This window comes from Mytilus galloprovincialis, chromosome 11 (genome assembly GCF_965363235.1).
Source record: "Mytilus galloprovincialis chromosome 11, xbMytGall1.hap1.1, whole genome shotgun sequence".
NCBI lineage: Eukaryota > Metazoa > Mollusca > Bivalvia > Mytilida > Mytilidae > Mytilus > Mytilus galloprovincialis.
Genome location: NC_134848.1, coordinates 13,791,097 through 13,863,185, shown reverse-complemented (window position 1 = coordinate 13,863,185; position 72,089 = coordinate 13,791,097). Strand labels below are relative to the sequence as shown.

Below are 72,089 nucleotides of genomic sequence, written 5' to 3'. Positions count from 1 at the left end.
ATTAGGTTAAGAGTAAAAGGTTTCAATAACATATTTCATATATCTAAAAGACATGTTGCAAAAACAAAATTACCTGCAAAAACATTTTTTGCGGAAGAAAGATATGAAAAGCTAATAGTTCAGAGAACAATTTAAAGTCTGTCCACATTAATATGTCTAAATTGTTTATAAGAAGCCCTCCCATTTAGCCAAAGTGTGTGTTAACGTTTAAATGAAGGCCACGTCCGGTTAATATTTTTCAAGGTAAGTAAAGTATGACGGATTGGTGACGTGAGTTTGACGCGATCATGCTCCAGAGACTTTCAATTATTAAGAAAGTTTTGATGTTTAGATGTCTGTTGCATTACTATAGGTTCATATCAGTTTGATGACTATTCGGAGACCCTGTCCCATATGTAACGATTTAGCGACTTTAATTAAACAGCAATTTGCAATGCTCAGTTTTTCTGCTTGGGTCGGAACAACTTAACAACAATAATAAGCAATGTTGCAGTCATTCAAATGGTGTTTGTCCGGAATTTTGTGTTGTGATGAAATGCATCTTAAAGCCAACATCGTATTAATTGATATCAATCAATCTTTTTTTCTTAAACAGTTAAATCAGAGGATTTTGATATAAGATTAATGATCTTCATCTTACGTACAATTGCAAATATTCAAGTTGGCAATTTATATCCAGTTCAAGCTGACACACGTACAAGTGCAATGCTTTCTAGAATTCAATACATAAAAAATAAAACAACCCAGAGTGTCAATGGGAAACTCTCAGCCGAACAATTCAAGAAATATTGGGATGATATTGGACAGGTAAAATATAATTTCCTACCACAGCGATTTTTTTTATCCTTTGTTCTTATTATTGATAATTGTATTTTAACGTAGTTACTTCTTATTCAGTACAATCATTAAAGCACATACAATCAGCATTGTAAACAATTGTTTGCCATAAAATATAAATACTTCTGTATTCATAGTTCATCAAGCTAAAGTATAAACGAGCGAATGTAAACATATACTTACAATAAAGCAAGACTGTTTAAAACATAACAAATCGTTATGGACTAATTTTGAGCAAATAATGGTTTTAACTAGAATTGGCATCAATATCCATTTTCGATAAATTTAGGAAAACAGACACAGAAGTGTTGATGTCTTCAATTATCGTATATAAAACAACACGTTATTGTCTTGTGTTCTTGTGTGGAATGTCGATAGTAGCAATGCATTTTTATGTATAGGTGGTATTGCAATTTCGAACGTGAACATTCAGTGTCTTAAATAATAGTAAATACTGTTTAAACATTAATTTTCGTGGGGTTAAAATTTCGTGGTTTTGTATCCAAAAGTAAGTTCGTTGGGATTAATTTTCGTGGTTTTTAAGTTTAGAAAAAAATTATACAAATGTCACTTTATAATTGACAATACTCAATAAAACTGATGTGAACTTTTGCCGTTGGGAAAAATCAATAATTGCATTTCATAGTAACAGTGAGCACTAATCAAGTGTTGTAACCTGCATACGCTAATTGGCTGTTACACACCTTTGATGTTTTATTCAAGGACAATGATTGTGTGATAAATGTATTACGACTTGAGGGCATTACAGACACATTAGACTGTTAAATGACATTGATTGACAGTTCTTGATCATTATTAATTACTGTACAAACAAAGGATTAGGATTATCATCTGACTTAAAGAAAACCTTTGAATATCGATGTCTAATCAATTAACCTATTTATTTCATTGTCTGCATTTATGTTCATCAATTATATAATGTCAATAAGATTTAGTCAGATCATAAAATAATGTAAATCTACAGTTAAATTTTCGTTGGGGTTTTAATTTCGTGGATACTTCTTATCCACGAAATAAACGAAATTAAATCCCCCACGAAAATTTGTGCTTTTACAGTAGAAAGAAAAGATTATTCAATCCATGTTTTATTTAACTGTTTAGTATACGTATTATCCCTACTACTCTGATTTCTAATTAGCGAGACACTTAATTTGAATCCTTTACTTCTGTACAATATTATAAGTGTAGCTTGTTGTTCGATGTGAGCCAAGGCTCCGTGTTGAAGGCAGTATATTGACCTATTATGGTTAACTTTTATAAATTGTTATTTGAATGGAGAGTTGTCTCATTGGCACACACACCACATCTTCCTATATCTATTCTATATCGAATGTTTAATATGTTGGCAACGAATGTCACTGCGAAAACTTCCATTGTCGAAATGATCGGCTCACGGAGTGACATTAGTTCGGTTTTTTTTAATATGTTTTAATAATCCCTTTCAACATCCTTATATGCTGATAATTAATGGTCTCTGTACAATATTTATCAAAGGGTTAAAAACGTGTATACCACCCTCAGATATCCAACAAATAGATTGAAGAAATCATTTCATGAACTCATTTTCAAAATTTCAAATCATAATCAATATACTATTAATATTTATTCAAGATTCCTTTAGTAACATTACAAAAATATGTATGGTTGGAATGATTTTTGCTTTACATATATATATATGAAGATGTTGTATGAGTGCCAATGAGACAACCATCCATCCCAGTAACAATTTATAAAAGTAAACCATAATAAGTCATAGTACGGTTTTCAACACGTAACCTTGGCTCACACGTAACAGCAAGCTATCAAGGGCCGCAAAAGTTACTAGTGTAAAACCATTTAAAACAGTCTAATCAATATAAAAACAAGAAACGAAAAACACTTATGAACCACATCAACAAACGACAACTACTCTACTGAAAATCAGATTCCTGACCTAGGTCAGTTGCAAACAAAAACATTTGATTCAGTCATTTCTGTATATATTATACGCCTCTTAAGGATTATACTAGTTTGCACAGAAAACAAATGAAACCACGAAAGGCTTCGGTGTTGATGTATTTGCCATGAAGGCGTATATTTTGTCTATGTATTTTGTCAGGCTGTTCTTAAGTTAGTGTCTTCAATCAAAGAAACCTTTATAGACAATGCAGAGAAAACACAATTAATCGGTAAGTGCTTTTAAAGAAGAATGACGCGTTTTAATCTAATGAATTATATGTTACAATTGTATAACAAGTATTCATCATTGGTTTTAATTTGAATCTTCTGTAGTATAGTTTACCGCGTTTGTGTTTTTGTATTTAAAACGATATGAAATTTAAAGAGACCAACATTTTTAGCTGGTTTTTATCTGAGCATACGATCATTTGAAGTATAACATGATACTAAATAGTAAGTGTATGTAATGAGCTTTACAACTTCATATCGTACTTGCTTCAATTAGCCTATCTAGGTTAATGTAATCCCCAAAAAAGTTCCGTAGCTGCTCTCTTACCGTCTACGTGAAATGATGTGGTATTTAATTTGTCTAGAATTTATGACAACTCGGCACTCAGCTAACTCCCAACACTAAAATACTCTTACCAATTACAACAACTTGCATCACTTTATTAAACTCGCATCAACCCCAACAAGTAGATAAATAATAAATTTGAGGAAAAAAAATTAATCAAAAGACTGTTTTCTCCTTTCGAAGTAAGCTCCTAATTTCTCGGAGCACCCATGTCACGCATAAATGTTTTAAATCATCATAGAGTTCTTGATTGTCTTCTCTTAGTTATTTCCTCCGTTCTTTGAGCAGACGTATAAGACATATTTTGACTCGCACCTTTAAAAAAATGTAAAACAAATTAAACTAGCACTACTGAAAAATGTTTTAATCATCAGTGCCTTAGTCTGTATTCTTCCTCTTTTGGTTATCTTTCCGTTCAAGAACACGTGTGTGATACAGAGACAGATGAGATTAGTTGAATATTCAAACTTATCCCTATGGAAGACTGACCAATTAATCAAAATTATGAAAATATTGAATCAGTGCAGTATGATAAACAGAAACCCAAGCTGTGTATCACCGTAAACATTTCAAGTAGTGATGTTTGAATTTGAAGATATTATTCATAATGCTATATAGTTTCAAGATAGATGTCAATACATTGAATTAATCAATTTAATGATGTAAAACAGCTTCTTTAAAGTGAGAAACAATCTTAAATCAATATATTAAAATACAATGCTTACTGCTGTTTTGCATTTAGATGCATTGTTTCGATATTCAAACATTGTTAAAGTAGGTAAAATTGTTTTAATTAAAATTAATAAAAAAACAGTACCAGTATAAAAAAAATACCGAACTTCAAGGAAAATTTCCATCAGAACTTTCCTTATCAAATTGCAAAATCAAAAATTAACTCACTTAATTAATATCATACAGAACAATAAAAATTTCCACGAGTTTAGTTAATTTCTGTCACAAACCTACTGATACAATAATTCATTAAGAACACATACAAATAAAAACAAAGATACACGACAAAGATGATTGAAATCTCATGTCGAATAATACTAATCATTTGGATTATATTCGACCGAGTACGACCCACCATAGACTAAGTCTCCTTCAAATATGTTAAATATTAGTAGTATTACCGTCATGGTATCCTCTGTGTCATTATCATTGCAGCCAAAAGTAAAAAAAAACAGAATAATTCGGCAAAAACAAAATTGATGCATTGTATGTTTTGTTATTCAATGCTTTAAAACTTCCTTTGTATTTTGTCTTCTGGTTCGGTTAGAAAATCAGTAATATGTGTTGTCGTTGCCTGTAGATAGTACAGTGTTATATAGCTTGCTCATCGGTGTGATCCGAGGCTCCTCGTTGAAGATCGTTCATTGACACATAATGGTTTACTTTTACAAATAGTGAGTTTTGTGATCATTGACACTTATATCTTCTTATATTTATTATAAATCATTTATCTATCATTTTTATTCTAGGCAGACTCTTTACACTGAATCCTGTAGATATCGACTATAACAAATTGCGTATATTCATTTCAATGTCTGAAACATATCCTGCTATGATACTTCAAAACATTATTTCTGAATATTGTATATTTATATCGCAATCGATGGATGCCATACTTAAAAAGGAGAAGCACGAATTATATCATAAAAGATTTATAACCCAATCATGCTGTTTATGCAAGACAGAATTCTCTACATATACGAGAATGATTCCGGAAAAACAGTGGGAAAGCTTATATGAAATTAAATCGGATAGTGATTTTCATCACTGTCCAAGTAATCTAGAACAATGTAGCGAAAGATTCATTCCCAAAAAGATTGACACATGCAATTTATCAATAACCGTTCCAATTGTTCTTAATATTCATAATATTTTGACATATATAATAAATCTATTATACAAGAATGAACTTGAGAATTTTTTGATGAAAAACAAGCATGTAATATACCATTATATGGAGAAAAATAGGTGTTGTATGTGTCGCAAGGATCCTTCTGAAAAAACCTTTATTACTAAAATAGAATGGAACAAACTTTTTTTTAAAGAATGTGTAGCATCTTGTCAGAACTGCATGCAAGATTGTTGCAGCCAGTTCTCAGTCATAAAAGGAATCAAATCATCTAACCTGGACGAAACTTTGCTGTCCAAACTATTTCATATTGCAGGCCCTATTAGTTTTCTCCACAAAATTGAACAAGATTCGTTTTTATACTTTCTAAATTGGACTGTTGATGAGATACCTTTACGAAACGCTTTATTAGATCTTTTAAGCATTATAAAAGATACATCAGTTAGCAGTGAGATGTTAAAAGTTATGGATGAAACCATAACGGAAACAGTTGATGTGCAGCAATGGATTTCTACACACGTTAAGGTTGAAAAGGTATGCATTTTCAACTTTATCATGTTTATACTGAATATATTAATTCTATTAAAACTAGAAATATCAAAACTATTTCATTATTTATTATACATTTATATCTAATAGTTTTTATGTTACTGCCTGTAATGAATATATATCTGTTTATCTAAATCTGATGTCTTTCAATTTTTGCAGGTTAATCCTGATCCACCATTACAAGTTATTTTACCTGATAAAGGTATATTATGTTGAGGAATTTAATACTTCAATTTAGTATGAAATCTTTTACCAAAGATAATTTTGTATGACGCTATTCTGATGTATAATAGTCATTTTAATTGTACTTTTTAAGGCACATTTTAGGCACAAACAGGTGGTTATTTATTCAAAAATATTATCTCTGTTATAAAGCTGACAAAAGGTTCCTCAAATATACAAAAAACTTAAGTATGGATCGAAATGACTATTTAAATTTTCAACAACAAGATTAATGGCGTGATAAAAAATATGAAAATATAAAAAAAAGCATTGTTACTACATGTTTATATCTTTTTGTATAGTACTCACTTCAATGTTGAAACACTTCTGATTAGATTAATGAGGGTCAAACCTTGAGGGCGCATAGCATTGTACAGAATGCTCAAACAGATCTGATATGATATATATTGGAGGGTAAAATGTTTCCGAGTAAAATGCTAGTTCATTTACCATAATCATCACCCCGTATTCTTACGTTGTATCAAATGCTTAAAAAAACACAAATATATGTAAAAGTTTAAAATATAAAGTATGAAACTTTCCATAAAAATTTGCAAAACAGCTCAGGTGTTTGAATCTAAATTAACACAACAGTAGTACTGTAGAAAACAAAAATGATTAAGGAGTGAACAAATTTTGAAAGAGAAGTTGAATTTTTATTTGACTTTATTTTCCAGTCCAATTTTCAGTACTACATTATTACAACGAATTATATTATAAATGAAACTTTTTTTAAATGCCATTATTGATACAAGAAAATTGTTCTTAATGTCCTTATTGAGACTCAATTAGGCACAAACATATTGGAATTTATGAAAAGATTGTCTGCCTACATTCGGTTCGATTTCATTATAAATTATATCATAAGTTTCATATCGATTAAAAATTGGATATCGCTTGATATCAACTCAAGATATGAGCCTTATGAGGGATACAATGTAACAACTACAATTAAATTAAAAAATTCATATAACGAGAGTAGATATTATCAGATTATTACATGGCATTTTTCATATCGCATGTATTATCAGCCCTAGGTTCAATATCAGCCCAAGAGCCGCACGGCTCGAGGGCTGATATTGACCGAGGGCTGATAATACATGCGATATGAAAAATGACATGTTATGATCTTTTTATCATATGCTTCAACAGTAGAGAAAAATAACAGATTCATATATTGATCCTTTTACGTGGTTCCCGAAGTTTAAAGAGTAAAAAAGTTCACGGCCGTCGGGCCCAAAATTTGATACATTAAATATGAAACCTTTCTATCATATGCCTCAGAGAGAGAGAAAAAAAAACATTTTAATATGGACGAATCGGCAAAAAAATAATTCAACAATATACCTAATGATCATTGTTTGGAAAAGTCAACTTTTTAAAGAAACTTTCTAAATTATGTTTCAGAAAAACTTAAAAAATGCATTTATTAAATAATTTGTTTGGTTTTTTTTATTTTTATTTTTTTATTATTTTAAACAATATACTTTCCAGTATTCAAATAATTGTTTTGTACACTACTTTGTAATGTTTTTCACTGAAAACGTAGCATTGAGGTGTATTTTCCGGAATTGGTCGAGTATTACCGGAATGCCATGTGATAACGTTACGGAAAGGCATGTGATAACAATCGAAGCATGTGATAAACTTTTCATATCAGCCCGCTAAGCACCAATTCGAAAAATATGGAATTTACGTCAATTTAATGCTATTATCATACGGTAAAATTTATATGTTATTTAGTCTAAGTATATGATAACAACCGATATATCATTATAACTAGATGTTAAATCTGTTTCTGTTTTAATCAACACTCTCATTATGCTAATTTAAAAAATCTGCTAATAGTTTATTTAGTCGTTACCAGTTCAGACATAATGCCTTGTTGTCACGTTTTAGAATGTTATTAAGTTCGTCAAACAAGAAGAACGTCTTAATAAGCCAACAGTGACTTCATGAATAGTCAATAGAAATGTCTTAATGTCGTCACATGATATTGGATATACAAATCAGTCTAAATCTATTTTTTCCTATATCACTCCTTCATATATTACGTATCTTACTCATTTCAAATGTATCTCCATGCAAGAAATTGACAACAAAAAATAAAAGATATTCTATTAGAACTATATGTTTGGATTAGTTTAATTTCCTAAATTTTTTATGGCCGGACTGTTATTACAAACGGTGGGGATGGTATTTATCCAATTATATATCATTTATGTTATCTTGCTTGTTTTTTTAAAAAAAAGAAACAAATCTGAATAGTGTATTGCTGAAATATATTCATAATGTCAAATACTCTCGTCCAGGAAGGTGAATATAATTTTATCAAATACTTTTAATATATGCTGTTGTTTTGATATAACAAAACATTTGGTTATATGATTGTAACCATTGCAACTCTACTTTTTTTATTGTCAGATAGTTTTTGTACCAAAAGCGTACAGATCCCTAAAGATGTTTCTTTACCTAATAGAACGTAAGTAGATAGCTCTTTTTTTTATCATCGATATGTATGTATATCCGCCATTGCTGCAAAAACTAGAAATAAAAATAATAAAATGTGTAACAAATATGTGTCGCATCTGTGTTTAGAAAAATATTTTGAGTCAAGCAATCCCGTTGTGTACACGAACTTTAAAAAACAATTATTACATCACGTGTCGTTGTGCACGATATCAACGCTTACGTATGACAAAAACGTAAAGAGTTTTCAGTGTTTTACCGATTTTGACGACGGAAAAGTCTATTGATTTGTAATATAAAGAAAGGCAGACTTGATGCGTTGTTTCTGTGCAATAAGAATTATAAGCAGTGGTATTGTGTTAAAAGTATGTACCTGAATGTCAATATATATATTGCCGAGTTTCATCTCTAGCGTTCGATAAATACGATGCTGATGTCAATTTAAAGTCAGGATCGATATATAGACTTAAACATTTTGCCTTTCAGTATTTATTGAAATATCTGCATTATATATACCATTTATACAACTTATTTTGATTAAGACAACATGACACGTTCGAAAAAACCTGGTTTGCGGACATTTTGACAGTCTGTTGCTGAATATTAGATTGAATATGATCTATAAAAATAAAATTGAGAATGGAAATGGGGAATGTGTCAAAGAGACAACAACCCGACCAAAAAAAAAAAAACAACAGCAGAGGGTCACCAACAGGTCTTCAATGTAGCGAGAAATTCCCGCACCCGGAGGCGTCCTTCAGCTGGCCCCTAAACAAATATATACCAGTCCAGTGATAATGAACGCCATACTAATTTCCAAATTGTACACAAGAAACTAAAATTAAAATAATACAAGACTAACAAAGGCCAGAGGCTCCTGACTTGGGACAGGCGCAAAAATGCGGCGGGGTTAAACATGTTTGTGAGATCTCAACCCTCCCCCTATACCTCTAACCAATGTAGAAAAGTAAACGCATAACAATACGCACATTAAAATTCAGTTCAAGAGAAGTCCGAGTCTGATGTCAGAAGATGTAACCAAAGAAAATAAACAAAATGAAAATAATACATAAATAAAAACAGACTACTAGCAGTTAACTGACATGCCAGCTCCAGACTTCAATTAAACTGACTGAAAGATTATGATTTCATCATATGAACATCAGGCACAATCCTTCCCGTTAGGGGTTTAGTATCATACCATCATAACATATATGAGAAGAACATAACCCGTGTCATGCCAACAACTGTTTTTAGAATAAATGTGTTTAGTTCCGATGCAAAGACCTTATCAGTGACTCAATATTAACGCCAAAATATGCAATCTTTAATGACTTGACAACAGTATCGTAATTATATCCCTTCTTAATAAGTCTATTCAAAGGTTTTGTAAGTTTCTGAGGTGAATACTGACACCTCTGTGCTTTATAAAGAATATTTCCATAAAAAATTGGATGTGAAACACCTGAACGTATTAGAAGTCTGCATGTTGAGCTATATTTACGAATGATGTCTTTATATCGATGATAAAATTTAGTAAATGTTTTGACTAGTTTGTGATATGGAAAACCCTGGTGTAACAATTTATCAGTAATACATAAATTTCTCTCGTTTAAATCTAAAACATTGTTACATACACGAGCGAATCGTACAAGTTGGGATATATAAACACCGTAAGATAGTGACAAAGGAACGTCACCATCTAAAAACGGATAATAAACGATAGGAAATGAAAAATCATCCCTTTTATCATAAATTTTAGTATTCAGCTTTCCATTAGTGATATAGATATCAAGATCGAGAAAAGGGCAGTGGTCATTGTTAGTATAAGCTTTATCTAAAGTAAGTTCAACAGGATAAATTTCATTAATATGCATACTGAAGTCGTCATTATTGAGAGCCAAAATATCATCCAAATATCTAAAAGTATTATTAAATTGTTTATCAGATGTTGTTTCGATGGGTCTTTGCTTATTTTTGTCATAAATTGTAACTCATAACAATACAAAAACAGGTCCGCAATAAGTGGTGCACAGTTAGTCCCCATTGGAATTCCGATAATCTGACGATATACGGAATCCCCAAAGCGAACAAAAATGTTATCTAGTAAAAATTCAAGGGCATATATAGTATCAAAGCATGTCCAATTAACATAGTTTTTTTTGTTTATTGCTACTAAAAAATGACCTAAAAGAGTTTGAACATATATATTCACATTCTGATTTTTTGAATGCCCATTTAAATAGGTTTGTGAATTTTTTCTTAATGAGAATGTGAGGCAATGTGGTATACAGGGTAGAAAAATCAAAACTTTGAACAGATTCATAATCACCAATATAAGCATGCAATTTATCAAGTACTTCCAACGAGTTCTTGACACTCCAAAAGTAATTTTTTCGACTATTTTCGAAGGCCTTATTTAAACAATTTATTATCGGGTTTTTAATTGTACCAAGTGTGCTGGTAAGAAGAATAGACAATTTAGTAGTTGAACAATGGCTTGAATACGAAATAAATCTATATTTGTAAGGGGTTTTGTGTAGCTTCGGAAGCCAATACATAGTTGGGACTTTCATTGTATTTGGCTCTGCTTGTAAAGCGGTGGCTAAAAGTTTATGTTTGTTACAGATTTCGTTTTCTGAAAATGGAGTCAGTTGGAATGTTGGTGAATTGGTGATTTCCTTTTTCAGAACCTCAATGTAAAATTTACGTCAAACAATAATAATATTATTAGCAGCTTTATTGGCCGGGACAAAAACAAATTCCTTGGCTAGTTCTTTTAGTTTATGTTTGATACGAGAAATAGGTTTATTGTGGTTATTGTTAATAGTAAAATGTTCTTTAAAATGTTGAATACGTATATCAACTATTTTCATTACTGAATTAAAAAAAGAGTCCAAAGATTTTTTGTCAGCTTTTTCCCGTTTTATCCATTTCATACAGTAAGTACGGAGTGAGTCGTGGATGATATAACGACACTCATTCCAATTAATAATTGACGGGGGACGATATTTAGGTCCTTTACTGAGGAATGATTTTAACTCTCGGTCTTGAACGATGTTAAGATCTCCTGTTATAACATGGGAAATACTCTATTTGCTTTGATACATTTATGTTTGGATGAATGTAGAACAAGAATTATTTGATTATTTTCACGTTGTATTGTATTCATGTTGAATGCATAGTTAGAAAACTAGAGATGATATAGTATCACCATTTCAATCTCTAATAAATACATATTTATATAGTTTGCTAGGTATCTGTTTTGAAAAACAACCAACAACATTATGTTATATAGATATTATCAACACATACTTAACAATTAAAAAAATTCCTATGTAACGAAATTTTGTTGCCGACAATATAAACATGATAACCGTTGTCGCCACAATTGCGTGCTCCTTTCTTTAATCTACTCAACCTTGATTGAGATTGATCTCTGAATTATAACTGGCAATGTACAACACGAAAAATGCACACATGTGGAGTGAGAGTTGTTACTCGTACAGGGAACATGAGAACCCCCGATTGATATTTAATTCGTTTTGCTCAGTCTTTAGTCATCTTAGATAAAGCAAATAATATACAAATACGCAGGTCTAGTGTTGTTTATGGCACAACTTTTTGAATTTTGGATCCCCAATGCTCTTCAACTTTGTTCTTCTTTGGCTTTATAAATATTTTGATATGAGCGTCACTGATGAGTCTTATGTAGACGAAACGCGCGTCTGGCGTACTAATCCTGGTACCTTTGGTAATTTTTTATGTAAAGATTGATATCATACTATATTTTGTTTATCATATTGTACAAAATAGTTTATCTTTATTGCAAGATATCTGAGTTTTGTTTTGATTCAATAAATAATATTTTTCAGTAGATGTTTCAATGATATCACAGATGAAGAAACTAACTTTTTAAAGATTTTTCTTGTTCTAACAAAAGTAGTTTATTCTGTATTAACAAATGAATTTAAAAGACTATGTGCTGATAATGTGCTTGATAAATTTCGGATGGATATTTACGAACAACAAATCGCAGACTGTCACAAAGATTCACATAAAGATAAACATAGACAAAGGATATACCTAACCCAGCAGCAAAGGGAACAACTTTTTACACCAACAAGTGAGCTAAGTGTTTTTCACTCATAACAATAGTTTATTCAAGTATGTGCAATTACTTTGCCTTGAAAACTGCTTGTGTTTATTTAGCTTATTATGTTATTTACTCAACAAATATTTCGTCAAATTGTACGTGATCAATAAAAAAGAATTATACGAAACAAAGGTTCCAACTTCATCAGGAAACTTCTATTTTTTTTAATAAGTCTGCTCCTCCCCTCTGATCCCTTATATCACCTAACGTTTGTACATACAAACATGTCCTTGACTTTCATATATTTGAGTTTGGGCTTTCCATTAAGGTGATTCAATAAATAAAATTAGGATTCATGAAATTGATAAAATGTTTTTTTTTTTATATTTTATAAAAACAATTATTGCTTTAAGAACATATTAAAGATTATCAGTATCATACCCACTTATTTGTTTATTTTCTTTAGAGAAAGAATCAAAGCCTTTGGATTTTGAACTGATGATATACATTTTGAAAAGAAAAACTGAAGAGGAAGGGAAAACAGATTACACTGACCACTTAGACGTTATCGATAATATCAGAAGAGAAATTGTTCAACACAGTAGTGGAGTTTTGAATGAAACAAGGTTCCAAGAAATCTTGACATGCATAGAAAAGGTACTAGAAATAAACATGCTTTACATTATGTGTATCTGTATACATTTGTACATTTACGTAAAAATATAATGACGATAAAATATCATTGTACTTATCAACGTGTGATTAACAAGATACACAATCTATATAAGTTTTGATTTTTTAGTTTCACTCCTGTGAGTAAAGACAATGCGATTTTCAATAGTAATTCTGTTACACTTAATTTTTGTCACTAAAGCAATGAAGTTTTGTAGAAAGTTGGAGTAGAAAGTTCATATGCATATTTTTTCCCTCAAAAATCAAAGCATAGGGCTTTGCATATTTCAACATATATACATACTAACATGAGTTTAAACTTATACATAACCTACGTACTACCCTCCTTTAAGTTTAGGTCAATTATGCAGTTATCAATGTGTATTTATACCGGAGTTGTGTCTCTTATTAGATTGCGCATATATATCCTATATTGGAACCAGTAAGTATGCAAACCAAAATAGCTAATATAATAAATATCTCCCAAAGGCTGAGTTTTTGAAACAGCCAAATTTACAAAATAAAACCTTTGAATCTCAGATATCTGCTAGAGCAGTAATTACTATTGTGAGCTTGTGCAACAAATATTATTTTTCAATTAATTGTCGTTTTGGTTAGTATGTCAAAACATTCATAAATCAATATATATAATAAGGAACATTATTGTATGCAAATTTAAAAAAAACAAATGATATGGAATCTTACCTCATATGTTTCTTGCTTCTGGGACTGTTTATTATTTTTTTTATATTTATAGGCTCTTTTGCATTTTGGAAAAGAACTGTATGAGGACAAAATAACAAACCTTCATCATATATGGAATTTTAAAGGTCAGTAAAATATATCTTATTACTAGTTTAATGTAAGTGTGCACACCTTTCTGTTTCAGAAAAAAACAACAATTTGTTCGGTTTGAATTAATGAATTTCAATGGAAAAAAAAAAAACAACCGACAACACTATAGCAAAGAAGAAAACAGTAAAGTAGACAAATAATAGTACACAAAAGATAGCATTGGCAACTTAAAACTTAGCAACACAAGCCCCTCTAAAAGCTAGCCGGGTGATCTCTGGTGCTCCAGATGGGTAAGCAGATCCTACTCAACATGTGGCACTTGTTGTTTTTCCCGTGCCATTACAACGCCGGTAAATCCCAATAATAGATTACTTGCAACAATAATTTTACCTTATACAAGCTCGTCTTTGTGGGATGGACCATATAAATCCACATATAAAATAACACAATTGCAGAATATATGAATTCAATCAAAACAATATTACCAAATATTGACTAAACATTAAGGGTTGAAAATATACAAAAATAAATAGAAAGAACCTTTTAACATATTTAAGATGATAAACAGCATTAGTAACTAGAGTTTTTACTTCAAGAACGTCATGTGTTACTTGTGAAATTGGTACGACATATATTTTTCACAAGGGTTTTGTATCTTCCAATGAACGCTTTTAGAAAAAAACCGACTCAAATGCCTTTGACATGAAATTAGTTGATCAAAGTTCTGCTCAACAGTTCTGATGTTTTGTAAAGTGAGAGTAGCAACTGTATGCTCTAGAACGAGTTGGAAAATGTATAAGCCATTTGCAGTTGAAGTTGATATATTGCTTCTAAGATAGAGAAAAGTGAATAATTCACACTTAAATCGTCGTGTTTGTCGTAGATTTTAGTTATGCGATGACTTGTTATGTACATTTCGAGGTTGAAGGTTTTTAAGTTCTAGTTCTAAGGATATATTAATGGAACTAAATTTAAAAAGTTTGGACTTTTAATGAAACAAAAACCATTATTAATATACATGTATTTGTTAACGTGAAATTAAAATATCTGACATCTTTTATCTTCTTGTTTTTGACACAATGTTTCGAAGTGCCTGAAGGAACTCAGACTCGTGAGAAAATAACAAGAGGTCAACAAGGAGATGTACACTGTCTGAGGAAGCAACGTTCAGGAAGCGAAAAAGATACCAGTTTCCAAAGTTCTACAGAGAAAACATCCAGGCGTTTTAAAAAGATATCACTTCTGTTTTAATTAGAAATTTTAAACATAACAATTTTCATCCTGCATCATCTTACAAATTAATTCTGTAGATTTCTTATATTTGTTTTCTTTTATTGCAGAGTTTCTTTAACTTCGAAACTAAATTTACACATGCCATGTAATAACATGTGTTTGTGTGTTATGGAGACGTTACAAAGGTACATTACCAGAAAAATGTTATGGACGTCAGTACTTTGATCCCCATACTGGTTACAATGAAAAATAAACCAACTGAATTGTGTATGTAAAAAAAGACTGATCGATTTGGTTCGTGCTATTTATAACCACATACCTGTCAATATTAGCAACATAGAAATAACTGCAAAGTTATACAAATCATTATTTATATGCATGGAAACATATAAGAAAAGACAAATGTATGAATCATCATATTTCTAACAGTTTGTTGTTGTTTTTGTCGTTATCAGGTTAAACATGTTCCCTTAGTTCCTACATCATGTACATTGTTACGTAATTTTAATCAATAAAATTTGAATTTTTCTATCAATCTTCTTTTGTTAACCTGTAGTCTATTCTATGTCAATTTTGAACAAAATACAATCTGGATAGCATTAAATTGCATGTTATTTTATGATATTTTTTTTATGATGAGGCTTGTGATTTACAAAGTGAAAAAAAATCGATCGGTAATTATGCATTTGCAATACATGTAGCGGCTACAAAACTTCTATTTTTAGTTCAAATGAGACAACGTCAGAAGAACAAAAATGTCAACACTCGTTTAAGTTGCAATATACCAAGTGGAACGTCAAATAAGAGTTTACCTTTTCCTTATTCTATTTGAGTTTTCAATTATTCTTTTGTTTGTCTATGAGTGATCTCTTTTGATTTGCCAAAAGAATTTTTTACAGAGTTATGGACTGTTTAAAGTTATGTACAAAAAAAATATTCCTATTTGTTTCAGCCAGTAAGAAAATTAAAACAGATATGCATACCCGTTGAGTGCGTTTGGATGCTAAACAAACGAACAATTTAGAGATTGACTGCACATTTCTAAATATACTTGCTTGTATATTTTGTTAACAACCCTAAAAACGACGATAACAAAGATTGATAGGGTTACATAAGTAATGCTATTCAAAATGCTTTACTTAAAAGAGATATGATTTTGAGATAATAATGAATGTGACATTAAGTACATGCGTTCATTATCACTCAACTAGTAAAAATATTTGTTTATGGGCCAGCTGAAGGACACCTCCGGGTGCGGGAATTTCTCGCTGCATTGAAGACCTGTTAGTGACCTTCTGCTGTTGTCTGTTCTGTGCTCGGGTTGTTGTCTCTTTGACACTTTCTCCATTTCCATTCTCAATTTTATACATTGAAACGAAGTCAGCGTCACGTAATCTGATTTTTCTTTTTTTTGTTATTTAACATGTTACAAGAGCTATATACTTGAAACTGAAGACAATAACAATCAAAACCAAGGAGTAAATAAGACTAAAAAAAAGGACAATAACATGTGGAGCAGGATTTGCTAACCCTTCCGGAGCACCTGATATCACCCCTAGTTTTTGGTGGGGTTCGTGTTGTTCATTCTTTAGTTTTCTATGTTGTGTCATGTGTACTATGGTTTTTCTGTTTCTCTTTTTCATTTTTAGCCATGACGTTGTCAGTTTATTTTAGATTGTTTAACTGTCCCTTTGGTATCTTTCGTCCCTCTTTTACATCAAAAGTTATAAATAATAAATAAGAAACAACAAATACTCCACTGAAAACCGGGAGTAAATCCAGGTGCTCCGGAAGGGTAAGCATTTCCTCACTGTATATGGATGCGGCATCCGTCGTGTTATTTCTTTGTTCAGTTCGGTATTGAAGGTGACAAATTAGACTTTAACATTCATATTTGAAGAAAAAAAAATTTCATAATAAGCCAGTTTGATTTTTGTTTTACTAACTACTATTCTTCGAAGATATTCATCTGTCACTCCATTACAAAACCTCGTCCTGAATACATATTAAATAAACGTTTTGAACTAGCAAGCATCAATCAAATAATTTGTACCATTCTATATACCGTCTGTTTTATTTCAAATTTCTATAGGCTTCCGCTGACTTTATATGTTTTAAGTGCTTAAAATTGAATAGCGCTTAATGTACAACAAACAAACATTTTATCAACAATTTTTTTTAAACAAGTTTATCCGACACCAAAACGATTATCGCAAATCAATTTTTACATTACATGATCAGCTCTAGTTTTAAACTTTAAAACGCCTAAATAGGGCAATGCAATTTGCACTACTAAAAGTTAAAAACAATCCTTTGGGAATTTAATGCCATTCCTTGCCATTTTTAAGACAGTAACTATATATTGAACAATTTAGAATCTTCATGTTGTCCTAGAAGCTACTGTGTTTGATTCCTATTGTCCATAAAATACTTTTGCATGTATGCAATACTTGTATCATGAGTAAATGGGTTCCTGATGCTCCGTCTTTGTGACAAAAAAAAACTTGCAGATGAGCGCATACATATTTGTATACACAGAATATTTAGTCTGTAAATGGATGTGTAATAACATGTATCCTCTAACAGAATATAGAGGATCAGGCCCGTTGTAGAAAGACGGAGATTAAACAAGAATGTTTCCTTGAATAGGCGAAGATTGAACAAGAAACTTCCCTTGAGAAGGCAGAGGTGAACCGCAAACATTCCCATATCAAAACTGAAATATTAAAAGCAGCTGTTCGTTGACAAACAACGAAAATGAAATAGAAAAGTTCCTGGCATCCATGGCATTAAAGTTGTAAATACAAACATCAACTGTCTTGCTTGCAGATAAGTAACTTTATTCCCAGATTATTGAACCGTGATAAGAAAACAAAAAGAAAAATTTTCAATGGAAATTATTATTACAAATAAAAATATAGGACATTTCAGAAAATGTCCCTGCTGTAAATCAATATATCAAACCGATATCAGAAATAACATTTTTTCCTAGACATAAACTTATTGCTTTTTGTTGAACAAACAGTCAGTTTCAATAACGTGATAGACGAGTTGTAAGTTTCAGTTTCGGTAGAGATGGCACCACTGATCAAGTAACTTTTATCAGAGTTTGATAGACATGAAATAAACATGGAAGAGTCAAACGCCAATCCCCTTTACACAAGGCCTACAGAGATTATGGTGCAAGCTACACGTTGCTCGAAAAATGTTTGAGGCATATCACTTCAATAAACTTGTCAACTTCCAATTTCGACTAACAAGGAAAACCCACTTCTTTTTAAAATATCTGATATTTCATCAGAAATAAAATAACACAAGGAAAATGCGAGACTGGGATGTTTTACTGCTCATTTTTATTCTTCGATTGAAATAAACCCTATTACTGATAGACTTTTATGGTTTTTTTGTTTGCGTTTCCTGAAAATATCACTTTTGTATATTAAATTTCGTGTATTGGCTTATGAATCATGGTTTCAATGTACTTCTTGTCACATAACTATCCAAAATTAAGGATGTGTTCTAAATCATATCAGTTCTGAGAGTGTCTATATTTATCAGGCGTAACTATAGAAACACAATTTTTAAATCGGGTAAAAGTATTATGTATGAATTAAAATCATAGACTCAACATGAATTTAGGGTGACGTGATATCGAGTGCGTCGACAGGTAAAGCTGATTTTTGACTTTTGGTTTAAAACATTTCAAAGGCTCAATAAAAATCGGTCTCTTCCTTTATATGTTTAGATGCATATAGAAAAAAAACCAGGTAAACGTAACTAATCGATCAAACAACTAAACTCTAGAGTATTTTCATTTACATGATAAATTGTAAAATGTTATTATTATATCAAACTTATTTTCCGCATTTCATTTCTAGCAAATTTCCTGACTAATACTGGGCTTTGACGCCATAGTTCTATTAATTTGCAAAGTGTATTACAAATTACTTCCTGGCAAAGCTCTATCCATAATTGGAATTGTTTTAAATTTTAATTTTATCCTTAGTTACATTATTTGTGTTGGGAGTGCAATTTGTTATGATTTTTTTTTTCTTCAATATTTTAACACAAAATTTAAAAAGATTCTTGTTCTGATCTTATTTATTTAATGTTTTATCAAATCATATCTCTTTTGATCTTAAACACAGACACATTGCAGCTAAGAAAACCTATTAGCAACATCTTGTACAAATAATTTGTTATTACGCAATGAAAAGTTGAAAAACATGCCCTGATTTTATTTCAGTTGCAACTTATAATTTATTAGCCTATTATATTCTTATTTCAATTGGTAGTTTTGTTTAACGGAGTTGTCAGTTAGCTTAACATTATTTTAGATAACAATAAAGAAAGGTTATCTAGTGTTTTAATTGAAGTCTGCAGCTGGTATGTCAGTTAACTGCTAGTAGTCTGTTGTTATTTATGTATTATTGTCATTTTGTTTATTTTCTTTGGTTACATCTTCTGACATCAGACTCGGACTTCTCTTGAACTGAATGGTAATGTGCGTTTTGTTATGCGTTTACTTTTCTACATTGGCTAGAGGTATAGGGGGAGGGTTGAGATCTCACAAACATATTTAACCCCGCCGCATTTTTGCGCCTGTCCCAAGTCAGGAGCCTCTGGCCTTTGTTAGTCTTGTATTATTTAATTTTAGTTTCTTGTGTACAATTTGGAAATTAGTATGGCGTTCATTATCACTGAACTAGTATGTATTTGTTTAGGGGCCAGCTGAAGGACGCCTCCGGGTGCGGGAGTTTCTCGCTACATTGAAGACCTGTTGGTGACCTTCTGCTGTTGTTTGTTTCTATGGTCGGGTTGTTGTCTCTTTGGCACATTCTCCATTTCCATTCTCAATTTTATTCTGTATATATACTAGTATACATGATTATTATGACTTGTTGAGCTTTTTTTCATGTATTGAGTGTTTCCCATGTATATGATGTTTGCGTATTAACCCGTCAGTGTTTTCTATTTTTTTTGCAATTAAGAAAACTGTGTTCGACTGTTTATAGTTTATTGTATTCTACAGGTAATAATGAAACAATAAAGTTTTAATGAACAATAATAATAATAAATATAAATCAATTGTTTAAAAAACAATTGTTAACGGTCTTTCCCCTCTGAAACATGATTGATTTTTATTAATTGCTTAATTAATTGATTGATAGATTGATTGGTTGGTTGGTTGGTTGGTTGATTGGTTGGTTGGTTGGTTGGTTGGTTGGTTAGTCGGTCGGTCGATTAATCAGTTGATTGATTGATTGATTGATTGATTGATTGATTGATAGATAGAGTTGAAGCCTCACGGAACACGTTGAAAAGGATTTGATAGCGTAATTCCCGTGTGTAAACACTTGAGACCTAAGCCTCTAGGAACACGTGAAAACGGCATTGAGAGCCTAGTGCCCGTGTTTAAACACTTGAGACCTAGCCTCTAGGAACACGTGAAAACGGCATTGAGAGCGTAGTGCCTGTGTTTAAACACTTGAGACCTAGCCTCTAGGAACACGTGAAAACAGCTTTCAGAGCCTAGTGCCCGTGTTTAAACAATTGAGACCTAGCCTCTAGGAACACATGAAAACGGCATTGAGAGCCTAGTGCCTGTGTTTAAACACTTGAGACCTAGCCTCTAGGAACACGTGAAAACGGCATTCAGAGCCTAGTGCCTGTGTTTAAACACTTGAGACCTAGCCTCTAGGAACACGTGAAAACGGCATTCAGAGCCTAGTGCGCGTGTTTAAACACTTGAGACCTAGCCTCTAGGAACACATGAAAACGGCATTGAGAGCCTAGTGCCTGTGTTTAAACACTTGAGACCTAGCCTCTAGGAACACGTGAAAACGGCATTGAGAGCCTAGTGCCTGTGTTTTAACACTTGAGACCTAGCCTCTAGGAACACGAGAAAACGGCATTCAGAGCCTAGTGCGCGTGTTTAAACACTTGAGACCTAGCCTCTAGGAACACATGAAAACGGCATTGAGAGCCTAGTGCCCGTGTTTAAACACTTGAGACCCAGCCTCTAGGAACACATGAAAACGGAATTGAGAGCCTAGTGCCTGCGTTTTAACACTTGAGACCTAGCCTCTAGGAACACGTGAAAACGGCATTCAGAGCCTAGTGCCAGTGTTTAAACACTTGAGACCTAGCCTCTAGGAACACGTGAAAACGGGTCCGTGCAACATTTTAGTTGTATTGAAATTATGATATTTGTAGGAACATACAAGGATATATACACGCCAATAAAAAAATCCTTGCATCTTCCTTTATACATGTTTTTATAGGGTTTCCCAGGATGTGTGTCTTATTTACTTATTGATATTCAATTTTGTATTTAAAGGAAATCGAACCTGACTTGCATGGTTTGAAATGTACGTGGACATTTGATTTATTTTTCGAAAAGGGGAAAACCCCTTTTTCATTTTAGGTAGTACCGGATGCAGCAATTGTGACGTCACCAAGCTGATATAGTCAAACAGTTTATTATAATCCTTTGCAGAGAGAGACGTCGTCCTGAGCACACCTATGTATAAAGAATGTGCAAACGGATTTAATTTTCTTTCATTTACAGGTCATTGATGTCGGATTGTGCATGCATTTTTTGCACACGTATCTACGGGAACACATATTTGTTTTTTGATGCATGTTTAGGAGTTTGATTCTAGGATTTTATTACTTTTTACGAACATTGATTTCTACATCATTGATTTTAAATTCTCAATCCAGATTGGAACGTTAAGCGGACTGCACGTGATTTGTACTGCTAACGGAAAATATATTTTCTCGATTTATTTTACAGGTAAATTATTGTCCAATCGCTGACCGCTGACCACTGGTCGACTCATTCATTGCATGCACACACAAATGCTATTAATACCGGTGTTATAGTACTTTAACAAAACGTTTATCGATCAATTTTCAGAAATACATGTACATGATTTGGAGCAGATATTTTATTGTGCATGAATAGATTTGTATTTCAGAAAGAAATTTATTTATAAAAAAGATGGATTAGCATTTTTATAATAAAATAGAAATGGGATTCCTTAAAAAAAGGGGTGTGTGTGTTAGATAGGTAGTTGTGAGCATTGGATTATTTACAAAGATAAATTGCATGTACGCATCATGAGAGCTGTAAAGTTTGAAGCTAAAATTAGTACATTTGTTGATATTTCCATTTCAGTGGCATGAAAACCCCCAAAATACTACGAATATTTTTTCGACAAAATTTCACGACATAAATAATGTCGCGACTAACATTTTGCTCACATTTGTTTCAATTTTACCCCTAACTTTTTTCAAAGAAAAAGCAGTTTGAAGTGAATGTCAAAATTTAGATCAGGACCTTGACCTTTGACCTTGACCTCATTTTTTAAGTTGGGACCCCAGGACACCAAATAAAGCGTTTCTAGGTTTATACGCCTAAAGGTTCACGAGTTCATATGCATATCACTTATCTCAAATGCAAAAGGGGAAATAACTCTCATATGGAGTCTCCGGATAGCTTCGGTCAATTTAAGATCCTAATCCTGAAGACGTAATGAGCAAATTGGTAAAACGAATTTGTCGTAATCTTTTACGGTTACGGAGGAGTAGTGGCCACAAGAAAAACAGTGTTTGGGGAGGTAACTTTTACAACATAAAGTATTTGGTTACGCAGTTGTCAGTTTTTAAAGCGCATACACTTTACGATATCATATTCCAAATATCTAAGCGACACCTTGGGAAACAACAATACTACGCAAGAAAGAAATTAGGCGGAAGAAAAAAAAATAATAATCAGAACAAAATCAATAGGTCTTTCCACGGAAAGGTGGAAAGACCTAATAAAAAAACGATTGAAAAATTAAATACTTGTTTAAACGATGTCAATTTAACCATGTGAACATATGGCATATGAGAAAACAGTGAATTTTAATCATGTTTACATTCTAAAACAATTACCTGTTTTACAGCACCAGATATCTAAGGGGATGATTGAGGTTTAAATACACGGCACATGTCTCTCGCTTGGGTAATTTGCTATTAGAAATAAGCTGATACGCATATTACATATAGAGATCATTTATTCAATAAAATAGTTTCGGTTTCATTGTAATTTAGACCATTATTTTGCTCATCTAATTTTCATTTAAAAAGTTTTGTTTATATTTTTACAAATGAGTAGGTACGGTAAGGGCCGATTTTTGGCCTCAAATTTCAAGTTCATCTGACGAAAGATTTTAGACACTTTTTTTAACACTTACATGTAAGTGTCTATTTCAGTTGATTTAATAAGTTTAAGTGACAAATTTTAACTGATTTACTCATTAAAAACGCTCCTATTCTAGCTTACAATTACAATGTATATCAAATATGCCCAAAAATGTCACTTTTTAGATGGATCATGAAAAAAATGAAAGTGGCCGCATCCGTGTTTACCCACAACCTTTATATATGTTATGTATTATCATAAAATACAACTGACATCCCAGTATTAAGAATGAAGACGTATTCGGCTACTTTCATTTAAGACGGAAACCGTCTAAAATTTAACTAAAATGCTTAAATTGCGAAGATTTTAGTACTTGAGCATGACTTAATGATACTAGTACCCGTTATATGTGCATTTTATTGTAAAAAACAGCCCATATGTCTGTAGCAAAAGCATTTTACTTTCCAATGAATAACTAAAAGTTCACATTATAACAATTTTATAAAACTGCTATATTTTGGGACCAAAAAGAAGGCTTACTGCACCTACTTTCTTGTTGTACTATAAAAATAATTGTCCTAAGAAAGAAGATATGTGACGAAGAGGATGTAAATGTTTGAGTTGATAGGTACGATTATTGGGATGTGAAATGTCATGACAAGAAAGATGTGTTACACGTTTAAAAGGAAAACCAACGGACTGTTTTATCTATTACTATTTACGTTTTCTATAAATGGTAAAATTGATGGGTTTATTCGATGAATAAAGACATTAAAATTAAGAATTGAAAAAGGGAATATTTCAAAGAGACAACAACCTGACAAAAGTACAGACAACAGCCGAAGTCACACGATGGGTTTTCAACGCAGCGAGAAACTCCCCCCCCCCCCCCCGCACCCAAAGGTGTTCTCCTGCTTGCCCCTAAACAAAACTGTATACTAGTTCAGTGATATAATAGACGTCATAATAAACTCCGAAATATACACAAGAACTAAAATTTAAAATCATACAAGTATAGCGGTGTTCAAAAAGAATCATAAATCAACTGAGAGAAAACAAATCTGGATTACAAACTAAAATTTAGGGAAACGCATAAACCATAAGAGGAAAACCAAAGTGCTACAAAAGCAAATATCAGCATACATAGAAATCAACTATTAAAAAACCTCCTACAAATATAGCCATATGAAAAAAAAATGTTCCTAATAGCTTGTAAAGGAACCAGACGTTTTAATACGTCAAAACTACATTTCGTCCACATAAGACTGATTCGTGACGCTCGGATCAAAAAAGTTGTATAGCCAAACAAGTACAATGTAAAAAGCATTAAGGACCAAATGACTTCACCTCGCGAAAGAAATCCAACACGAACACATGCAGAATTACTCATCACAGGAAAACGCAATCAATATAAAGTCGACACAACAAATCAACAACAAACTTTTTTTTTTATAGACAGACACCATATCAGTGTTGCAATTATGTTACGAATATGTAATCGTGAACTTCCCGCAATTATATTCACAACCAAGTCCAAACCATTTAAAAAAAAAATGAGAATCATCTCTATGTATAACAGTATATAAACATTTTTTCCAAACAAAAAAATACATATTTTCCATGAAATTATGAAATACATGTATAATTTCCTGTCAATGAATGTGATAAAATAACAATATTTCCCCAATAAGTTTCATATCTGTAATGATCATTTTATAGTTATGGCGAGACTATGCATTTGTTTTATTATATTTCAATTAGCCATTAGACGAATTAATGGCAATGTGTGTGAATTCAAGAATGAAAGGTAAATCTTTAAATTCGTGTCACATGACTAGCAAGAGACAATTATTTTTCTAAATTCTGAAAATATTAACAAATGAAATTGATTATTGATTATTAATATAATTTACAGCATAATTCGATATAATTTATGAAGATTTAAATTTGTGTTGACTTTTAGCGGTCATCGACAGAGAGTATGTTGTGCCGATTTTGAAGCAAAAGATGATGATTGTATCGGTAAGTAGTCTTATAATGTTTGTCAACATGTGTGAAGGAATGCAGCTTCAAAAATAAGATTAAGTAATCATTTGCTGAAAGCATGCAGTCAGTTTCACCAAAAAAATCAAATATGATTAATAATAAGTATATTGAATTGCTCATGACTTATAATCAATCCTAGTCGTATTTTGTTGTGTGCCAACTGACTCATGTACACTAATGATATGACGTATGCCCTAGGGCATTTAATTTGGAATACAAGGTCAAACATTTCAAACGTAACCATAAATTAAAGTATGATTCAAACTTAAACTGTCATCCTTTGAAAGGAATTGTTTGAGTAACAATGTTGTGTTGAAACAACGTATTCACCATGCAATTAAAAAAGAATAAAAAACAGGCGAAAGTACAAAATGCAATATAGGAATCAAAAAGCATTACAAACCCCACCAACAATTGCGAGTCATTATAAAAGACCAATTTGATGGTCTAGATTTTCACCTACGCTATAAAATGTGTAATATAAAAAGAAGATGTGGTATGATTGTCAATAAGACAACTGTCCACAAGAGAGGAAAATGACAAAGACATAAATTGTGTAAGATTTTATTGATACATGAAGAATTTAATTTACGTACAGTCTTTTGCATCAGGTTGAAGCCATCTGACTTTTAAAAAATGTCAACGATTTAATCACATTTAGTAAACTGCAAGTAGGCAATTTTGCAGTCATTTCATGTTAAAATCATTTAAACAATTACTTTGAATTGGTTGTAAAACTAGAATAACTATTTTGTTAACCGGAAGTAGTCAAATATTACCCTTATTTCAGTTGAAGTAAATAGGCACCGTTAATTGCATGAATTACTTTGAAATACTGATGATCAAATATAACAGACTTATTACCATACATGAACGTTATTATGGACATGCATTGTATCAAAATATATATACATATAAGCTATACATGTCACTGCCAAAAACGTTTTAGAAAATCAATAGTCTCATACCATTCCACATACTAGACGTTAGATACATGTTTGAGTCGGGGTTTTCTCAGGGTAGAAGTTTATTTTAACTACTATTTTATTTCAATCTATGAAAAAGATTGACAGATCTTCAATTGTTTTACAAATCAATTAAGACAGTTTTAGCAGCATTTCCTAATTGATTTATTAAACATTTGAGTAACCACTATTAAGATCTTTAATAATGTTATCTGTATAGCGTGTTCCAAGGGATACACATCACAAATTGGACAAAGCTGCAACCCATGTTTAAACAATACATATGGGGAAAGATGTAGATATGATTGTTCTTGCTCTGTCTTTCAAATGTATGTATCATCTTATTTTAATCTAAATGTATGCAAACGCATAAAAAAAATAATAAAAAATAAAAATAACAACACAAAATAAACCCAAAACAACAACAAACATCCCGACTACAGAAGTTAACAATTGTGCAAATATACCAAACGAGTCATCAGTTGGACAATAATGTATTTCCTATAATAATCCTAAGAAACTCATGCTAAAAACATGCTTCATTAGTTATTGGACCTGTCCGATATACTTATAATGCGTTTCACATAGACCTCAAGTGTATATTAGACGATTTTGTATGAGTTTCAAATGTGACAACTCTCAATCCCATTAACAATTTTGAAAAGTAAACCTTAAAATTCAAAGTACGGTCTTCAACATTGAGCATTTGCCGAACAACATGCTATAGAGGGCCCCAAAAATGACCAGTGTTAAACAAGGAACCCAACGATACAACCTATATAACAAATGAAAAACGAAAACCAATGATGAACTACATAAGCAAATGACAACCACTGAACATCAGGTTTCTGACGTTGGATAGGTGCAAACAAATGCAAGATATTTTTGGCATACATATATGTTTAAGATGCAATAGAGTTGGATCAACAGATGATATTATGTGGAGTCTGCTCTAAATTAATCTGTAATTCTTTAGATACATTTCGGTTCTTTCGGCGTCTCTTTAACGCATGTCGGTTAAACAATACGTTTTGAAGTGTTGATACATTTCGTATTATATGTTACAAAATGTTATTTCAGTTGCGATGTCGTTGAAGGCTGTGTTGAAATGCAAACCATGTCTGGAATTTCAATGCATACAACGTCAAGTAAGTAAGTTTACCAATTACAACTCAATTTCAACTAAATTAATGTCACTGCACTTACATGTACTTAATATTTTATCCGTAATTTTCGAGGCCAACATTTACATGTACAAAAACCTTATCAAGAACATATCGCTGAGTTAAATTAAAATAAGAAAACTGCATAACTTGAGCAAGTCATGAGCAATGTACACACAGAAATTCTTTTTCAGTTTTAAATTAATGTCCAATTTCAATAATACACAATTTCGCGCAAGTCATTTATATCTTTCGTTTACTTTATGTCACCTTTTACCCGAATTTGTTTAGAAACAATATCTTCTGAACTGTTAAATTTAACTTGAACATTTATGTCCATATTGATTAATTATTTCATTGTTTGTGTGTATATTTGTATGACTCTTATAATAATTTATCCATATAACTTTTTTTAATGTACACATGTTTCGTTCTGGTTAATAGCTAATTGATCCACACATGTTTGATTCATAGACTCGGTAATAGATAATACTTTACTTTGTAATTTTTAGTAAACCTATCACCAATACGAAGCATACACACAAAAATCAATTATGAATATGGCACTATCCCTAAAAAGTCTGCATGTTTTTCTAGTATTAACTATTTCTTCAAGGACTTTTTATATGCTTACTTTTTAAAAAATACAAAGACAGCATGGTTTGGGTATATTATCTTTGTTTTCCAGACGTTTCGTAAGATCTAATTTAGTTTTACGGTTTTCAACATTTTCAACGGTGATCTTTGGTGCTAAATGGCAAACTCTTGCGCGTTGATGTTTTGATTTTATGTTCACATCCGTTTCGACAGTAGTCTTTCAACACATACTTCGTTGGTAATTTGAATGAAAGTCTATAATTTTATTCTCAGTATTGGTATGGTTTGAGATATGCGTCGTGCGACAGTTTGTCATTTGAAATTAAAACTAGGCAAACTATTGCACTGTGTTATTTATCAGTCGTCGTTATAACACAGTATAGAATCAAATCAATATATTGATCTTGGAAGCTAGTTTTCTTTAAATTTAGCTACACTCGTTTTTGGACAGAATAACATCTTGATTACTTACTTTCTCAAAAGTTATCACTGATTCCAAAGGTTGTAAAGATTGAGCATCATATTTATACATCAATAAATACTCATGTGCTTTGTTTGCCACATTACGATAGTTTTATGACAAAACTGTAAAAAAATATAAGCAATTGTTTTAATAACTTTTAGCATACTATTCGATAACACTCACGAACATCGGATTTAAAGAGCTGCAGTTCACTTTTTCAATTACTTGATATGTAAGATTTCAGTGACAAATATATCTTGAAGAATAAACATTGCAACAGAAACTGTTTTTTCTCCTGAAAAACATGATTTCAATAACGAAATTCGGTAATATTCGTATTGATTACGGAATTGTGTTGTGTGCACTGTCTTCCTTTAAGTCTATTCTTTTAAAATTGAATTATCAGTTTTTAAAACCATTGCGTCTATCTTCTCTTTATAACATGTTTTCATGAGAATGAACGCAACAATAAGGTAATTTAGTGTTTAATATTATAGTAATTAGAGTGATAAATGTGATCACCGAAATAATTGAGACAAATAAAATACAAAGATCAACGATAACAAATGCCATCAATAATATAACCCTACCCGTATGAAACAATATAGTTTTATGTAAAGAATTCAACAAAAGCACACACACACATATATATATATTTATGCGAATTTAAAATGTACATATACACAAATTAATCAGTTGTTTTGAACGTGTTGATTGTAGATACTACGACTTTACATGGTGAACCAAATGAAAGTACGAAAGAGACAGACACGGACAAAAGTGAAAATGGTATGATTTTATTATTGCATCATATTCTACATCAGTTGAGTATATCTTAATGTTGGGGACCGATAAAAACATCTTCCTGAATTAGTTTTGATTGATAAAACAAATATTGATTTGTTTATATTTGCTAATTGTATGCAAATTTATACCAAAATAAATTCAACAATAAAGCAACGGCCATGAAGAAGGTTTTTGACTGATTAGAATGAACATTTGAATGGAATATTTTATGTTGAAATCAAGCTACGCAGTGTATTGGCGCTTTTAATAGATATAGGAAGATGTGGTATGAGTGCCAATGAGACAACGCTTCATCCAAGTCACAATTAATAAAAGTGAACCATTATAGTTCAAGGTACGATCTTCAACAGAACAGTAAGCAATACAAGACCCCAAAATCTACTAGTGTGAAACCATTTAAGCGGTAAACAACGGTCCAATCCATATAGAAAAATGTGAAACGAAAAACACTTATGAACCACATAAACAGACCACATCTACTGAACATCAAATTCTTGACTTAAAACAGGTGAAAACAACTACAGCAGTATTACACGTTTTATGATACCAAACCTTCTCTCTTTTCTGGAACCATAGTAAAGCATGACAACATAGAAAGACACACTATAAAATTTCAATTGGAATTGCTTAATTCAATAAAAAAAACTTAGTAATACAAATTAACATACAATGAACGAATAAATTTGATCAGTGATAAAATGCAAATACATAGTTTTAACACAAAAGGGGTGAATAATTAAAGTAAAAGTATCTAACCGCTGTCATAGGTTAAACAATTTAAGAAAAACGTAAACTTTGAAAAAAATACGTCATATTATACACAGACGTCTTCTTCTGTCTATATAATCTTCCGTTGAGGAATAGCAAGGCATGACTTGTATGTCAATAACATTAATCGAAAACTTGGTACATGTGGGGTGAATATCAACACAATTGGTGATCGATAAAACTTCGTGTTCTTTACGTGACGGAACAGTATTTAAGGACTAAGGAAATATTTTTTATGTTCAAAGTACGAAGAAGTGACAATATGTAGTTATCGAAATAATCAAAGCTGGTATATAGATTATAATTATACATGTTAACATCAAATGAAAAAAAAAAGCATTAAAGATAGTATCAACAGGTCAAATTACCAAGATGTACGATTTGAGAAAACTCACAGTTACTGACAGCTAGCTAAAAACCAAAAACAATTAATAATTAACTAACACTTTGTTTACAATTAAGACTATAAAGAAATCATCAGGATTAGTTTGCTTTCAAAGGTTTAGTTTTTAATCTTTGTAAAAATAAATAGAAGATACCAGTTGCTAACTAACTATGAGATATATCGCTCTTTCAGGACAGTTTTCTACAGAAATGATTTTAAATATCACATTGTCAGTTGTAGTCGGAGTCTTTGGTTTATGTTTATGCGTCATATTCTGCAATTATCAGTCTAAGAGAACAAGAAAAAACAAAGCCATCATTCAATCAGTAAATACTCATATTATTGGACCGGAGGATCGTGCATATGAAGTAATCAATGATGCAGATGTGCTTGATGACCAGCATCTTCAGCAAATACAGATGCATTTGTCTTCAGATTATCTCGACGCAATAAGCACATCAGCCAGCATAGGTAGTGATATAGATAAATTTGGGGCGAACCATAATTCCCCATGCCAGTATCTGCCCTCTACTGAGACGAAACATAGTGAAAGCAAGCTCGATGGTAGTCCTTTGGCAAGTAGCGTCACGTCCTCATCGTCTGGGCAATTTAATGAGGACATAACACAAGATTACTTAAATCCATATCAACCAGTAATAAAAGTGATACCATCAAGAAAAGACGAGTATCTTACACTAGCAACAGTACACATGCTAGACAGTAATTTACCTGTGTACAAAACAGGTGCAATAGATAATAAATGAGATATCACCATCTAAAAAACTCATCATCATCATCATCATCATCATCATCATCATCATCATCATCATCATCATCATCATCATCATCATCATCATCATCATCATCATCATCTATTTTTCTTATTTGTTCATCTATATTTATAAAGTATTATTTTTTATATCAGGACTTTTCATGATTTGGTTCAAAGTGTGCCGTGTTACGATATGTATTTCCCATCATTAATGGTTGCAACATCGATATACTTATAAAGTGCATTTAAAATATCTAATCAATTCTAAATGTATAGAGATTTTGTAAAATATTTCATGCCAAGTACATATGTATAATTATTAATCATGTGTCCATGTACATATTAATGTCGAATTCTTTATAAAATTGAAACATAATTGCAAATGAGACATCTATCCATGTTAATTTCAAGAAATCTAGAGATACAATTATTCTTTAGAGAAAATTGAAATAGTGTATGAAGGTTTTTTCCTTTTTTCCTTTTTACTGTTGTACATCTAAGACGACGAGCGCGTCAATCACACTGACCATTGTATTCGTTATTACTATATTTGAACTGCTCCTGTAATTGTAACCGCCCACCAAAAAAAAGCAATTGCATTCTAGAAGTAGCATGCTACTACAAATACCGATACTATTTTTGAACTGTTTCTCAATTTTCAATAGCATTTTTAATCGCTTTGTTGTTTTTTAATGGAATTAAAGCTGAATGAAAGGGTTACGTTTTATTCATAACTATGAATATTTTTAACAAAGAGAAGTATCATTTAAAAGCTTTTTTTCATATTATTTGATTTATAAATGTTGTTACAGTAAAGAACTATCAACATTTAATGGACTGATAAATGTTCATATGGAAGTTTATTTATGAGAATGCAAGGGTTTATAAACAAGGTCCATATGAATAATGTTGAACGTTGGCGCAGAATGTTGATGACATTGATACTTATCAACACTGATACGAGCGTATGAATGAAATATCAAATATAAACATTGTTTTTTTTAGTACAGATCTTCAATTCATACATTAACACACTATGAATATAAATATATACTAAATTAAATGAAAACAATGTCTGTACCACTGTCTACTCTTTCGATTATACTTAAGCTAGATGTTAGTATGATGAATGTGTTGTTTATTTTATTTAATATTCTGTGATATTTTGATGTTATATTTACGATCATGCTATGTTGTTGAGAGTTAATAATAAATATGTAACAACTGAACTGACTTTCTAGCTTTCTGATACAGAAATATACAATCGGATGTCTGTTTATTTGAAGAATAATACAGAATTACTAGTTGTAACTAATTCACACAGTGGAAAAGCTTTGCACAAAAATTTCATAAAAAATAAATATTGATTAAAACATTCATATTTTAGATTACCATATATACATTACATGTAAAGAAAGAAGATTTAAAAGAAATGCAAATTTCATACTTCAGATAAACATGATAAAAACTGATTCATTATAAGAAATATATATTGCTAAGCACTAGTTGGTTGCTACGTGGTTGATACATATATAGTTCTTATGAAACTACTTGTTTTCTTATCAGTGATTGTTCTTATATGACATTAAAACAAACATGGCATACATGTTCCCTTTTAGGTGCTGAAGAAGTATTGCTACATTGTTGCCGATGGCTTACATGTACACGATTGTTTATTGAATCATTAATAGACCTCCTTCCTTGGTAATTCTATCAAAACATGAAGCTCGTCTTTAACCTGCATAGTTTTACACGGCCCACACACTATGCTATCTTTATCGATTTTTTGTATATCTAAATAGCAAATGTCATTATAAAGTAAAACATCAATAATAAATAATAGAAACATTTGTTAACTTTATTCATATTGAAAGTATGGGAACGAACAGGTCGACCTCTTCTTTTTTCACATGAGTCAGAATCCATCAGACACTTCAAATGAGCAGATGTTGATGATGTTTTTCCATTGAAAATCCAAACTTTTCTAATTGGGTTCTATTAATATATCACCAAGAACTATAATATTTAATAAACAACAGCCACGGCTTGATATGCTCATTTATGACTTATTCATCGCATTTGACATTAGAGAATGATATCTATGATATACGAGACTTCAATTTCCTGCATCTAATTAGCAATATCACTTCATCAGTATGAGATCCATTTACCAAAATATTCGGTATACGAGAGCTTGCAGTGGCAACTAAGACTTTGGAAAACGTCACAAGTATATGCATTGGCAAGAAGTTGACGAACCAGGGGTTTAAAGATCGAACGTGTCATCCTTTTTCTAAAATGTTCATCAAAAGGTACCAACACTTTGTTGATAGACATTCCATATCAACTTCACAAATAATACATGATGGTCTTGATATATAGATTCTGGGTACTGAAGTTGTATATCATCTACATAATATGTAACAGTATTATTTTATTTTTCCTTTAACTGTTTATTCTATTTTGGTTTTATTCATGTTGATAGGTAGTCGTTGTGTTATTGTGATATAGTAAAGTTTTGTATTCTTGTCTCACGTTTTTTTTTTTAATTTGTGCTTTGTTTTTCTTTGACATATTTGTTTGTTTTTATTGTGATCAAGACTATAATAGTACACATGACACAACATAGAAGCAAAAAAACTAAGCAACACGAACCGCACCAAAAATTTGGTGCTCCGGAAGGGTACGCAGATCCTGTTTCACATGTGGCACCCGTCGTGTTGCTTAAGTGATAACAAATCCGGTAAATAGTCTAATTCGGTAGGTAATATTCATGAAAGGGAAGGGATTATAGTTACGACGTAAGGAACATATCCGATATCATTAGTGAAAAGGTTATTCCATAATGGTCAACCAACTCGTGATGGCGTCTGTAAAATTAACAAATGGATGATTTGAACTTCACCATTTGGAACTCTTGGTTTAATAGCTTCTTTGTGAGCAGCAACCCTCAATCAAGAAAGTCATGATAGGAAATGCAAGCACGGGAATATCGTATCAATTGGGAGATATATACCCCGTTTACAGGAGCTGCTGAAATGTTGCTACTTTAAAATGGAAAGTTCACAATTGGAAAGCTGAAATCCTCTCTTTTGTCGTTAAGTTTTGTTTTCAACCGATCTTCATTGTCGATTTCTAGATATAAGTCAAGATATGAGGCCGAATTAACTGTATCTGTAGTACCCTTTATCTCTAGTTCGATGGGATAGACGCTTTTAACATAGTCACCAAATTTTGAATTATTTAGTAAAAGAAAATCATCTATATAGCGGAAAGTAGAGTTAAAGTATATTGCTAACTTCTTATCTTTCTTCATAAGAAGCTCCTGTATGAAGTAAGCCTCATAATAATAATGAAACAAGTCAGCAAGAAGTTTTGTTTCCATTGAAATGCCGACAGTCTGTTGAAAAACACGTCCTCCGAACGTAACAAATATGTTGTCAATCAAGAAATCAAGCATCTTGATAATGTCAGTTTCAGAGAACTTTTTGTTTGATTCAGAGTGATCCTTTCCAAAATAGGATTTATCCCTCCCTAAGACATACTATTATATACGTTGGCTGTTTTTTTTTATGAAACAAAGCAATACCATCTCTTTCAATTTGTCTTTTAGTTTGGAATGTGGAATACTTATGTAAAGGGTAGAAAAGTCAAATGTTTTAATACTATTACAAGACGAAAGAGAGTTAGATCGTATGTACTCTATGAGATCTTTGGAATTTTTAACTATCCACATCTGATCTTCGCCACCTCTAGAATAGGCAGTTTCACAATAACTTTGAAGCCCGTCTTTGATTGCTGATAAAATAGATGTTAATGATTAAGAAAGAGCTTTCGTGGAGCACTTGGAAGACCCAGTACTATAACATGTTTGTAAGAACACTTATGTAGTTTAGGTATCCAATACAGTGATGGAAGATCCAGTTCTTCATCTTTTTCATAGAACAGACCTATGCTTATCTAGGATTTCCTCTTTGGTAAGTTTCGTGAGAGTATATGTTGAGTTTCCAAGTGAATTGCAAATACCTAATTCGTTTATCAAGCAGTTAATGTAATGAGTTTTACACATAAAAATGATTTTGTTTGGGGCTTTATCTGCGGGGACAACAACATATTTGTCAGGGAGGTAGGATAAGTGTTTAGCAACATTTGGGTCTTTAAAAAAATGACGTTACATGGACATTGATAGACCCATTCAGTTTCTTAATTCTCATTTGTATCAACGACCTCAATGCCTTAATCCATTCTGAAAGAGTGTATACGTCTTCCTTCTTGCGCTTAGCCCATTACCTGGCATAATCCTCGACTGAATCCATCAACATTTTAAAGTTGTATTTCCAATGGATGTATTAAGGATCACGATATTTCGGACCTTTTGATAACACATTTCCTTGGAATATGACCGTTGTTATCTATCAGTTTAATTCGTTCGAGCTTTTGAATTTGCCAAGTGATTAGGGGTTTTCCGTTTTAAATATCCCCGGAGTTCCATGTATCGTTTTAAAAAATTATATTGACTTTATATAACTGAACCAATATTTATTATATTCATCTTTCGACATAAGATAGCCATGGTAGGTGAAAATTTGTATATTATCGACTTGAGGTAGCGTGTTTGTCTAGAGTGCGAGAGGTCAAGGGTTCGGACGTATTATTCTTGTATTTGTCTTTATGAATATTTCTTTTATTGTTTAGTCTGTTTTTAATCATATCAATTTGACGTTGCTCAGTACTTGTACATCCCGTCAATGTGTTATTGTTCTCGTATTCTGGTATCATGTTTGCTAATGTGCTTTGTCTATATACCTTTTGGTGTTTCTTTGACATGGCTCTGTACTTATACATACCGTTATTGTGCTATTGTAAAACATTTAGGTATTATTGTCTTTCATTTTTGCTAATGTTTTTTGTCTATATCCTTTTTTATGTTTCAGTCATATATATATATATATATATATACATGTATATATATAATATGACGTGACTCTGTAATTATCATGATTATTCATCTCGTGTTGTATAAAAACTAAAATCACAAAAATACTGATCTCCGAGGAAAATCTAATCGGAAATATAAAAAAAGAAGATGTGGTATGATTGCCAATGAGATAACTGTCCACAAGAGACCAAAATGACACAGACATTTGCAACTATAGGTCACCGTACGGCCTTCAACAATGAGCAAAGCCCATACCGCATAGTCAGCTATAAAAGGTCCAAGTAAGACAATGTAAAATAATTAAAACGAAGAAACTAACGGCCTTATTTATATCAAACAATGAACGATCAAAACACAAATATGTAAGACATAAACAAACGACAACCACTGAATTACAGGCTCCTGACTTGGGACAGGCACATAAGTAACGCACATAAGTCCGTAATCATATGGCAAAATCAAATGACGAAACACATAAAAAACGAATGGACAAGAACTGTCATATTCCTGACTTGGTACAGGCATTTTCAAATGTAGAAAATGGTGGATTAAATCTGGTTGTACAGCACTAAACCTCTCACTTTGTTGAAAGTCTCATCAAATTCCGTTTTATTTACAATGATGCGAGACTGAACTAGACTAAACAGATAATAATAAATAATAATTTAGCTTTTTTGGATTCGAGCGTCACTGATTAGTCTTTTGTAGACGAAACGCGCGTCTGGCGTATATACAAAATTAAGTCCTGGTATATATGATGAATTTAATTAAATAGTCAAAATGTGCAATGTTTATACAAACAATTTTTAAATTTCACATGGGCAATGTTAGGGAAAAAGGTTAAAAAATCAAAAGTATGTAAGAATTAATTTTAGAAAGAGACCGAGATTTAAAATAGTCCAAAAGTTCTATGGAATTTATAAGAATCCAAAAACAGTTCATTCCACTGCGCGTTTGAATAATTTGGGGGTACCCATAATTTTAACGTTTGTGGTTCAACGTATTTTCTAATTCATAATATAAATAAATCACAAAGAAATATTTTAGAACAATATCATACTGACGGGATCTTTTAAAGTACAGAGTCACGTTATAAGAACCGAAGAAACACAAAAAGTCGCATAACAAAACACACCAGCAAAAACACACATTGACGGGATGTTAAGTACCGAGCCACTTTAAATGGATGTATCATTAAACAATCCAACAGTAAAAGTGACATTAAGAATAAAACAAAGATAAATAAAAGAACGATACAACACTTTGTTAAGATGATAAACACCATCAGTACGCAGAATCTATACATCAAGACCATCATGTATTATTTGCGAAGTTGATACTATTGTTATAGGTAAATGTGTGTATACTTTTCTTTATTTTTTAGCTGACATGCTTGTCCATATGCCATCACATGATTGTTTTTTTACAGATTTGTTTGTTTTATAGTTATCAAATTTATAACACTATATTGAATGCTGTACTCCCATTTTTGACATGTAGATCTATCATATCTGTTTGTTTTGTTTACACATCGTTGTCAATAGAATGGAGAGAAATTTAACTAGCTTTAACACCAGGTTTAAAACAACATTTTCTGCTCTTGAGACTGCCTGTTCCAAATCAGGAACATGACAGTTGTTATCCAATCGTTTGAGCTTTTAATTTTGCCATTCGATAAAGGAATTTCCTTTTTGTGATTTTCCTCGGAGTATTTTTGTGATTTTACTTTTTCGAACGCCGCTCATGCCAAACCAGAAGCTTTAGAATTGTTTTTTAGCTGCTTCTTTAAAAAGCAAGATATTAGTAAACAAAATAAGATTTGTTATGTTTTATTGTTGTAAACAAAACAAGTTAATATTTAAAAAAAACTTAAATATGGCATTACACACGACGCCAAAGTACAAAGGATATTTTCAAACTTTGCAATCAGACCTGGGGTCAATTGCAAGCCAACAAAAATGTAATAAATTACATCACACTAGCATTTCAATTACGTTTGTCAAGCGACATTCTAGAATTTAATCATTAGAGTAACATCAGGCTAGAATAGAACAAACTTTAATATACATACTTGCATTTTTAACATTGAAAACATGTGTACACGACTTGTTTAAAACAAGTCTAGAATTTCTAAATACATTGTTTTATTGGATCACCTTTATATTTTCAATGTCAATAGTTATCAAAGGTACCAGGACTATAGTTTAATACGCTAGACGCTTATTTCGTTTACATAAGACTCATCAGTGACGCTTATATATAAAAAGTGATAAAGCCAAACAAGTACAAAGTTGAAGAGCAAATGTGTTATTGCATTTTTTTTAAAATGGGGAAAAATATCCAGATATATAAAAAAAAAAAAAAAAACATTCATAAAATGATTGTTTTATAATTTCAAGTTTCTACTCTAATGTAAGTTTAGATTTTAGAGTTTTTTTTATGAACCATTTTGAAATGCGAAGTAACTTTAAAGCTTCCATTTATCACGGCAGTATTGGTAGCATTTTCCTGCCACGTCTTTTGTCAAGTTAATTTAACTCTATTCTTATTTGCTTTGACTGCTGTATATGCAATTTTGTAGAAAGTGTTGAAATAAAGTCCAACAATACAGATTTTAACATACAATTTTTGTACATATTATGTTTTTTCAAAAGTATAAACATGTCAGTTCAGAGACAAACTTGTACTTATTAGGAACAATCTGAGGCTAAGATTATGGTATAATGGCATTTTAGTGTACAAAATTAATCATCTATTCAATGTCATTTTTTTAACCACAGTATCAAATGTTTAGTATACAGTTTGGATTATCTAGTATATGATATGTCAAATAAATTGCAGAACCGCCGTATCGAATCGTATCAATGTAAAATAATTATCCTTTACTTATTTCCTGTGTACCATTGTATTATCCTATTTTTAGTATACACTGAGAAGTGATATGTTTATATAACCTTGGACAGAAAAACTTGTTTTCTTTGTTAAACACTTTAAAGTGTTATATTTGTGTGCTCTGTGTTCTGTTTAGATACTGTTTTGTATGGATACCGTTATTTATCAGTGATTTAACTTTTAACATCGACGTAACCAAAAATGTAAGTAAAACATCTAATACCATTCATCTCAACTTTCTGTTTTGAAAACATGGTAAATAGAAAATATAATGGCAACTAAGGATTTTTTTTTGGTTTTTTTAAACGTTATGCAATTAAAAATCGTAAATAACAATTAAATTACATCAAAATGTTTAAATACTAAAAATAATGTAGTATTTTATAGTTTAAATGGTGAATCTACACACAAATATTTCCATATTTGTTTGGTTGAACGGACTTATACCTATATGAGGCATGTCAAAACAAACAGCTATAAACACTAAATTGAACTGAACTAATAGATCGGCATTTGAAATTATAACAGTTAAAGAGTATGACCTATTACTTATTATTTCAACGCAAAAACACACAGGTTAAATATCAAGGTCGTCTGCGATCTAATTTATCTAAGTATTGTAGGACATGCTTTATGTTAATAAGCGTTATCTCAGGCGATCTGTATCCAACGATTCGTTAATTAAATCATTCACAAACGAAGGATTCTAATTTTTATAAAAGCACATTAAGAAGGCATATTGTGTTAACTAAGTAGACCGTGTAGAACTTTACAAATATGTTTTTAAATGTACGTTTTGATTGAGTTAATTATTCATTTACTTTTTAAGGGATGATTGTAAATACTTTAAACAAATTTGAAACATGTTTTCAGATATGTTTTTTTTTTTAAAACATTTTCAAAACATTTAAACTGTAGAAATAGTCTGTAATGCTATACAAATGTTATACAAGTATTTTTATTAGCAAATATATTTCTTTAAAACATTTATTAACATTTTACAATTATAAGGTTATAAAACCTTACTGTGCCTCCTAGTGGTCTTTAAAGTAACTAGATATACTACATAATCTCTATAAAATTTATATAATGTTATCGTCTTAAATTTTGAGTTTTTCCATATTCCGAAACAGTAGACATATTCATCAAACATGAGGCTTCCTGAAAATAGAAGAAGGGGGGGGGGGGGGCACGAGTGAAAATTCTTAACTATGAGCCATACTTATATATAAAGGCTGCATTTCCATTACTCCAAAGTTCCACTCTACCAAAAAAAAAATGTGTTCCCTTTCCTTTGTTCAATGATATGTTTTCATACTTTATAAATGCAAATTTTGCCAAAATTGTTTTATATAAACACTTTAAAAAATAATATTAGTCAAATTATGTCATACATATGCATGATATGGTTTTTTAACATAGAACTATGACAATATTTCCATGCTGACCTAATTTACATAATTTGCGAACATCATGGACGAATAGTTAAAATATGAAAACATCAGAGCTTTTGATGTTTTTTTCTTACAGGTATAAAAATATATGATCCAACTTCAGTTGCAGATTGAAAGTTGCTGGAAAAAATTGGAAATTGAAATTATATTAAGATTTGTGTTATTTGTGTTCCAAACAATTGAACAACAGAAACACCAAAATGCAACAAAAACAAAACAAATACATCATACATAGAAACGAACTATTTGACAACAACTGCCATGTTCCTGATTTGTACAGTACATTTTAGGAAACATGGGGGGAAGGGGGTAACTTGGTTGTTTTCCAAGCCAAACCTCCCGTTAGTTTGGCAATGTTCAACAATAACTACATGACTATGAGGTCCTTTTTATTTTGTTTGACATCAGTGCTATATTTGTTTACTCCCCCCTTTTTTTTTAAATTAGTGAGAAATACTTAAAAAATTTAATTGGCTTTTTCAGCATAGTCTGTCTGTCTTTGATTTGAGTTATTTAACTCTAACTAAGTCAACACCATGAACCATACGTTAGAAATGTATTTGATAAAGCACTTTTGTATGATTTCGAAGCAAGACAAATTATTGCGCTTTGTAACAACACTTTCAAGCAAAAGATGAACTACATTTCAGAACATGGCTAACAGTTGACTTTGTTTGATGTGTGATGAAATGATTATGTTTTATTTATGATATTCATTGTTACTTTTTGCAACTTCCTTCTATTATGATTAGCATAGTGTGAGTATAATGGTCTTAGATATGAAGATATATGGGTTGTTTATACCGTTTGCCTTGACACCAGAAGTTTGTATATTTACTATTTTGACTAATAATATTTTTTTCTCCTCATTTTATGGATAGAAATATAGATGCTTATGATGAAAATGAAGTACAAATTGGAAAACCACGACATTTTAGCAATTCCCCTTGTCTTGACAATATTGGCTTTTCAAGTAAGTATACACATTTTTATTATAAATCGACCCGAATGGTAAAGAACACCTGTGTGTGTCTATCATTGCGTTTGTGCGTAACATTTCCGTGACCAAATGTCACAAACAAAATTTTCAACATGTTCAAGCTAAGAAATTGATTGAGAACATTAGCATTGACTGCTTTGTACAAATAACACGGGTAAATATCGTTTAAGGCCCGTCTTTTTCGCTTTCGTCATTCAGCTGTTACATGTTTTGTCCACGAGTGGTAGAAGAAACTACTGGTTTGTAGTTTCTGGATTTTTATATCTCAACGCTGAAAGGGTTGTATGTATCCATTATCCCATTTTATTGGTTCACTTTTACTGTTTTGGTTTTAGTTCTGTATTTGCTTTCGCCTAATCGGTTGATGACTATTAAATAGTGAGGGTATCACCAGCCCAGTAGTCAGCACTTTTGTGCTGACATAAATTATCATTGATATGGTTATGTTTATAAATTAACTGTTTACAAAATTTAGAATTTTTGAAATTCTAAGGCTTTTCTACCTCAGGCATAGAATACCTTAGCTGGATTTGGCAAAACTTTTAGGAATTTTGGTCCTCACTGCTCTTCAACTTCGTACTTTATTTGGCCTTTTTAACTTTTTTGGATTCGAGCGTCACTGATGAGTCTTTTGTAGACGAAACGCGCGTCTGGCGTATGTACACAATTTAATCCTTGTATCTATGATGAGTTTTTCGCTACGTTTGTACTTAAAAATTGCACATTGTATGGTTGCCTGATTAAAATGATCACTTCGGTTGTAATGCTTTTAGATGTGTCCGTTAAAGAGTATTTGATTTTAGAGATATTTAAAGCAAATTAACTATCGTAAATGATTTATGTCACAAGAACAGGCAGATGCAGTTATAATTACTTTTGCTGCTATCTATGATGAGTTTATCTACAATGACATTCAGTGTATCGTAATCTTTGTTGAAATGTGTGATCCTTGACGAGAAAAAGTGCTTCATACGAAAGTAAATATAATAAAGGCCCGAACATAGAAAATAAAAATTTATGAAAAAAACTCCACCTTGCAATATGGAAATTAAATGAAAGGTATACACCTTTTAGTAACTTCAAAAGCATAACACGTTTCCGATAAAATAAAAATAAAAAAACAGCGAATTTACACAAAACACAAAATTTTTTAGATTTACTTTTCAAATTCATCTTAAGAAAAGTGACGTTTAAAACAATATTCATAGTTTGATTCTTTTTGTTTATAGCAAATTGATATAAGGTTAGCCATCAACCAGACTTAACCCACCATATTTTATGAAAAGTACCTTGACCAAGTTATGAATAAGTCAGTTGTTTTTCATTTACTTTTGTTATTTTGTGTACTTTCTTCTCGAAATTAATACTCATTAGAATTAAAATTACCTTTAATTAAATAAATGTACATGTCTTACAGATAGTATATGTTGAATCGTACAGCTTAAAATGTCCTTCACAAGCCAACTGGAAACTTCGAGCACAAGTGAAGTGTAACAGCACATTGAAATACTTTTGCTTGTACAACAATGTTGAAGAAAAATATACCGAGGGATGTAAGGGACCAGACTGGGATAGAAAAGGTATTCAAAAAAAAAATATTTTCTAACTACACGAATTGATCTAATAAGGTATGTGCTGGATACATTTTTCGCTAGCCCCTTCGAATATTTGAGTCAAATCAAATTTTCAACTACTTCGAAAAACTGTATTTATGTATTTACTCAATTGTTTTGTGATAAGAAATTGCGAAATCAAGAAGCGATTAGTATGCATGTTTTGTCAGTTTTATTGATTCTTCATTTCAATACTAATTAAGGTTTAAGATGGCTATGAATATTTTGTAAACGAAACGCGCGTCTGGCGCAAATCCAAAATTTCAATCCTGGTATTAATGATGAATTTATTTACAACCGCTTGTTCGATACCACTGCTGGTGAAGTTTTTATTCCCCGTAGGTATCACCAGCCCAGTAGTCAGCACTTCTGAATTGACATGAATTATCATTGATATGGTCACATTTATGAATTAACTGTTTACAAAACTTACAATATTTAAAATACTACGATTCACCTTAGGAATATATTACCTTAACTGTGTTTGGAATATTTTTTTAGAAACCTCATCTTCGTACTTTCCTTGGCCTTTTTATCTGTTTGTTTAATTCGAGCGTCACTGACGAGTCTTGTAAAGACAAAACATGGGTCTGGCGTACATACATAATTTTACTCCTGGTATATCTGATGAGTTAATGTATGCACACAACCATCAATTGTTCAAACAATCATGTACATGCTGACTATGAGTTGCTGAAATTTGGTCTCCCAAAGTATAAGGAAAGTGTTAGCATTTAGTAAAATATAGGTCTGAATTTAAGTCGGGCCCAATATATTTACCGTTTGTACTGTTTAATTGTATCTTAAATGTTCAAACAAATTTCGAATTTTCAATTAGTTTGGAATCGAACATTACTGAAGTGATAAGTTTGAGCATCTGGTGCTGTACAATTGGTGCATTGAACGTTATGAAAGTTCAGGATTCTGGCATTTAGTTCGACGAATTCAAATGCAAATCGAGAAAATAACATCATGTGATTAGAAAGTATGAAAATAGTATCTTTATTATAAATCCACGTTTGCATATCTCGATATATGACACTGAAATAGGCATTACTACCAAAACGTATCATATAAAAAAAATCAACCCCAAAACAAATAAGTAGATAGAATATATAATAACGTTTACCTTTTTCTTTACTATTTCTTGTTACATTACAGGAAGTAAGCGAATATTTGCCGTGTCCTTTACCAGAGGAAAATGTATGCCGAAGCGATACCAGCCTTTTCAATTTCAAACTAACGACAGCATGAGTGACTGTATCTACTCTAAATCAATCTGTAATGGAGAAGGACACATTGTATATAATGACGATTCATCAAAGAATGATAGAACATGTCGATGTGATTATAAAAGAAATTATTCATTTATTAAAACCCCAAGACATGTTTGTTATTGTTTACCATCAGAAGAAGACTGTTCCTGCTACATTAAATCATGTCCAGTAAACTTAACCATGACGGCAGGTATGTTACTTAAACTTTCACTTTAATGACATTATGGAATATGTTAATAATATTAAAAGTTTCTGATCCACAATATCAAAGTCAAAGATTTAATAAACCATTCCTTGCACATTCGGTGGAAGTTTGAACAGTATTTCTTACAATACTCATAAAGCGGGTTCTGTTCATTCCGGCAGATAAATCAGTCAATAATGTAGTGGTGGTGTGTCGCATATACCTCACGGAAGTTCTCCAAAACGAAAATATCAATGCATCTACATTCAGATCTGTTCGCTCAACAGAGAGTGCATTCTTTGAAGTCAGGAGCCTCTGGCCTTTGTTAGTCTTGTATCATTTTAATTTTAGTTTCTTGTGTACAATTTGGAAATTAGTATGGCGTTCATTATCACTGGACTAGTATATATTTGCTTAGGGGCCAGCTGAAGGACGCCTCCGGGTGCGGGAATTTCTCGCTATATTGAAGACCTGTTGGTGACCCTCTGCTGTTGTTTTTTATTTGGGCGGGTTGTTGTCTCTTTGACACATTCCCCATTTCCATTCTCAATTTTATATCACCATTTAAATTCCATTTCATCTCTGCATCTAGTGAGTATACTACGTCTAATCTATCAGTGCGTCTAACTATATCCATTACTACTATCAAAGCAAGTGATATAATCTTTTTGTAATTATATAAAGCTTATCATGCATATGCAAATAATTGTATCAATTATTTCTGGCGTGTTAAAAGTTCTTTAGATGTTTTAGATAAAAATATATACTTTCGATGGTCCTTTAATTTCTGTTGACATTTACAATTTTCTACTCTCTACACTATATTTTCACACAATTTCATCAAACAAAATTTTCATATTCAATTAAATGGTCTTAAGAAATGTCACTGCAAACAACATACGATGTTTTAACTCGTTTAAAGTTTTTTTCTAAAACGAAAAAGGAAAATATGCTAGATACACTAACTGGAAATGTAAAGAAATGAAAGAGGCTTTTAATTTTCTCACTTCATTACTAAACTAAGTAAAGACACGTCATTGTTATATTTGATTGAATAATTTAACATACCTACCATTATCCTGATGATAGGTTTTCGTTGAATTTTCCAGAGTTCTCTATATACGATACCGCAATTTACCAAAAGAAACGTACTCTTAATATGTCTAACATACACAGCAGTAGTTGTCCTTTTCTAGATTTAGACATTTCAATTTCAAAAGGGCAACTCCATACTAACATTAAAAGAGACGATTTATTATTCCCTATTGCTTAATTTCACTTCTTAGAAGTGGATGTTCCTTTCGCTCTATCATACAGTTATATATCGCCGCTCGTTCGTTATGCCTGTATGTATAGTGATGTCATAGATTTTAACGAAAGTAATTAATGCTGATTCAAAAAATTTATCATACTTTAAGATATTAAAATTATATTTAGGCTCTCAATAATGACGACTACAGTATGTACACTAAAAAGATTTATCCTTTCAAACTGACAAAAAATAAAGTTTATACTAACAATGAACACTGCCCATTCCTGTATATTGATATCTATATCGTTAACGGGAAGCTTAATACCAACATTTTTGATAAAAGAGATGATGTTTCACTTTCTATTGTTAAATATTCATTTTTAGATATTGACGTTCCCTCGTCACCATCGTATTGTGTTTATATACCTCAAACTGTTCGATTTGCTCGTGTATATAACAAATTAAATGTGTTTGATTTTAAACGAAAGAAATCTCTATGTATTACTAAATAATTATTAAATCTGGGTTTTTGATATCACAACTAGTCAAAACAGTCATGATACAGGTTATGTTCGTCTCATATATTTTATGATGGTACGAAACTAATACGGGAGGATGGTTCTTGGTTGTCATATGATGAAGAAATAATATTTCAATCAGTTTAGTTGATGTCTGGAGCTGGCATGTCAGTGACAGCTAGTAGTATTTTGCTCATTTGTGTATCATTGTTATTTTACGTTTTTGTTACCTATTCAGATATCGGACTCGGATTTCTGTTAACATGAGTTTTACTGTGCGTATTGCTATGTATTTCTTTTTACCACACTGGCTAGAGATAAAGGGGTTTGGTGGAGATCTCACAAACATCCTTAACCCTAAGCGCCAGTACACCTGTCCCAAGTCAGGAGTTTCTGGTCTGTGTTAGTCTTGTCTTGTTGTTTTTTTTTGCATTTCAGTTCCTGTATATGTTATGTGACGACAATAGTCACTGGACAAGTACATACTTTTATTTAGGGGTCAGCTGAGGACTACCTCCTCGTGGGGGAAGAGATATATTTCATGTATTGAATACTGTTTAATGGTAAAATTAGCATCAAATAATACATTTTATAAATAAAAATAAAGAACATGTTTTCTTATTTAAATTGTTTTATTTATAATGTCTGGTATTGATGAACTGAGATAAAATAAAAATCAATTTAATATTCCAATCTAATCAATCGGTATAGAAAATACAAATCAAGGTAAAATAAAACTGAAGGCATCGCATGACACAATCTATAAAATAGTAAGAGCAAACGACAAGTGTTGTATTATTATTAAGGATCTGAAAAAACACAAACGAGCACAAACAAAACTCCACCTCTAAAACAGTAGCGGAAGTGTAAACGACGTATCACAAAATTTTGACGTTGTGACGTTGCATGGGGGTGGCCGCTACGAGGTGTACATGTATCATTAGTTGAGCTGGATTGTCTACGACAAATCATCAAGTCTTGATATAGTTATTCCTGTCAAATGGACATGATTTGCGACGTCAGTGCGCATAATTCAAACTCTGATCGTAGCAAAAGCTTGTTCATGCTCATTTTGGAGTAACCGTATCATCAAATTGTTGATTAATTCCTCATTTTTTAAAATGACAATGTTTACTAAATGCAGTAGCCCAATTGTTGACATCAACAATTTAAAGAAAAAATGCTTCATTGTTTCACGACGCACTCGATTACCAGACGAAAAATTAACATTGAGGATTTTCGTCCAATTCGTTTCGTTTTATTTTTATATAAAATAAGACTTAATAGATGCTTTTTGTCGTTGAATACAGAAATAAACTTATACAGAAACTTTTAATTGAAAAATATAGAATTATTGACAAATTTAACTTTTTTCAGTTAATTTTGTTGACTAGTGTATTCAGTGCTTGGTGTGTATTCGAACTTCATTGTCTTTTTATTTCAGATTATGATTGCAGTTCCAACACGTACAATAAAAAACTAAAATGTATGGAAACAACCAGGTACGAATCGAAACGGATTCTTTGAAGCATGTCTTTAGATATGGTTGTTGTGACTAAAAAGTGGCAATAGATTAACATACTTAAGCCCATACATTGCCAAACTGTTGTACCCTGCTACTTAGACTTAAGGCTGCACTTCGTAAATACAGCAGTTTCTCAAACCACGGCTCTTTTAAGGAGATATATAATATTTATAGATAATACATTCTGTTTACGTACTGGTTCCCAGTTATGATCTCCATGTTTCATATCGTAGAGACAAAACAATCATATTGAAATCTGTGGTAATCTTTAAGTCAAGGTAGGTGTAGTATACAATTTTAGTGTAAGTTTGAACTCTTAGAAGTTTGGGCATATAAGTGTTGAAAATATGTCGCACTGCCTAATATTTTTACATTTCAGAAGAATATTTGTTCAAAACTTCTATAATTTTAGCCGTAAAAGGAGGTACATTTGGAAATTGCATTGTAAATGATTAGAGACATGCAACCCTAATGTAACGTTATCAGTGTATGAATAAACAAAAAAATGATGAACAAAGGTAATGCTATAAAATATCTCGTCCTTTTTCTAAAAAAAATATTCAAAGGAAGATACCAATACGTTGTTGATGAATATTCAACTTTCAAAATAATTCATGATGGTCTTGAAGTATGTATTCTAGATACTGATGTTCTTTTTTTCTTGTATATTTTTAATCGTATCTGTTCATTTGTTTTTGTATTATCTTAATGTGATGTTTCGATATTGATAAATCCTGCCATTGTGGTACTGTGCTATGGTAATTTTCGTATTCTTGTCTTATTCTTTTGATATGTGTTTTGTCGTTAAAGTCTGTATATATTTTTTATCTGATTGTTCACACTGTTGTTTGTTATCATTGATATTATACTGTACCCTATTGACTTCGTTATCATAATTCTTGACATTTTTGCCTATAACATTAAATGGAGAATTGGGACGGGAAACAACAACCCGACTAAAGAATACTCCATAATGCTACCAATGGGTCTTCAACACATCAATAAAAATCGTTATCTATATAATGTAATTCTATGAAACTGTCATACAGGTGAGAAGTTCAACAAGTTTTACAACATGGTTTAACCCAACATGTCCTACATAAAAAAAAACTGTACAAAGTCAGGAATTTGACAGATAATTTACTTTTTTTGAGATTTTGATTTCCCTATTTGACAAAGACTCTCCATTTTGATTTTTGTTTGAAGTGGTTTTATCATTTTGCTTTTTTTGCAGTAACTCAAAGATTAAAGACGAAAAAACAAAAGTGAATATGGAAAAAGATGACTTCTTGCGAAATAACATATGTAAGATATGATATTGCCTTAAAGTAAACGTATTCGTGATGGTTATTTATAGCAGATATTCAACGCGATATATAGCTTGAACGAAACCTGAATTCATATGGAGAGTCTATATGAAACTATGAAAAACATATCTTCACCAAGACAAAAATTCAAGCTTGGGAATGGTATCGTTTTTAACAGTGGAGGCCATGGTTAACATTCAACACTTGAACTACATTACAAATCGTTTAAATTGTTGAATAATTACTCTCAAATTATTTTTGTCTGAATTTTGTAATATTTAATATCACTCCACGCTAATACATTAAAGATTAAGACACAGTCTCTACTCACATGTCAACAAAATGTACTGTAGTTCGAAAATGTGTCAGAAGTTATCATTTTTATATCTAAAATTTTAAGAAATTGAAGATAGGTTAATCCGTATTAAAAATTTGGAGTTGCTTAAAGACCACAGAATTATATTTTTGAAATAAGGGGAGTAGTGGTCTCATCGGCAATTATTATACATTCCCATTTTATAATATTAAACATCATTTTTTTCAATGTGTGAGTTGTCTTTCCCGTTTGCAAACTGAATACAATAGGAATTATGCACATAGAGCTATCAATGAAATTAAGGTTCAAGTTTAAATCGTCACATGTGCTTTATATACCTATGTTATTTGTTTGGTTATATGTTGAAAATGTTACACTTACAGAACACCTCAGGTGAGCTTATGAGGGTTTTTTTATTCTAATTTTTTGTTTTTTATATTGTATACTTTTTCTCTGATTAAGTCTTGTCTTTCAAATTTGCAGCATCTGGGACTACTACTCCTGCAGTTTTTATATTGATTTATCTTTGCCTCATTGGTATATGTGGTTAGTATCAATAATGCATACAAATCAGCGTTACCAGTTTCTTTTAAAATAATAAGATTAATTTGGACATCGATACAAACACATGGATCATCTCGGGATAAAGCGTCTCATCGTTTGTAATCTTGTATGTATCCCAAAATTCAAAATGTCTTTTCTATTTAACCCTTTCATGTCATCATACAATTACAACATGTGCAATGCCTCATAATGCACATAAACCTTTTTGTCCCAATTATTTTTATAAAAGTAAAATAAAACAAATACTGAACTTAGAGGAAAATCAATTCGGAAAGTCCATATTCACATGGCAAAATCAAATATCAAAACGCATCAAAAACGAATGGACAAGAACTGCCATATTCCTGGCTTGGTACAGGCATTTTCAGATGTAGAAACTGGTGGATTAAACCTGGTTTTATAGCTCTAACCCTCTCACTCTGATGACAGTCTCTTCAAATTCCGTTATATTTACATTGATATATTTTGATAACAATTTTCGTTTCCACATTGAGTATTTTTTATCAGTATCTTTGAACTAATGGTACGATTACTGTCTTTAATTGTGAAAAAAAACCCACAATAATTTTGTTTTATTGTAATCATTATGTAACATTTGAGATATGTAAAAAGTTCAAAATGTAAACGAATGAAAGTCGACAAATTCTGTTTAAAAAAAAATCTTTCTTTTTCAGGATTTACAAGTTCATCAAAATGGTTAAGGGAAAAGTTGAAACCTTTAAAAAAACTGTTTCGAGATAGGTTTAACAGGTAACGTTTACAGTCAACATAACATTTCATCATATACTTTTAGGTTTTGTCTATTTTGATCTACTCTCATATAATTGGATCTTTAACATTTAGATTACAAGTACAACTGGTGAATGTGAATACAATAAGATGTTGAAATAAAAACCTGATGACACAAGTTACACGATGTTATCATAAGTTCAGAAGCTATACGCAGTTGTTTTTATTCAGATCATGTTATATGAACTGATATTAAATTAAGATAGCAAAGCTGATATAGGACATAAAGAACACACCGGCTTTTTAACCAATATGATGTGTTTGTTTTTATTCAAAATTATTTTTTTTTCTTTTCAATTTATATTAGATGAAGCATTCCAAAAAGTCTCAGTATCAAATATCTGTAGAAAAAGGCAAGCATGTTACATATTGATTCAGTTATAGTATGCATTGCATTACTTCTAAATATTCTTGTGGAATCCATAAATTAGTTTCATTTGAGTGACCAATTCGAACATACATTTTTATTGCCATATATATTTTGCTCTTAATTTTGGGAACAGCTTTTGTTTTGTTTTGATTTTATCTATTTAATTGATAGCTTATTCATTTGAACGTATCCGAATACAGGGTCTCACTTGGTGTTAAAGCCTAGTTGTGTTTATTCATTATAATGAAACTCTGAAATATTTTGAAATCATACACATTAATAATATATCAGCATACAAATATAGTGAAGAGGAATGTATTATATCCCACACAATCAGTATTTGTTCTTGTTTGTGGTGGCCGGTCAAGCCATTTCGCGTTTTCGCCTTTGCGTGTTCGGGCTTTAGCACTATATATTATGAAGGGTGACAACGCGAAAATGCGAGATTGCCTGAACCTTGCACCATACTTGTCTGATAACGCACATTCCAACTCTGAATATTTAATATACATTCACTATGGAATGTATTACTAATTCGTAAAATCAATAGTCATAAGATGATATTTATACTTTTTGTAACCGATTGTAAAAATATTGACAATTAGTTTCAATGGTTTATGCACATTATGAAAAGCAATCATATTTTCTAAATATCTTACTATTTCAAGAACAAATAATATAAAATTAATAGCAAAATTAAATTCGTGTGTTTTAATTTTAAATGTTGTGTACTACATCCATATATTGATTTACAGCTACAAATTACTCACTTGCGTACTTAATGCCACTGTATGCCGCTGGCGTATAGGGCAGAAATAAATTCTTTGTTACTGTTTCTGTATTATCACCATTTGTTTACAAGTAAGGGGTTGTTAATGTTAGTCCTAAGCTAAACCTCTATCGTGAAGGTCCGGTTTTTCTGTCAGGATGTTCCGTTCCTTAAACATTTGCTGTAACTTAGCTGACGAGTTTCATCTACCCGCATTTCCATGCTGAATTTACTTCCATAGCTTTTGACTTTTGAAAAGTAATTCACAAGGCAGTGAAGGTATTTACTCCATAGCTGGGTACTAGGTTTGTAGGCATAAGGGCCTGTCCATACACCGGTGGGTCTGCATGACTTGCACCTAAGGGCCTGGTCTCCTCTGATACCTTGTGGTTCTGCTTGGAATCAGATACCCAGTTTACATATGCCAATTGGAGAAGGATTTCATATATGGCCACATTGGTCTAACTGCACGAGAGGCTATAACTGACAGGAAATACTTACGCATTCGGCTTCCTTTTCTTAGCAACCTCCTATTCAGTGGTGAGGTTAGGGGAAAAATGACAATCAAAACATCATAACACACCTACAAACACCCACACACAAACACACACACACACACACACACACACACTGTGCACATTGTACAATAATTCCTTCAAATGGCAAACGCATTTCATCAAGGACTCAAGCGAGTTCAAGTTTACGAAATATTACTCATCTGACAAATTGTGCGCTTGGGACATATTGGTCAAGATCTATTTAAACACGAACTTGGGGAAAATAACAATTACAAAGATATTTAAATAAGTGTCCGAAAAACCCAGGCCGAGTAACTAAATTCATAAAAAATATATTCAAAATTGGAACAGACAATTATAATTAATGAGTATATATACTGCAGCTGTGCTATTTGAGCAGTCAGGTTGAATTGAGTATATATATTCATATGTGATATACAGTCACTGACCATATATCTGTAAAACAAAACATGCATTTCTGTCACTGCACCTTACATTACATTTAAGGATTATTTACAATAGATCATTCAGCTGATCTGTAACAATTCGATCTTCATGTCCTATTTATCATGTGCTGGATTACGACGATATTAAAACTGACGAGGAAAAGTAACACCCAGCCACCGCAAGCTTTTTTATTGGGAAGCCTATGTGGTCGAGTGGTCTAGCGCGTCGTGCATAGTGCAAGACGATTCTGTGCCACAGTATCGCAGTTCAAACCCCACCGAGGGAAGAACAAACAGTTTTCGAATCCAAATTTACAGAACTTTCAATTTTGGGCTGATGTTTAGACAAAATGTATATACAGATTATTTTCAGCACTTTATGACCATCACTTCTGTTGACCTGGTGGATTTGTAGGATCCTTTACCTTGATTCCTAATATATCATGTACTGTGTTACGATGTTGGATCAAAACTGACGAGGAAAGGTAACAGCCGGCTACCTACTTTTTTTTTAAAGGGAAGCCTAGATGGTCGAATGGTCAAGCGCGTCGGGCAAAGTGCAATACGATTTTGTGCCACGATATCTCAGTAGCGTGAGTTCGAATACAAGGAAAGAACAAAGCAAAATTCGAAAGCAAATTTACAGATCTTACATTGTTGGACTGATGTTTAGACCAATTATATATGCAGATGGTTTTTTCAGCCCTGTATCACTTTCCCTGCTTGTTATCCGAAGGAAGCATATTTTGTAGAGTCGTCACTGGTTCAGACGTACTCATAAAATAAATATTTCTGTGCATGCATCTTTTACATTAATTTGTAAATTCCTTTACAATAGATAATTCAGATGATCTGTAACAATTCCATCTTCATGCCATATATATGATGTACTGTGTTACGACGCAAGATTAAAACTGACGAAGAACGATAACAACCGGTCTTCGTCACCTTTGTTTCTTGTGAAACCTTAGATGATCTCATTTTAATAACAAAAACGAAACCAGACAGTAAATTAAGTAATTTGACCGCAATTTATTTTCCATATCCAAAGTTGAAAGGAAAACTTACACTATAAATGAACATTGAAACACTAGATGCCTCGCACGACATCTGACTCGCAACTGGAGTTAATATTGAAGGCCATACCTTGACCTATAATGGTTTACTTTTTATGAATTGTTGCTTGGATGGAGAGTTGTCTCATTGGCACTCATACCACATCTTCCTATATTTATTGTCATATAAATCGTTTCTATACGTTACCAGTACAAAAAGAATGTATGTGATAGTTGCATTTTAATATTTTTTATTCCTACTTGTAAGTTAATAAGAAGTCCTATTTTCCATTCAATATTACACAAATGTCTTTTCAGATGAAGATTACATAGAAGTTCAAACAACAAAGTCGGAGTTTCCGATTAACGTAACTGTTTATGAATCATTTGAAGGTATATCTTAAATGTCAAACCCATCCATATAATGAATAAAAAATGTACAAATATCAAAACAAATAGGAAATAAAATAATGAGAATGGAAATGGAAAATATGTCAAAGAGACAACAACCCGACCAAACAGCAGACAACAGCCGAAGCCAACCAATGGGTCTTCAATGCAGCGGGGTCTCACCTGCATTGTCAGAAGGGGTCTCACCTGCGCCCAGATAAGATTGTGTACTAATGTTGAAAATGGACGTCACTCTAAACTCCAAAAGATAGAACATGTAGAAATAAACTGAACTTTACATCCTTTGTTTGATCATATCTGCAAGAACGCGATAATTACGTGCATGTTGGAACCAGATATTTTGATACTTGACTTAACATTATTCGTTTTTTTTATATTACATAAAATTCAGATTGTACGAAAATGCAAACAGTATTAGTCGTGATTTAAATGAATATTAAATTCTTGAACAATCTTTATTTATACGAATACATTTTTTAGATCAAACTTGCACCCATTTGCCGTATTTAAAGATAAGATGTGGTACGAGTGCCAATGAGTCAACTCTCCATCTCATATCACAAAACATGCATAATACTGCCACAAAAGAGGGGCGAAAAATACCAGAGCTACAGTCACTCTCATAGATAGAATAGAAACTGAAACTAAAAAAGGAAAGACTAACAGACAAATAATAGTACTATAGACACAACATACAAAATTAAAGACTGAACAACCCGACACCCATCAAAAACTAGGGGTTATCTCAGGTGCTTCAGAGTATCCTGCTCCACATATAGTACCCGTCTTGTTGCTCATGTTATTACAAACCCGATAAATTCGGTAGGTCACATTCGTGAAAAGGTAACGGGATTGTAGTAACGATATAGAAACATATCCGCTATTGTCTTTGAAACGGTTAAGTAATAACGGCCAACCAACTCGTGATGGCATCCGTAAAATTTACGAAGGTATAAATTCTTGGTTTCTGTCTTGTTCACAGCAACCCTCTATGAAGGAAATCATGATAGGAAATACAAGCTCGGGAATATCGTATCATTTCAGAAATTTCTAAAAATTCTACAAAAAACACAACACTCTAATACCTTAGCTTTATTTACGTATGGTTGATTACCAACTGTAACGTTGATCCACTTCAGTGTTTATAGGTATAATTTATTGCATGCACCTTAACACCAGATGGTACTAATATAAAAGTGTAATATTAAACTTAAAAAAAAAATACATATGAAAATATATTGGACGATAATTTCGAAAGTCTTATTACTGGGATATCATTTTAAATAATATCAGCAGACTGAAAATAACTGTGTTATCACGAATTTTGGTATTCAAACTTGGGTTCAGCGATATTTGTAGTTTTTCAAATTTCGAAACGCAAATGAATAAGTTCCTTTTTTGAAGTATCTCAAAAATTTCCGCCATCTCGAAATGAACCAACAGGATTCAATCTCTGATACATTTTTGTATGTTATTGTATTATGTCATGAATTTTTTTTCCAAAATTAAGAGAATATGCTCAATTGACGTAAGGCAACCATTAACCTATCAACAAGTCATGATAATGTGTAGAATATTTGTATTGGCATTTTTTTTAAATTAGGAGGCAAATTGCAAATGTGAGATCAGTTTTTTACTTGTTGATTTTAGAGGATACTGAAAGTTTTAAATCGTCCAAAGACAAAGCAGACGTAGATGTGGACACACCATTAAGAATTGGTGAGTAAATGTATATCTTAAGCTCGTTATAATTTTTTGTCAAAATATCTGGTCTATATTTGAATGTGATCACCAATAATATCAATGAATATAGAGGATATGAATTATATGAATTATATGTATAATATTATTTTTTATTTCATCCAAAATATTATAACTTTAACATTATGATTCAGATATAACCAAGTGAAATATTTAACCATTGTTTTATTATAGAAGGTAATTGATTTGGAAATCGTAAACATTCCTATATAAATGCTCTTCTTTTTCTTTATTTTCATGTTCTACATATACCATTTGTATTTTTTCCAGCTGAACTTGAAACAGATGAAGCAAATTATTTACGAATAATTCATCTTCTGTTCAGAGTGGCGTGTCCAGTTATTCGAATGATTTTTAACAATGAGATCCAACCTAACCAATTAAGGGACATTCTGGATAAAAAGAAGAAACAAATGGGAAAAAAATACAGAATGAAGGGAAAGAAAATGAATGATTTTCAGTGGAATTTATTATATGGATCCGTTAAAGGTAGGCCATAAACGTAGCACTCTACTATATAGGCCCATAACATTTACCGTTACACATTTCTCTTATTATTTTCTGCTTGTTAGATAATCTTTCTACCAACAAAAGAAAGTTAAGTCAAAATTCAATTTGAATGCACGTAAGTTAAACATCATCCCAACAATGAAAAACATCAAAACCGCCTAAGGGTAATTATATGGTCTCCAACAATGGTTGGGTGTTTGTTATCATATCATCCTCGTTATTATTTTTGCCAAATTACATGGTTTTCACAAATTATTTTGACGTTTTTTTCACCTATCTTGTTTTGGTATGACGTTTTCTTACTACTTTAAAACGCTCCGAACCATTTTGGAGATGTTTCCATAGCGCGATATTTTGTATATCAACAAATACCAAAGCAGAACACTATAAGGTTATACACGCACATTCCAAGGTGAAATAAAGCAAACATTCCAAATATTCGTGTCCGTCGAATTTGACAAAAAAATCAACCTTTCTATTTATGTACCTTCTTTATATGTGAGGCATAATGGATCTGCCTATTTTTCCAGAGCTTTTGCAATCACTCACAATTTTTAGAGGGGTTCATGTTCATTATATGTTGTGTTTTATATTCTTTGTTTGACTTTTGTTCATTTTTCTAAGTTTGCAGTGGCGTTATCTGTTCATTATTAACTGACTTTAATAGAGTTTAAAAAAGAACATTTACAAGTGATATTTACTAGTAAATTTAGTACCTTTTCTTGAAAAACCTAATAAAATTAAAATATACATTATATAGGAGAAACCTTTTTTAAAGTTTAACATGTTCATCACATAATTTAAGCATGTAACTCTAAATTTCTTGAAATATTTGTCGATAAAAGGTACTCTCCATTTTCTCTTTTTTCTTCCAGGAAAAGTAGTTACATCAGATGTTTTTGATATCAAACTCATGATAAGCCTCTTAGGTACACTTGCAAATATGAAATGTGGCGAGTTATATCCGATTCCATCTGATAAAAGTATCAGCGCCATGTTGTCTAGAATCAAATTTATCAGACACGAAGCAGCACAGAGCTTTGAAGGCAAACTTTCAATAGATCAGTTCAATAAATATTGGGATGATATCGCCCAGGTAAGATGTAAATTCATACAATTACACTTTTTTCATGCCGATTTTTTTTCTTTATTTATTTTTATATCTTTTGTTTGAATAATAGGTCATTACTTTTATATAAACATAAGTATACATAATACAATTAGGAGCCCTATCTTTTAAACTTTTGATTAGAAAAAATGTGTCTTAAATATATTATAATCAGTATGTCAAAATAGAAATTCTAGTTTTGTCTCGTTTAACGTCTGTTTTACTGTTTCTACATGTATGTTTTTCTGTGTTGACTTTGTTAATGGCCAAACCGGATGAGAGGGAAAGTACACTATTGTCAAAATATGTAATGTCGATCTTCAGATGAGATTACACCATTTCATAGATAAATGGTTGGCTGACATATCGTACACCATATAAAGCATGTCACTAGATTTGTTTTGTGTTTAATGAAACTTGTTTCATACAGGCAGTATTTATATTGGTACCTTTACATTGCAAAGTGGATTCCCAAGAAAAGAGGCAACTAAAAAGTAAGTTACAAGTAATATGTACATGATGAACTATCTTAAAATTATTGTATAGTGTTTAACAGATATTTACTGAGATGTTACTTTTGTTCAAACCGGCTTTCCGAAACACTGGCTGATTTGAACATGGTGTTGCACATAAAGCAATTTCGTTTTTTTAAACAACTATTAAATATGTAGTATTTGATAAAAAAAAAAATCTTCAAGACTTTTGTATGAATTATTAAAAAGCATAAATTAGTAATTACCTCATCCTTACACAAAGAGCAGGGGCGCAGTAAAAACTATGCCACACGAGAAGTATTTAGCCAGCAGCAGACGCAATATTAAAATATTTAAAGAAAATTATGAGAAGAACAATTGAAGGTCTTTAAACCCTAAATGCACATATTTGGAAAATAAAAGAATGAAAAATAAAGCATGTTCCAATTGCCATTTCTTGGCTCATACGATAACTTAAGAAAAATTTACTATTTCTTTACAATTTTACTTCTAACGGAATATTATGTTTTAAAAGTTCACTTTTATGATGTAGTATGTATCCAATACACAACTCAAGAGATCCTTTGCTATACTAATATATTGTATATACCTATCACAAGTAGTAGTCGTCACATTATGCTGTCTGTCACAATTGTTTCCCCAATATAATCAGATCGTGATTTTTTTCTCGTTTTTAAAGTCCGTCAGAGGAGCTTATACTGTGGTTTGTGTTAATATGCTAGCGTCTAACTTCTTTTTAATACAAATCTTTTACTTGTTATACCTGAATTACGTATGTATAACTGTTGATGTAAATGTCCTTTGTTTTTTTTTAATCTTTGTTTACTCCTTGGTTTTGATTGTTATTTTCTTAAGATGTTACGCGTACGATGATGTTATGGAGTTGCCGACGCGAATTAAACTTATCACTGATACGATAAAAAAAATATAATTAACCATTGCATGAAAAAAATAGGAAAACAAACCCAAATGATGTGAAATTGACTCGTTTTCCATATGTTTTGTGCCTTCTATGTGAATAAAGATAAATCAATTCTCAAATCCAAGTTCAAATTATTAGGATATTAACTTGATGTGTATGTTCATACGAATTACGAATTACAAATACTTTTCGTTGTTATTTACGATTATAACAAATGACACATTATGATCGTATTTAATGTAGCTATTCATCATCGAAAAGAGTATTGTGATAGACAGTGAGTTCACGGTATGCTATGTCCAGTGTCAGTGTTTTTATCGGTGGTTGCTTCAACAATTTGTTAAAGGTTGGCAAAAAATACTTGTAAAAGTTTGTGATTATGTCAGTTAAAGGCGAACCACTTATATCAGTAAATTATATTTTGTTTTCAGTTGAATAAGCACTGGAACAAGTCCTTTCTTAGGTGATTATTTAGCCAGCTCCCTCAGTCATGATCTATTTTGAAACTTTTGTATAGTTAACATGTTAAAGTTTGTGAATCTAACAATTCAAGGAAAGAAACAACATGTACTTATAATACACGAAATTTTGTTTTCAGTTGTTTCAGTATTGACATTCCTTACACCTTAAAAATAACTCGGTTATGAACCTCCAGTCACGGTTTATTAAAAACGTTTTGTATCATTTATGTTAAAAATTTGCAATTTGATTTTAGTATTTCCATTTCAATTATATACAGTCAAATAATAGCTTTCTGTAGACAATTAAATTTATCATTTTACACTTTAGGCAGATTATATGAAATGAACCCAATAGATATAGACAGTGATGAATTGTGTAAATATATCGGCTTGTCTGATATGTATCCTGCAAAAATACTTCATCAAATACTAACTGAATATTGCACGTCAAATAGACAAACGACAGAGGATATACTCAGAAACCAAAAGCACGAACTGTATCATAAACGAATCAAGACAGAATCGTGTTGTCGTTGCTGCGAAGGCCAATTCAGTATTTACATGAAAGTTATTCAAGAAAAGGAGTGGGAAACGTTGTATGAAATGAAAAAAGATGACATTTCCCATTCATGCCAATCTAATATACAAAACTGCTGTGAGAGATTTATTCCTAAAAGGCTTGACACATGTGATTTATCAGTGGCATTGACTTTGGTTCTTTATATCCCTGATATTTTGACACATATAATAAATCGGCTATACATGAATAAGTTTGATATGTTTCTGAAGAATAACAAGCATACATTATACCATTCTATGACAACAAAGAGGTGTTGTAGTTGTAGCAATGTCCCTACAGGAAAAATAATATTGACTGAAAAAGAATGGAACAAAATATTCAAGAAAAAAGACGATTTAGTCCGCCAAACCTGCACTAAGGATTGCTGTTGCAAGTTCACAGTCATAAACGGAATAAAATCGTCAGACATAGACGAAAATTTGTTGTCTAAAATTTGTCATGTTGCGGGCCCCTTAAGTGTTCTTAACAAAATTGCACAAGATTCGTTTTTATACTATCTGAATTGGAATTATGATAAGACACCTTTCACATGTTTAAGAGACGCGTTAACAGAACTTTTAAACATAATAGAAGATAGAACCTTATCCAGGGATATTACAAAGCATGTGTTAACCTGTAACTCTCGATCGGATACAACCATTACAGAAGCAGTAGATGTACATAAATGGATTTCCACAAACATAAAACGTAAACCAGTATGTCTTTTTAATCGAGCTTATTAGAATTTTACCCCAATATCAATAAACCAATTATTATGTTTACTTTAAAACCGTTTTTTTTATAGCTATTGTAAAAAATGTTAGGATGTGTAAATAAGGGAATAGTTTTTCCAGCTACAAAACAAGATTGGTTTATTCACATCACTTGCCGTTATAAAGTAACGGTATCTGATATATCTTCAACTATATGGCGATTCAAAATCAAATAGAAATATTCTGTTTTTGTAAAAATAAAGTGTCAGAAGAAAGACTAAAAAAAACCTCCAAAGTTTTCTTCATTTGTATTGAATTCTTACACATATATTATGATATCATTTCATACTATACACAGTTCATTTAAATTAAACCGGTCGTTTTGTACTAGTTAACAATCCAAGATGGCGAAAGACCAACAATCGACTTTAAAAAATTCGCAAAGTTTAATTGAAGATATTTTGAACTGTTTACATATTATATCTCTTTACTGTGCATATTATGTATTCGTTTATATATATATATATATATATATATATATATATATATATATATATATATATATATATATATATATATATATATATATATATATATCAGTCTAAAGATTTGCACAACGGTACTGATATAAGGTGTTATTAAACGAAAATGTTGTTATAAAATCGTGTTGACAAATATTTCGGCTCAACAAATGGCCTTCTTCTTGTGTCACAATTCAAAACCTTATATCAGTACCGTTGTGCAAATCTTTAGACTGATATAATTTTTTCCTTATCTGCATAGTATCGCCTATTCTAGACGATCCGGTACATAGTAAATTTGCTGGTTGGTCCTTTTTATAGACTTTTATATATATATATATATATATATGAGGTATTTCTTTGATCTTTTCAGACAGTCCATGAACCTTCGCTTCAATTTATGTTATCTAATAAAGGTAAACTATGTACATTGGTGTTTTTAGTTCCGAAAAAGATGAACTTTAGAAATAAAGAAGGTGATAAGTCGTTCAGACTAACACTTTGACGATTGATAGTTGGGAACATATTCTTACAGAGAAGCAATGAGCAACATGTTAAATTGCTTCTTTGCGTTAATCCTTTACCTGTGTTCAAACTTTTGTTTTTATCAATTCAGCTTTTTAGAACTGTAAATATAACATTGTTTGACGTCTTATGAGAAGAAACAACCAACAGTATTCTAACACTGGTGGTACACTCTTCATTTCAAATTCATTATAACTTTACTGAGCATTATGTTATGAAATAAATAAAAAAAAAGAATGCAAACTATAATTATGTATATATTTTACTGTTTGATGATACATTTAATTGTTTGATAACATAAATCTTGGGAAATACTCGCGTGCACTTCAAGTAATAGCTGAGTTAACTTTTATTAAACTCCTAAATCTCAGTAGACATAAAATGTAAACGGACGTTTACTTTCGTGTACAATTTAAAAATGGCGCGTCTTCTATTTTTTTTTATAAAAAGTAAACGCACGTTTAATGTTTGTAGTAAACATGCACTAACGTACATTGTCATCGTATCCTGGAAACACTCACCTTATATATTACATGACAACGGTCAATTTTCGATTTACATCGTGTATAAGTTTATCATAGAACTGTGCGAGACTTTCAGTTTACATTCGTCAGAAGAAACATTTGTAAAGATCTGGCAAAAAAGAATTTCTAAATTGTGGATCATGTGGACTGAATGTCGCTTAAATGAAACTGTTCTAAGTCTGTTGTTATTTGTATGACGTGTGTTCTTTAGCTCTGATCTTTTCGTTATGTCCCTTCTTCGACTAATTTTAATGTTGATATCTTCCTTATTTAAAAAAAAATCATGAAGAAGGAATATCCAGAAAACTGCTGCAGATATACCATGTATAGCCAAGTGCACTTTTTTATATGTTATGATACCTCTCAGTTTTGTTCTCAAACTTGAATTGTTATGATGTTTAAAATTCATTTACTTACCCTGGATCTTGTAGTGATACAGGAGGGATATATTTTCCCATTAAACAATCAGAGGATGTTTCTTATTTTGAATTCCAGACACTCGAACAATTATTGAAATTCATTTAACCTCTGCGGGAAACTACTCGTTTTATTCAAACCTATGATTTTATTGGTATTTTTTTATTTGGATATGAAACTTGTATTGGCATTTTAAGTCTAACTTGATTTTTTGAATTATTTAATTTTCAGATAGTTTTACTGTTCGTAGTGTAAAGATACCTGCAGACTTTTCTTTACCAAATAGAACGTAAGTAACAATCTACATGATCAACATACGATTCAATTTGTACATATAACAAACATGAAAACTCGATGCACTTGTCTTGCTACGACTATTCATGTAATGCTTATTAGTTTGAATATACAAACGATGCGTGAATAAAGTTAATAATGCAAACATATTGAATGTTTAAGATTAAATGGATTGTTAAATGTTTAAACCGGGTATTACGACGGAAGACCGGTTGCGTTAGGTTATGGGTGCTTTCTCAGCTGTTTCCATGTAATACCACATGACACTGTTTCACAAATACAAAAAAGATTAGTTATAAAAAATAAAAAAACAACACGTTTAATAATTTATTGCGTCCGAAGCGCTTTTCTGGATTTACCTTCATCATGAACGCTCAAAGCCAAACATTTGAAATCCGAAGATGTATAAGTACCAATATAAATGGTTACAACATATAGGTTGAGATTGATATTAACGATTTTCTATTTTTTAATTCTTGAGTGAAACAATGTTGTATTAACAGAATGAAATAGAAAACAAATTGATAATTTAAAAAAAGAAAAACGACCAAAGACATATATAAAAACTATAGACAGAGCACCAGGAACCCAACCAAACAACCGATGTATACCAAAAGGTTAAGCAGATCATACTCTACGCATGACCCCCTGTTGTTGCTATTTCGGGTTTCATCGTTTGAATATCAAATACTTTTTGCATTTGACTAACCAATTTGCTTGGTTATTTTTTATATCTCCTGATCATCAAAGTAGGTTCTTTAAACTTAATAAGACCTCATGTTTTCTTTTTATCATTTGATATCCCTAACCATTTATTATAATTTGGATCGCATAATACATATCAGAGTCGATTTTCGGTTAATAAACTAGTTATATTCCTTATTCTATTTTACTCTTCAGAATTAGAAATCAATTTGTTGAAGATAAATATTCTTCTCGTTTTGTATATATAAAACTTCATTTCAAAGATTGGTGTCATATCATATATTTTGCAATATTATCTTATCATTTACTTATTAAATTATGCATGAAGTATAAATGTTGATTTTTAAAACGACATCGTGTGTGTGTTTTCATTTAAGCACCAATCGATTTAATTGTGTTTGCGATTTTTTATTCAGAAGACATTTTGAGGATCTTACTGATGAAGAAATCAATTTTTTAGCGATCGTTCATGCATTAAACACAATCGTGTATCCTGTAATAAAAGATGAATTTAATAAACAATGTCCTGATAATGAGTTAGAAAAGATTCGTTTTGAAATTTACGAACATCTACATACAAGTCGAAGAAAGGATTCTCGCAGTGAAAAGGATATTAGCCAACAGACAAGCCTTTGCCTTACACTAAAACAACAGGAACAACTTCTTTCACCAATAAGTGAGTTTACATGTTTTTCGTACAGAATAAAGATGATAAAACTTTCACACATGCACTTTATGCAAGTTTTTGATATTTCTTTTGATACCTAAATCACATAATTACATAACATAACAATCAAAAGCGGCACAGCTACACGTCTACATGTTTCATCTTCGCTTGCCAAGGGTTACGATCCACTCCCGTTCTGTTTACCCTTGGCGGATTGAGATAAATTTCGGAGACACAAGGTAAGGATTTTTATTGGTTGCAGTAGAAACTCGCTGCATCCAATTAAAAAAACGCCTATAACATGATCACGTGTAAATTGAGAAAGTGTTTTTAAACAATTGCCACGTGTTTATTGTGCAACAAGTCTTTACATCACTAAACATACGACTATATTAAGTGACAACTTGAATGTTTTTAATCATCTAATAGGTGTTCCTGTGTATGTTTCATGCACAAATACATGAATGTTGACGTATATTTTCATTTCCGGCTTTACCAAATGTGTATAATCTAGACGTTACCGTGTTTTTACCTCCAAATTGAAGAGTTCAAGTGCTACCATTGGTCACGAATATTGTTTTCGGAATGGGCGTGACTTTAATCTTCCGATAGAAGGTACAACATGCATATCACAAATTTTGGTTCAATCTGCCAAGGATGAAGGGTACGAGAACATATCGTAACCCTTGGCTAGCGAAGATGACATTTTTTGCGTTATAGATTCGTGTATGTGTATCAAACTATGAAGAACACCTGTTTTACTAAATATGGTTTTGCTACTAACACAGTTTGTCCTCCTAGAGAAATATCCAGAGCGCACAAGATAGAAGCAATACAATATTGTCTTTTCCAACTTACCCTTCAAATGTATATGTTTATCAAATGAATACATGTCAACAAAAATATCCTTAAGTTATTAGAACTTCTCCTTTTTATGTAAATCGACTTTTCATAGCCTTCATAAGTGTAACGCAATTGTGAATCGTTATATATCGAAGTTTTGAATTGTTGGAACTCTTTGATATGCTGAATCTAACTGTATTAGATTGTTGATTTTGTACCCCTTCTTGAATGGGTACGCATACAGGGATCCCAAATAAAACTTTATTTGATTTTTTAAAAAACAAAGGCTCACGAGGTTCCTTGTTATGCAGAGTCGAATCATGTATTTAGATATATATTTCAAATTAACTTAATTTCTTTTTATTTTTTAGAGGAAGAATCTAGGAACTTAGATTTAAAACTGATGATTTACATTTTGAGAAGAAAAAACGAAGAGGAAGGTAAAAAAGATTATGTCGAACAATTAGAAGTCATCAATACTATCCGAAGAGACATTTTCCAAAGCAGTAGCGGAGTTTTAAATGAAGAAAAGTTCAAAGAAATCCTGAAACTCACTACAAAGGTATTCGGAAACAGGGACCGTACAATTGTACGATAACAATATGAAATTATGTGTTATAATTTTTTTTTGGTTTAAATGTAACTACAATGAAGTAGGTATGTTCATTATAAGGAATAACCATGTTTACCAGTATGTAATGTTTTTGTGAAATAGCTTAGATATCCGTTAATTCTGTTAATCACATACTGTGTTATCCACCGTAAAAGATAAATAAATCATTGCAAAACAGAATTAATTGGTTTTAACTCTGGTGTCAAATCAGATTTCTGTCACATTACAGCATATCATTATAATTATAGGCTATAGCATATTTTGGAGAAGAACTGTATGGTGAAAGAATTGAACTTCTTCGTCATGTCAGACATAATATAGGTCAGTAAAATCTATCTCTTTATTAATGTATAATTTCTTCATCGCAGAAGACAGAGGAGTAGTAATAAAAAGTAAGGTAATCCTTAATGTGTTACATTCATTTTCAATGTCTATAGATTGTATAAAACAAACATTGTATGAATTTGTATGTTTGGCTTGACCCAAACAATAATGATTAAGACGCAGTATCTTTTTTAACATTTTGACCAGTTTCCAAGTTGACAATCGTTGAATTCGATTGTAGAGTGATATCAGGTAGGTGACACGATATATCTATCCTTTCGACATGTGAGGCATTTGCTATATTTAATCTACTTATGATCTATAAAATTGAAAATGGAAATGGGGACGACAAACCAACCAAAGTGCAGACAACAGCCAAAGGCCACCAATGGGTCAATAAACTTCCGCACCCGGAGGTGTGTTTCAGTTGTTCCGTAAAAAAACACGTATACTAGTTCAGTTATAATGGACGTCATACTACATTTTGAAATATACACAAGAAACTAAACTTAAAAATTATACATGACTAAACATGCTATATATGATCGCTTTTATGAGAAAATTATGTCGATGAAGCATTTGAAATAACGCTGTTTCCTGTGGTTTTGTTGTATTTCCGTTCCCTTGTTGTCGTTGTCGTCGTTGTAGTTGTCTTTTATCTTATTTTCTGTCTTTTTCTAAAATTTAAGTTCTTAGCTGTTAGTTGAATTTATTATTTGAAGTTTTCCGTCTAGGATTACGAACTGTTAAATGAGACACAATAAAGTTGAAAACTGTTAGTCAGAACCAATATCTGGAACATTAGTTGTAGTGAGTGTTAATTGCAACGGCCATTATTTTATGCATCATAGACACAATCGATCGTGTAAAATGAAAAACAGTAGAACAATCTTAGTGTAGCCCTTGATAATTTCTTTGGACACCAATTAATGAAGATGTATGTTCTACATTGATTTCAAACCGCTTAGTAATTAATGTAGTCATCATTGGTTAAGAAGTACATTGTGTGTAATACATGTGAGAAATAACAAAATAATCCAGAGTGCCCTTAAGGTATTCTCTAATGATATTTAAGCGTTTTATAACAAATATAAGATAATATATGGTTGCATTCTAACTTGTTTAATATTATGTTGTTTTTATGTAGAAAAATGAAACTGTATAAAATGTAATTATTTATGATAGTTATTTTAAGATATTCGCCAAATTAAAGATATCGAATGAAAAAAAAATCTTGCAAGATGTCTCCATGTTTAAAGATTCAGAAGAAATGTGTTCTAAAGTTAACAATTTCGCAATCATTTTAACTATATAATTTTACATTTTGCTATTTTTGTTTAAAAAAAGAGTCATATCTCAAATATATGTCTCCAAATTAGAAAATCTGAATCAATTTCATCGGTAGACGTCCTTGAGAATGTACAAACACTAACAAGAAAAAAGGAATGCTTAAGAATGATATAATACATTAACACGATTAAGGAATGATCAACATTTGTCTCTTATGTAAATTATTTGTCTGTTTATCTTTTTATTGTTTAGCCATGGCGTTGTCAGTTTATTGTCAATCTATGAATTGATGTCCTTCTGGTATTTTTTGCCCCTCTTTTTCTAAGTTGAACTTCAAATAATTGTTGATCTATGGTTTTTCTTTTTTATTAACCAATGGAACGTACTTCAGAGTTATTTACTGTCGAAATACATGTATCCTTCCACTACTAAATGCCATTCACAATAAAGAAAATGATTATATTTTCTTGAATTGTAGAGTTACTGTGATTTCGGACCTAGATATATGCATCCCTTGAACTCATATGTTTGCGTGTTATGGCGAAGATACAAAACTTAGTATAACAGAAAAGTACGTGTTGTATGGATGTCAGCACTGTGATGTTATAGCCACTTTCAACATGTTCAATGAAACAATGGCTAATAAAGGTTGGCATGCTCTTTTGAACGCTATACAACCCAAAATTAACCAATCATAGATTGAATGATTATGTATAGTTTTTGAAATTTTAGGCACTTATAATTAAATGCATAAACATTAAGATGGTGTATAGCGTCAAGTAACTTTGTTTTTTAATTATTAATTAATATGTATGTATGTAAACATATTAAACAAGCAAACATTTGAATCATTGTACATCTTACTGTTTGTTGTTGTTTTCTTATTTGGATTAATATTTTTTTTTAATTCAATGCATTGGTTTGTAATTTTTTTTTTTTTAAATTTGATAATGATGCATATCATGAAAAGGTAGTCTATGTTGGTATTTAGATCAAAATATAAGTTCACTATTAGTCACAGATATAAATTTAAGGGTGGTCCGTTCAAAGTTGTTAATTTCTTTTTATGCAATAGTGGCTGCAAAGGTTTTTTTGTGGACTCATATAGGCCATGCAAGACTAATATATCATCAGTGCACATGCCATTCGCTAGTTCTGAAACAAGGTAAAGTAATCTAATACCATGTTATGGAAGAATAATAAAAATACAATTTTGAAAATCACAGAGAAATTAAATTTGTCCCTTCATAAACAAAGGTAGTAAGACATGTCTTATACACACACTTAACCATAAAAAAATTATTTCGTGTATACTCATTGAGGTTAAATGATATAAAAGTGTAAAGCGATTTTGATAAAAAAAAAAATATATATAAATACAAACGGTAAATAGATTAGATTAAGTTTAAGACATTTTTATTTCTTCATATATACATGTACCTACTTTTTATCCTTGAGGCGTTCACTCTAAGATTTGCATGACCTCTTTTTTTGCGCAGAAATTTGACCTTTGACCTGAGTCTAGATACATTTCAAAAAGATTCATAGCTTCTCCTATCGATTTACTGTGAAAGTACTTTAATTCGTGGGTATCAATTTTCGTGGATTGAGCAATATTTACATGTTCGTGGGTTTTTTAATTCGTGGATTTTATTTTATTTTTTTTAAATTGAAAATTAAAGCCTGACAAATGTTTTGAATGGTGGAAATTGCAAAGTAAGCATTGACCCCTGTAAATTGAAGTGATAACACTAATGAACCCATGATAAAGTGATCATCAAAGGTGTAAATTAGGCCATAAACATGTCACCTAAAGAAAATAGTAACATAAAAAATAATATAAACGTATCTTAAATTTTGAAATAATTCTTATCAAAATCAAGCCCAGTATGAAATTATTATTTCCCATATGTACGAGCACTATGAGGATATGAAATGAATACTTTATCATACTAGCATATCAATACCAGAAATCTGACTTTCATCGATCAAAAATATTTTTTATGAGAATTAAAAGATCAAAAGTTGTACAGTTTAGGCTATTAAAGATTAAATGAGTATAATCCTGCATGTGGTTGTAGTTCTGTGACTGCTATTAAAGTATTCTCAGATTTGGCGTTATTCAATATATTCTCAAGATTATATCAGTAGTCAAACCTACCGACGGGGATCTTTCCATGTCTTGATTTGGACAATGGTTGTTTTATTTCGTTGGAAACTTAAATTCGTGGATAAAGTCATCCACGAAAACCACGAAAATTGGTACCCCACGAATAAAAGTACTTTCACAGTATGAGATAACTGTATTGTATTTTAAGCGTCGACGGCATCAAAGGTAAACGGATAATTGCGACCATTAAATCACTAATTGATGCCGTAGGAGCTTTAAATACAATATTGATATCTCTAGTCTAATGAAACTGAGAGAAAACAACGTACATGTATTCAAATTCTGTCTTAAATAGTCTGTGTTTGCGTGTACGTTTTCATAACATCAATTGTTAATTGAAGCCATGACAATTAGTGACGTTAACCAATCAAAAAGAAAAATAGTAATAATGTAACTTGATTTGAGTTCATAGAAAAGAATAAAAATAGCACTTTCAGATATATTATTATTATTATTATTATATAATCATTTCAGTATTGCATCTTATATCTCCGAGTAGACTTGACATTGTATTAACTAGGACTGTTGGAAAATATCTAGATCTTTCAATCAATATTGACACACTTGGGACATATATTATACTATGTAAATAATTGAAATACAGGACTTTACTATGAAATGATTTTTAGAATTATATTTTTTAAGTGACTTATCGGTCCAATGGACCGGGTGTACTAAAATTGTATTGACAAATATTATTATTATACTGTATATATACACAATGTCCATATAATAAACAAATTCGTATTCGTATTCGTATACGCAACTTTGCATTTGTTCTTAGAAGGATTAACATTGAGTGTATGATAGCTATGTTACTTTCAGGGGCAGACATAGCTGTTACATGTCGAGGTATCCAATAAATAACATACAGTCATAATACTAGTAACTATATTTTCGTAAAGTTCGGTGTTTGAAGCCATTATGTAACGTTTAAATTAACAAAAAGTCACATTCATTGTGTTTGAAATTAAGCATGATGATAGACACTGTAATTTTTGCAATCACTTGAAAAAAAATTGATTTATTCTTTATTCTTATATGACGTGCTTCTTTGGCATTCTAAACAACGCCGTGATAAAATTCTCAATATATCTATACTTAGTGCAGACTCAGATATATACATAATAATGGATGTTACAATATACCTCCCACGTAAATCTAGATGTATTGGAACCTATTTGCAAACGCTTTGCCGATTTTATTGTTTTAAAAATTGCAATTTAAAAAAAGACAAAAGAACTTTTATTCGTATTCGGATGCATAATAAAAAAAATTAATACACAAGAGCTCAGAAAAATCAAAAAAATCAAAACAAAATAAAATTCCGCGAAAGTCTATTAATGTTTTTGGCACATTTAAGTCATTTCAAAACATGATGTCATGCAAATGAAAACGTTAGAGTTGAAGGTTTTCCGTTACGTGAACCATCGAAATTCGTTAAATATTGTATAACAATAGATTTCTGAGGTAGGTTAGTCAACATGGCGGCTTCTTAATAAAATGTCAACTTTGGATTTGACGGTAGCTAACAAGAAAAACAAATCAAAATTGGCATATTTGGTTTTGAGAAATAAAAGAATAAATAGCGGTTATTCACGAAATAATCAATGCAGGCTAAAGTTTTATTAGAATGTTTGAGCTTTATCTAACAGGGAGTAAAAAAGAACAGCCATACACACGGCATACCCAGCCTCGCTTCATTTTTTTATGACCGTATTTGTCCTATTAGAATCGAAATAATTCATGGAAGCCATAAATTTGTTGTAAATGTACGCATGGCATGGGCAGTGATATTTTTTAATTTTATCCCTCGCTCACGCTCAGGATAAAACACGAAATCACGGCCCAGGGCATGTGTAAATTTACAACAAATCTATGGCTTCCACGAATTATTTCTTAATTGTTAATACATGTATATTATGAATCCTAAAATTATTCAAATTAAAGCTAATGAATATTTTCAAGCATTATCATACTTCAAATTGTCGGCGAACCGATACAATAGAGGAGTGGATACAATTTCAGACAACTTGTCTCTC

General features: G+C 31.4%; 3 protein-coding genes across 3 annotated transcripts in view; all 3 read left to right on the top strand.

Annotated features, from left to right (window-relative positions):
• Positions 1–15,796, top strand: part of LOC143051011 (uncharacterized) — a 17,595-nt gene extending 1,799 nt beyond the window's left edge. Inside the window, exons 2-10 of the mRNA XM_076224083.1 lie at positions 596–807; positions 2,957–3,026; positions 4,852–5,765; positions 5,940–5,982; positions 8,427–8,484; positions 12,347–12,597; positions 13,034–13,224; positions 13,997–14,069; positions 15,375–15,796. Of these exons, the coding sequence (XP_076080198.1) occupies positions 596–807; positions 2,957–3,026; positions 4,852–5,765; positions 5,940–5,982; positions 8,427–8,484; positions 12,347–12,597; positions 13,034–13,224; positions 13,997–14,069; positions 15,375–15,385 (1,823 nt within the window). The 3' untranslated portion in view covers positions 15,386–15,796. The remainder of the gene's footprint in view (positions 1–595; positions 808–2,956; positions 3,027–4,851; positions 5,766–5,939; positions 5,983–8,426; positions 8,485–12,346; positions 12,598–13,033; positions 13,225–13,996; positions 14,070–15,374) is intronic.
• A 27,350-nt stretch (positions 15,797–43,146) lies between these two features.
• Positions 43,147–56,772, top strand: LOC143051010 (uncharacterized). Its single transcript, XM_076224081.1, has 9 exons — positions 43,147–43,292; positions 44,487–44,792; positions 48,001–48,058; positions 49,316–49,386; positions 50,188–50,250; positions 50,943–51,018; positions 54,534–54,608; positions 56,277–56,345; positions 56,658–56,772. The coding sequence occupies exons 2-7, from the start codon at positions 44,531–44,533 to the stop codon at positions 54,535–54,537; spliced, it is 534 nt and encodes a 177-aa protein (XP_076080196.1). The 5' UTR covers positions 43,147–43,292; positions 44,487–44,530; the 3' UTR covers positions 54,538–54,608; positions 56,277–56,345; positions 56,658–56,772.
• Positions 56,773–57,840: 1,068 nt separating this feature from the next.
• LOC143052041 (uncharacterized) lies at positions 57,841–66,592 on the top strand. The gene is made up of 8 exons (XM_076225015.1): positions 57,841–57,993; positions 58,436–58,499; positions 60,211–61,157; positions 62,049–62,091; positions 63,373–63,430; positions 64,557–64,816; positions 66,022–66,212; positions 66,512–66,592. The coding sequence occupies exons 1-8, from the start codon at positions 57,841–57,843 to the stop codon at positions 66,590–66,592; spliced, it is 1,797 nt and encodes a 598-aa protein (XP_076081130.1).
• Positions 66,593–72,089: the final 5,497 nt, after the last annotated feature.

Coding starts and splice junctions, on each gene's coding strand:
- LOC143052041 (XM_076225015.1), top strand. CDS start 57,841: ATGAAATGTGGCGAGTTATATCCGATTCCATCTGATAAAAGTATCAGC. Junction 58,500..60,210: donor AGAAAAGAGGCAACTAAAAA/GTAAGTTACAAG, acceptor TTTACACTTTAG/GCAGATTATATGAAATGAAC. Junction 61,158..62,048: donor CAAACATAAAACGTAAACCA/GTATGTCTTTTT, acceptor TGATCTTTTCAG/ACAGTCCATGAACCTTCGCT.
- LOC143051010 (XM_076224081.1), top strand. CDS start 44,531: ATGCCGAAGCGATACCAGCCTTTTCAATTTCAAACTAACGACAGCATG. Junction 48,059..49,315: donor AAATGTATGGAAACAACCAG/GTACGAATCGAA, acceptor CTTTTTTTGCAG/TAACTCAAAGATTAAAGACG. Junction 49,387..50,187: donor CTTCTTGCGAAATAACATAT/GTAAGATATGAT, acceptor TCAAATTTGCAG/CATCTGGGACTACTACTCCT.